Source organism: Arachis ipaensis, chromosome B8 (assembly GCF_059453495.1).
Source record: "Arachis ipaensis isolate K30076 ecotype BB chromosome B8, ASM5945349v1, whole genome shotgun sequence".
In the NCBI taxonomy this organism is placed as follows: Eukaryota; Viridiplantae; Streptophyta; class Magnoliopsida; order Fabales; family Fabaceae; genus Arachis; species Arachis ipaensis.
The window spans coordinates 20,594,234-20,655,488 of record NC_142443.1 but is presented as its reverse complement, the minus strand read 5'-3'; the positions used below and the strand labels follow the sequence as shown (position 1 = coordinate 20,655,488).

The 61,255-nt window shown below is 34.5% G+C and overlaps 2 protein-coding genes and 2 pseudogenes across 3 annotated transcripts; 2 read left to right on the top strand and 2 right to left on the bottom strand.

The window, feature by feature from the left end:
* The first annotated feature begins 956 nt into the window (after positions 1-956).
* Positions 957-4,455, top strand: LOC107612461 (pentatricopeptide repeat-containing protein At4g37170-like). The gene is made up of 2 exons (XM_088495605.1): positions 957-1,458; positions 1,624-4,455. Exon 2 carries the CDS (start codon positions 1,796-1,798, stop codon positions 3,797-3,799), a length of 2,004 nt encoding a protein of 667 aa, XP_088351731.1. The 5' UTR covers positions 957-1,458; positions 1,624-1,795; the 3' UTR covers positions 3,800-4,455.
* On the top strand, positions 4,149-30,873 carry LOC148547394 (cytochrome b561 and DOMON domain-containing protein At5g35735-like; annotated as a pseudogene).
* A 544-nt stretch (positions 30,874-31,417) lies between these two features.
* LOC110265785 (G-type lectin S-receptor-like serine/threonine-protein kinase At4g27290) lies at positions 31,418-35,159 on the bottom strand (annotated as a pseudogene). The gene is made up of 7 exons (XR_015896729.1): positions 33,860-35,159; positions 33,615-33,755; positions 33,171-33,334; positions 32,865-33,075; positions 32,116-32,353; positions 31,869-32,019; positions 31,418-31,720 (listed from the first exon to the last, which is right to left on the bottom strand). The product of XR_015896729.1 is annotated as a G-type lectin S-receptor-like serine/threonine-protein kinase At4g27290 (transcript).
* A 2,369-nt stretch (positions 35,160-37,528) lies between these two features.
* LOC107610658 (G-type lectin S-receptor-like serine/threonine-protein kinase At4g27290) lies at positions 37,529-43,254 on the bottom strand. Its single transcript, XM_088495418.1, has 8 exons — positions 41,827-43,254; positions 41,579-41,722; positions 41,269-41,349; positions 39,338-39,414; positions 38,576-38,786; positions 38,212-38,449; positions 37,957-38,107; positions 37,529-37,876 (listed from the first exon to the last, which is right to left on the bottom strand). The coding sequence occupies exons 1-8, from the start codon at positions 43,103-43,105 to the stop codon at positions 37,565-37,567; spliced, it is 2,493 nt and encodes an 830-aa protein (XP_088351544.1). The 5' UTR covers positions 43,106-43,254; the 3' UTR covers positions 37,529-37,564.
* Between the last annotated feature and the right edge of the window lie 18,001 nt (positions 43,255-61,255).

The following is a 61,255-nucleotide window of genomic DNA, read 5'->3' as shown; positions in this document are numbered from 1 at the left end:
CATTGTTTGGAACTATTTAACTATTATTTAGTAAAAGTGTTTAAAATTTGACTTAGTCCAAAATATGATCTAAACTCCGAGACATATTTTTTAGATTTAAATTTGTCATTTTTATTCATTGTTTTCGGATTATGTTTTAAGTGATTTGGTGTGACCCAAAATGCTTTTATAATTAAAATATGTCTTTTTGGGGTGCGGAACCGAACTAACCCGCAAACTCAATTATATATTAATTAAATAAAAAATAAAATATATATATATATATATATATATATATATATATATATATATATAACTTTTTCATTAGATAATGATTGTTCATTATTAATATATTTGGATTTTAATGAGTTTAGTTTTTTAATGTATTTGGTGTTTAACATGTTTGGATTATTTCTATTGATGTTACATGTTTATTGTACTTGTTGAATTTTTAAGATAAAAATTTGATTTTTTTTATGAATTTTTAAATTCATCGGGTACCCAATTACCCGAACCAAACCAATTCGTTTTTAATTGGTTTGGTTTGGTTCGAATTCATATACAAAAAAATGCAAATTCGAACCAAACCGAACCAATTACATTTTGATCGGTTCGATTCTAATTTTACTATAAACCCGAACCAAACCGACCCGTGCTCACCCCTATTTTGGTAAGTTTCACTCTGTGATTTTATGTCTCTGGAGCAAAGTTGTGAAAACTTATTCGAAGAGAAAGTATTTTTTCAATTTTTTTTAACAATTGAGAGAGTAAAGTATCCTTTTTTTACCATTAATTTTATAAGTGAAATAAAAAAATATTAAAAAAAATAATAAAAGATTAGAAATTACATTTTATTCTCTCATTTTTTTAACAATTGAGAGAATCTATTCTCCTATTCGAACCAGTCAGTCAAATCAGGAACGGCGAGAACAACGACTCGATTAACAAAGAAAACTGCCATCTTCAAAAACCGCCTCAAAATCGTTAAATCGGCCGAAAGCCGGTTGGTCGAATTGCACCGGACCTGACCGGTTTTTTAGAAAAGGCTTCATACAACGTGGTTTTGCCAATTAGGAAAAAAAAAAAAAAAGGAAAGAAAAACCAAGAAAGAAACCCTAACTTCCCTCAGCTCTATGGGCCTATGGGGGTATGGCCTCTCTTTCAACTCCAGAAGACCAGAAACACTTCGAACGCAGCACAGAGGAAGTAGCAACCTCCATCTCATCGCCGGTCTTCATTCTGTCCAGCCACCGCGCCGTCACGTCTGCGACGCCGCCGTCCGGACTGCTCCAGCGTCGTTGCAACGCCTCTGTTCAGCCTTTGTTTCGCACTGCCTTCTGTTCCGCCGTTGATTCGCACTGCCCTCTGTTTCGCCGTGCTTCCGCCGCAGTTTCGCCGTACTTCTGCGGGATTATAACATTGGGGCTGATGTAGTACCATTAATTTGGATGACATTTTACCGTTATATTAAATATTTTAGTGGGTTTATTTATATTTTATTTATTATTTTGTTATAAAATAGTTATTTCGATTGAACTACGGTTGAATTACGGTTGAATCGGTTAAATCGGTTGAACTAACAAACAAGTGAACCAGTAGTTAGAAAAGTTCGATAACCAATTCGGTTTCCGAACATTGCCCTAGAGAAACCCACCTATTTATACTTAAACACTAACCAACTCAAACTTGTCCCTCCTAGAGAGCTGACGAGGCCTTCCAATGAGGTGTTGAAAGCGCTGCAAGGGGCAATGAAGCTCCTAACTAAACTACTAAAGAAATTGGTAAGTCAGTTTGCTGTGGTGTTGAGGAAAGAGGGATGCAGAAGTTTAGGAATTTCAAGAGGAGCTTTTCATTCCAGAAGAGGCAGAGTTTCCCTCAGTCTCGATTCAATGAACGTTGCGAGGGTAACGAATTTGAAGAGGCCATTGATGTTTTGTGTCAACAAAATCGTCTCAATGAAGCCATTGAGTTGCTCCACCAAATTCATCGACCCTCCCCTCGCATTTACTCCATCCTTATCGCTGCTTGCGTTCGCCATCGAGCTCTCCAAGAGGGTAAAATGGTCCATGCACACACCAAAGCTTCCAAGTTTGTTCCCGGGATCTCCATCTCAAATCGTTTGCTTGATTTGTATTCCAAATGTGGCAGCCTCGATGATGCCCAGAAGCTGTTTGATGAAATGATTCACAGGGATTTGTGCTCTTGGAACACCATGATTGCTGGGTATGCCAAAATTGGACGCCTTCAACAAGCTAGGAAACTGTTTGATGAAATGCCCCAAAGAGATAACTTTTCATGGAATGCGGCGATATCTGGTTATGTTAGCCATGCTCGTCCTTGGGAAGCGCTGGAGTTGTTTAGAAGGATGCAGAATCACGAGAGTTCGAATTTGAATAAGTTCACCTTGTCCAGTGCTCTGGCTGCTTCAGCTGCTATTCCGTGTTTGCGTCTTGGGAAGGAGATTCATGGCTACTTGACACGAACTGGTTTGGACTCGGATGAGGTAGTTTGGAGTGCACTTTTGGATTTGTATGGCAAATGTGCGAGCATGAATGAAGCTAGGGGTATTTTTTATAAGATGGCGGACAAAGATGTAGTTTCATGGACTACCATGATTCATAGATGTTTCGAAGATGGAAGAAAGGAAGAGGGATTTTCCTTGTTTAGAGAGTTGATGAGGTCAGGCATTAGGCCAAACGAGTATACATTTGCTGGAGTTTTAAATGCATGTGCTGGCCATGCTGCTGAACACTTAGGGAAGGAGGTTCACGGTTACATGGTGCGCATAGGGTATGACCCGCGTTCATATGCCGTGAGTGCACTTGTTCATTTGTACTCGAAGTGTGGGAACACTGAAAATGCCAGAAGGGTGTTCAACCAAATGCCTCGGCCTGATTTGGTATCATGGACTTCTCTTATTGCTGGTTATGCTCAAAATGGTCAACCAGAAAAAGCGCTTTGGTTCTTTGAATTATTGCTTCAATCAGGTACTAAGCCCGATCAAGTTGTCTTTGTTGGGGTTCTTTCTGCTTGTACTCATGCTGGGTTAGTGGACAAGGGTTTAGAATATTTCCATTCAATAAAGGAGAAGCATGGGTTGATGCATACTGCAGATCATTATGCATGTATTATTGATTTATTGGCACGATCTGGACGGTTTAAAGAGGCAGAGGATATCATTGATAAAATGCCAATAAAGCCTGATAAGTTCCTTTGGGCAGCCTTACTTGGAGGATGTAGAATACATGGGAACCTTGAAGTGGCTGAAAGGGCAGCAAATGCATTATTTGAGATAGAGCCAGAGAACCCGGCTACGTATATTACTTTAGCTAATATTTACGCTAATGCGGGTCTGTGGGCTGAGGAAGCCAGGGTTAGAAAGGGTATGGAAAGCAGGGGAATAGTGAAGAAGCCGGGTAAGAGCTGGATTGAGATCAAGAGACAGGTGCATGCCTTCCTGGTAGGAGATACATCCCACCCCAAAATATGTGATATTCATGCATTCCTAGGAGAAATCTCAAAGAAAATGAAGGAAGAAGGCTATATTCCAGACATAAACTTTGTGCTACATGATGTGGAGGAGGAGCAGAAAGAGCAAAACCTCGTTTACCACAGCGAGAAGCTTGCCGTTGCCTTTGGAATCATTTCAACCCCGCCAGGAACTCCTATCAAGGTTTATAAAAATTTAAGAACATGTGTAGATTGTCACAATGCCATGAAATATATATCAAAGATTGTTCAAAGAAAAATAATAGTGAGAGATTCAAATAGATTTCATTGTTTTGAGGATGGAAGCTGCTCATGCCAAGACTATTGGTAACGTCGTGCCAAGCAATGAGTGTATCGGCATCTTCAATCTATGATTTTGCTGTAAAACAGCCTTGAAGGGTTGCATTGACAATCATCTTTTCCTCTATCCCTATCAATCAAAAGGGTACCTCTATCAAGCAAAATTGTCGGATGCCGCATTGCAACTTGGTATGAAATGTTCAATAAATGATGGAATTATGCTGCATAGGATCGATCTCAGGGGAGTATATGTCGCAGGTGTACCATTCATTTATGAATTATGTAAATACAGCAAGGCAGGGACCTTTATTTGTGGGTTCTGTATTTTCTAACTCCATCGGAAAGTGGTAACTTATTAGCATCTCAATTTATTTATGGCAATGTTCCTCCGGAGGATGTCCTTGTTGGGAGTTAAAGCCAGGCCTTCTGCTTCTGCCCCTCAAAGGGTAATTGAGGTGGAAAATGGTTCAAGCTCTTGCATCAAAAGTGTGAAGATGATAAATGGTGATTTCTAACAAGAATTGAATTTGGAGATGAGGCCCAAGTAATGTTAGTTGCAAGAATCATCATGGAAACTTCAGGACATGTTAAAAAACAAAATGAAGTTATATTCTTCAACCTTTTATCTTATTCCCGAAGTCAGATAAATTCTTCAATAAAATCATAAATTTCTAATCTTTGAAACCATATTATTGTTTGTTCCTTCCTCTCTTCTTTCACAGAAAGTATGTGAACTGCATTTAACTGCAGTGCCTCCTCAGAGTCACTTTTACTGTATAGAAATTAATTTCTACAAATATAATTTTACTTGTTAGATACTGAATTGTACCTTTTACGGAATGTATGAGAAGAAGAGAAAGAAGAAGAATCTTTTATCTCATCGGTATTCTCCTTACTTAGTACTTACTGCAATTTTAAAGGAAGGTATAATTTTTAATATAGTATTTGTTAGCTGAATCATTTCTTTCTTATTTTTCTCTTATGGGTTTAGGTAAGCTGAATATTTTGGTACGTGGGTATATATGGAATTATGGATAAAGATTAAAGATTAGCATCCATTTTGTCTCGTATTCCAATTATCCAATACAAGATTTGCATGAAATGAAACGTAGGTGGCTGCTCATTCTTAAAGGAATGAATACATTTATGTATCAGCAACTCACTGTTTCAAGATCTCAGAGCATATTTGAGAGAATTTCCTACCTATCACATAAGCATAATAATCTCCAAATTCCGTATTCTTTAGTTTCACTTTTCAGAAAGAGTTTTGAGACAATGATTCAATGTGATACACGACCTAGCTTGCTTCATTCATCTTTTTAAAGACATGAACTAACATTAAGATATAATATTTATGTCTGAGTTTTTATGTTTCTGTTTCAATGTAATCAAGCATATATGTTTTGTGGTATTTAAGGATGCTAACTCAATGCAACCTTAAACGTGGTTGCTATATTTATTATCACTTAATTGGAAGATAGACGAAAAGAGTTAGTTTGCAGATTAAATGATAGACGATGATAGTTATACCCATGTGTTCAAAGTATAGATGGATAGATAGAGACTTTGCTGCAGTGATGACTTTTCTGATCAACTTGAAGCAAGGATATTCAAAGTATCAGGCTGCAAGAAATTGCACACTCTAGGCGCCGAGTTTGCCTGGAACTACAGCAATTTGACCACCACCAACAACAGCACCAACACCACCACTGTCAATGGCGCACTCATTGAGATCTTTTTCCAGGCAAAGCGTAGAAACTACAAAGGGTGGGTAGTTATTATTACATGATGCATGAATACTTCATTTCTAGTCTCATATGCATATCGTAGCGTTTAATTCCAATGTACCGAGTCATTAACATACAGTGGTTTTATATTACTATCTTATGATGCAATCAAATTTATTCATTTTTATCATTAAAATAAGTAGTTCATTAGTTATAACTTTATTTTGTTCATTGATGATGAAAAGTTTAAACCTTATTCATTGCATTTTTTAATTATAACATAACTATTTATATATGGTGGAGTCTATGGTGAATATCATTATATATGCTCCCAAGTTAATTAGGCTCTTGAAAACATAGGTCGGGTCAAAACTTAGATTGTGTCTGGCCTATTTCAACCCTAAGGTTATTTTTTTGTGCACCAAAGATTTCAACTTAAATTTCATTTTCTATAAAGAAAAATATTAATGTTGGCTCAAATCTAATGCAAATGATATAAGAAAAAATATTACTCACCTAATATTGTCGTTAGTCTTTTTAGTTATAAGAACATATCGGATTCAAAACTTGTATTTATGCAAATAGGTGGCTAGCATGGGGTATGAACCCAGGAAAGAAGCCACAGATGCTGGGAGCCAAAGCCATCATAGCCATCAAACACAAGAGGACGACGGATGTGCACACGTACGAGGTAACCAAAGAGACAAGTAAGGGTTGCAGACTTTGGCCGAAGTCTCCATCGGAGTTTGGGCTAAATGTGTTGGACATGCAAGCATGGAGCAATAACACTAAGCAATGCACTACTCTTTATGCAAAGTTGATCCTTCCTTTTCCAGAGTATAACATAAGGAGGCTGAACCATGTGTAGCAAGTTGGAGATGATGTTAATGGTGACCAACCATTGCAGCACAGTCACTCTTCAGAATGTGGATAGCACTGAGACAATTAACATCACTTCTCCCGATGGCCAAAGCTATGGTCAGAACCAGAGTCTCCTTAGATCAGTAAGCTTTTTATCACCTTTAGGCTTTATATTCCGAGTTGTTGATGTCTTGCATGTGAACATCATAACTAAGATGTTGCATTGTATTATGTTAGATAGCTTAATTAAGCATATCAAATTATCTAGCAGTTCTTAACTGTAATCTTTATATGAAGACATCTCCGTATGATTAGTCACCATATTCGGACATAAATGTTATTTTGATGTTTAAATCCGCATTGGGGGTAGATATGTTCAAATAATACAATTGATATAATGTTTAATTTTAATATGATTTGATTTATAATTATTTTTTTCTTAAAAATTTACCTACATACCTTTGCATGATTCTTCAAATTTATAACTAATGCTTCTTTGTTTTTTTTTCCCCCCTTCTTACGGCACATAACTTAGTCTACAAGTGTATTCATACCACGAACCTTACTTCTCTATTTGACTATTTCATATACCTCATTACTTGTATATTTATACCAAGCAAGCATGCATCATCAATAAACAATAGTAATGTGTATTATATATTGAGAATAAATTTTTTGCTTGTTTACTTTGTAGAGGCATACAATACATATATACATAAGTAATGTTTTTTGTGGTTGGAATTGAATGTATTAATCAGGTGCAAGGAGTTCTAAACATCAGAGATGCAAAAAATTTAAAAAGATATTATTACTAATATTTTTTAATTAAACGAAAATTTTCAAATCCCATAAAGTGGATTTTTCTTCTTTGTGATCGTCCTTCTTGATTCATTCTATATTAATTTTCGCTATTTCAACTGCTACAATTGAGAGATCTTTTTCAGCTATGAATATTGTGAAGAATAACTCAGAAACAAAATGAAAGATGAATTTTTTGCTAATTGTTTTTTAATTACATTGAAAAAGAAAATTGCTGAAAAATTTGACATAGATTTTATTATCGATCGATATGAAGAATCGACCACTTCGTTAATAAAAAGTACACACATATTTTTTGTACTTTAAAATATGTTCTCTATCGGTATAATTTTGTAATACATCTTACATTATATAATTTTTTCCATAATTTTTTAATATTATATGTTATTGGTCCCTCATGATAATATTTCTGGATTCATCAGCGTGGCGCTGTTGTCGCCGGAAAAACCACCGCTGGAGCCTCTGCCACCTTACCTCAGCTCTATCCTTTATTCTTCCTTCATTGGAGCTTTCCACCACTGCCCTTGCCCTTTTGAAAACGCCGCAGGAATTGCTTCGCACCTTTTGCAGTTCCGTTTCACCGCCATTCTAGCCTAGTTAGTGGTTGCTTGTTCTGTTTTGTTTCTGACTGTTTTACCACTGTCATTGATGATACTGTCGTTGCTCTGCCTTTAGCTGTTGTTGCTGCGTGCCACTGGTTTGCCGCTTCCGCTTCGTTGTATCTCTGTTCGCTGTTTTGCTTGCTTGTCGGTGCTGCCGCTACCTCGGTCCAAATTCTGCGCTCTTTTGTTCCATTCTACTTCAACCATCCTCACCCTTTAATTCGGCGCTTTGGGTTTAGTCTCTTTGGTTCCTTGGGATCATGTTGTGTGTAGGCTTTACATTTATAACCGTTAACCTTTTGATTGATGCTATTCTGAGTTTTTAATTATCTATAACAATATATAATGGCAATACATGGGTTTGGTGTCCAAGATTTCTTTCCAATATTACCCTTCCTATTAACTTCTCCACTACTTGGCCACCTTGACATAACTTTCACCCATTATCTTTCACATCTTATCCGTTTCTCTCTTCTCATCTCATCTGTTATTAGTATTATTGAATACAGATAGAAAAGTTTTTATTTTCTTTGTTTTTAATTCAATTTATCTTTTTTTTAAAGATATCACAAATAGACACATGTCCAGAATTATTGACCTTCAATATTTTACTTGAAGTACTCTATGTAAATTAATTATTATAAATTATAAATAATAATTTTTTCGTTTAGACCTATGTTTTGATTATTACTATTATACTTTTTTTTTACTCTTCGTAGCTATGATTTATAGAAAAAATTACTTCATTTTTGGTAGAATTTAAAAATACATTAATCTTATATCAATATTATTTTTACTCTTTAAATATTCACATACTCAAAATAACAGTAAAATTGGACCAAATTCAAGTAATAGATGGAACAGTCAATAGATATAAATTATCCTTTTTTTTTTTCAAAAGCTTTAATTCATAATTAGTAAACTTTCAATTATTTCTAATATAATATGTTACTTATATCTATCTATAACAATATATAATGTCAATACTGAGTTTTTGGTGTCTAAGTTTATGTTTCAATATTACCCTTAATGATAGAAGTTCTTCGTACATGCATTGGTCAATTACTTTAAATAAAAAAAACTTCCACCGTTAACAACAACACATATTATTCTATCTCATTTTCATTATGTGTTTTCACTAATAACAGTAGAAATGCGTAACCTCTTCTTCAAATTGTCCTCTTAAAATTTGGTCGAAAATGTAATTATTAGTTAATTTTTTTATTCTTTGTGCAGTTACTTTTTTTTATTCTATACATAACTTTTACCCATATTTTTCTTCCTTATTCTACATGTAGTACTCTTCCTATCTTTATTTTACTTAATTAAAAAAAATGATAAATATGCGTATAAAAAATGATAAAAAATAATGAAAATAAAAATTAAAAATTTTTAAAAAATAATAGAACAAAAGATGATTTAAGATATTGAATATAAATTAAAAGAAAAAATTTTTAGCAATTAAAATTATGCAAGAAAAAGAGTTCTTTAAATTTAAATTTTTATATCTACTTCAAATTAAATAAGATTGAAAAAATAAATAAATTTATAAATATTTATAAATTTTTATCTTGATTGTTATCTATAACAATATATAAAGTCAATACAAAAGGTTGACTATGACTTTAGTGTCCAATTTTTTTGGACTATATTAACCTTATAACAAATCATTTCATAAAGCAAATTATAAGGACAAAATAATCATAAAATTTGTTTTGAAAAATCCAATAATTTTCCATTAAAATAAAAACCGTTTTGTTACTCCTATAATTATAATAACACATCTCCAAAAAAAATTGGAGACAGTCTGCAAATTGCTAATAAATAAAAAAATAGACGAAAATGAATATCAATATTTTCACATTCCTCACCATCTTCATACTTTATTGTTTAATTTTATCTATAGCAATATATAAAGTCAATACAAAAGGTTGACTATGACTTTAGTGTCCAATTTTTTTAGATTATATTAACCTTATAACAAACCATTTCCTAAAGTAAATTATAAGGACAAAATAATCATAAAATTTGTCTTGAAAAATCTAATAACTTCCGATTAAAATAAAAACCGTTTTGTTACTCCTATAACTATAATAACACATCTCCAAAAAAAAAATACAGACAGTCTACAAATTGCAAATAAATCAAAAAATGGACAAAAATGAATATCAATATTTTTACATTTCTCACCATCTTCATGATTTAATGTTTAATTTTATATTAGTTTGGTTTCTACTTTTTTGTATTTTTTTTTGCTGTTGTTCTTCTCTTTTCTTCAATACCTCACCTCAATCATCTTCCATTGCCTTCAGTTGTAAATTTTGGACGATTTTACAATAGTTACTACTTTTACACGCATAACATCCGCTTATATTTTTTTCTTTAATTTACTTATCTAATCTATTTTCTCAGTAAAATTCCTCTGTCTTTTTAATTTATTCTAAACTTTTTACGTATAAAAATTCGCACTATGTCTATTTTTTTTATCAAATTAATGTAAAAAAAAAAACAATTTTTTATCTTATCAATTTGATGTAAAAAGAAAATAATTTTTATTTGATATGTGTTTTTATTTTTTGATATGTCTTTACTTATTAACAGTTGAATGAAAAAAGTTCCATAAATATTTTGTTAACTTATTTTCTTTTTAAATTACTTTGTAATAATTTTTTTTCTAAAATATTGATTATGTAGAGTATTATATTTGATATTTGAGTACATAAATATTTATTTCGAAACTAAATTAAATTATTAATTTTGTCTACTACTGTAATATTTGTTTTGAATATTGGCAAATTTATTTGATTGGCATGTATATAAGACGCAAAACAGTTCGCCTAAAAACATTAATATGTTAATTTCCTAAACTATCTAAACTATTAATTATGTAGAGTAATAAATTTGATATTTAATTATATAGAGTACTTGATTTGACATTTATTAATTTTTTAAATTATATTGCAAAAAAATTATTAATTTAATATTATTCGTTTGTCACATGATTAACATATAAAAGATAAAAAAAGTCTACACCTACCAATGGTAGAATAAAAAATTTTCACGCATATTTTGTTAATTTCTTTTTTATTATTTGTAATCTATTTTATATTAGATAATATTATTTTTTATTGATTATTAGTTTGACATATAACACAATAAATGTAGCAATATAAAAACTTTGTTAATTGATTTTTCAAATAATATAGTGACCTAAGATAAGAAATTTGTTAATTGATTTTGTTAATCTCTTTTTTATTTTTAATCTATTTTATATTAAATAATATTATTTTTTATTGATTATTAGATAAACATAAAATATTTAAATGTGGTAAAATAAGAACCGTGTTATACATTTTGTATTATTTCAACCTTAATGATTATTTTCTTCTCTTTATTTTTCTATCTCATGGACTATGTAATAAGTTTTAATTTATTATTTTTCCTATATATATATTCTATTTTTTAAGCCATTTTATTTTATTAGGTTTTCTAATTTATTTTGTTATATTTTTTTATTTTAAAAATTTTAATATCTAAAGATCTGCTGTATAAACAATTCCAATTATATAATCATCAAGAAGTAGTTCAAGAGAGTAGGTTTGAATTTTGGTAATTTATTAAGTCTAATTATTATATAAGAAGTTAAAAATATTTTAAACTTAAAAAATTTTTTACTAATAAAATTGACTTTGTCCAAAATCGTAGAGAGAAACAGAGAGAGAGAAAGTTGAAGTTTTTTAACTAATTACAAAAATTTACCACCATCAAAACTATTAAACTTGAGTATATTAAGTGAGGATTAATAATAAACAAACTAAAACGATAAATCTAAAAGTTTTTTTTATCTCTCTTTATATAGTATTTCACTTTTGAGTAACTATTTTTTATGGATAGTATTCAAATGATAAACAAAAAAAATAAAAAGATTCCCATTAGATTATAAAAATTAATCTCATCCTTATAATACAATGGCATTATTTTAAAACATGTAAAATAAAATAATAAAGTACATTTTAATTAATGTGCACAGTAAAATAAATGTGAAACTTACATAGTAGCAGTCAAATATAGATAGCAATGGTTGTCTTCTGTCCCAAGTTACTATATTAAATTACAACTTACATTTATAATTATTAGTTAAAAAACTTACAATTATGTATTATTTTAGTTTAAAATAATATATTTTGATATTTTTTTTTTAGGATTACTGACATCGAATTTTGATAATTGAAAAAAAAATTAAACGCTTTATGTCTTACTTCTTTTAACAAAACTTCAACTACTCATAAAAGTTAACAGAATAGATGGTTATATGAAAAAATGAGAAAGGAGAATAATATAATATAATAATGACAATGAAACAATGACAGGTATGTGTATAGAGAATAATAGTAAGAGAAAGAATAGTGTTTGATATAGTAAGATAATATAATAAAAATATAAATTAATCATTTTTAAAAAAATAATGAAATTAAACAAAATTTAAAAAACTACATATAAAATTAAAAAAAATATTTTTTATCAATTAAAATTATGCATGAAGATAGAGTGTGCTTTGAATATAATTTTTTATTTCGGTTCTAAATTAAATACTATTAAAAATAAATAATTAAACTTAATAATAATTATAAATAGTTAAATTTGTAAATAATATTTCTAAATATTATTATCATTATTTTATGAACTATATTATTTCTGATAATATATATACTTCTTTTTTATGTGCTTTTATAATTTAACATTTTAAAAAATTTTTTACAGTAACTTTAATTTTAATAAAATATAATATAAATAAAGTCATATTAATATTAAAATAAAAAATACTTATCTAATAAATTTTAAAAATGAATAATATATTAACAAAAAATTAAATTAATTTCTTAAAAACAATAAAAAAGCGGCTGAACAGGCACGTTAGTGCCTGTTGAGCCGCTAGTATTTATAAAACTATTGTTGAAGAACTTGGATTTGATTAAAATAATTGATTTATTATAGTTGAATTATTATTTTTATGGCTAATGAGTAATAGCTCAAATGGCATAGTCTCCCCATACTTAATTAAGAGGTTGCGGGTTCGAGTCTCATATCTTTGGTAAAAAAAAAAAATTATTTTTATGAAGCTCGTATCTTAGAAATTTTACATAAGACTATATATATGTTTGATAGAGTTTTATTGTAATGTCCTGATTTTTTTTTAAACCCTTTTACATTTGATTTCCTTTATTACTATCCAACCCTCCAATTTTATCAAAATTCCTATACTACCCTTATTTCTTTTACCAAACCCTAACCCTAATTTCCAAATTAAACCCACTAACACTCTATCACATACTCCCCCACCACCCCCATGTACAAAAGCGATAAAGAGAGATGGGGAAACAGAGAAGGGGAAAACGGGGAAGAAGAGGAAGGAGAAGAGAGGGAGGGGATGGAGGAGAAGGCGCCGGGAAGACCATCGTCGCCGTTGTCGCAGAGTGGAGGTGGAGGAGTGACCGAGAGACCCTGATGCAAGGAAGAGAGAAAGTTGCGCGTGAGGGAGAGAGAGGCTTCAACGGAGTTGTTCTGCCACTGATGCTGCGTCCTATCACCGTCCCCAAGCTTCCATAGCCGCTGTCGTTGAGGGAGTGACCACTGTCGAACCCTGGCCGTCGCTGGTGCTACTCCACGCGAGAGGAAGGGGAGCGATGAGACAGAACATGACCGAGGGAGAGGAAAAAGGGGTTGTCATCGTCGCCGGAATTCTGGGTTGCCGCCGTTGTTCCTGGTGAGTTAATCGTTCCTAGTTACCACACTCACCACCTCTGAACCTTATTTGCTCTGTAGCAACCCTGTGTTTGCTTATGATGTTCTTGGTTCTGTTGGGTTTGTTGGAATTATCACCATTGAAGCTTGTCACCGGAAAAGACAAGCTGCTGCACCATCCTTTTCGTTCCGATACCGAACCTTCTGTTCGTAATGCTTCCATTCATGCTTTGCTTAACACCCTATTTCTCTGCATGTTTTTATCTTAATTTCAATAGTTGATACCGCCATTTTAGTATCACTGTATTCTGCCGGAACTGTCAAAATTGTGGTTGCTGTGAGTGGATATTATATCTATAATTGTTTTTAAATATATTATTATCAATATTTTTGTTGAATCATTAATTTTGGAGTTTGAAAATATTTTATTTTTGTGATTTTTGAATTTTTGAAATAAATATTGATTTGTGAAACTTACAATTTTATAAAAGTACACACGAGACGATATTTATATATTTTGTAAAGCATACATGTTTTCTTATTTGACTTTATTAAATTTTAATTAAATTTTAGTATGCATTCTTATATATATATATATATATATATATATATTATTTACTATGGAAATTTAGTAATATGTTATAATTATTAGAGATTTGTTATAAATGATTTGGTTTGGATTGGTTTGGGAGACTCTGACTAGAAAACCGTAGTTAACGGCAGTTATGACGCTAACTTAGATGCATCTGGCTCAGACCTCAGCTAGCAGGGGCGTTGCTAGCCTAACGTGTAGGCCACACGTTGGATCTGTTATTCCGCACGAACACACTAGAGGAAAGGGCTACCCTTAGAGGTGGAGCCGCCCAAGTGTGGACTATTTGATTTGATTTCTGTATGAGGACTCCCTTATTGATTCTCTTATTCATATAAATTATTATTTCTAACCAAAATTATTTTCATAATAATGTTTAGATGGTCTCATGTGAATTATAGATGTACTGTCTAGTCACTGAGTTGCAAAACTCACTCCGTTTTCTAAAAATATTTTTCAGGAATAAATATTTAATTATATGAGCATTTCTATTTAAGGGTAATGATCTGCAATGGTTATATGTTCTTTGTTGAGTTCTTAGACGTCATCTGCTCCATATGTCACAGGCAGGATCCCTCTATATTTATTTATTTTATTTTTGTTTAAAATTTGTATTTATTCATTCTAGAAACTGTAGATTTATTCAAAATTTTTGTAACATTTGTATTTATTTTATATTCGAATCTGTTAGGTTTGCCAGAAGACTATTTCCCTGAGCGTCAGTCGTGGCTCATTTTGGGCTGTGACAGAGTGGTATCAGAGCTTAGGTTTAATCTGTGTAATATGGAGCAAGTGTCCTATGGTAGGATCACAATTGTATAAATAGAAGCGCGCTTATTTGTACAAATTGTGGCACTATCAGAGGCCTATAGGAATGTCATCCTTTTCTTTTTGTCATTCTTGTCTTTTGGTTCTTGTCATCATGAGTCATCTGTCGATTTTTGCCACCTCTTTTCTCTTCTTTGTACCCATCCTTCAGTTATTATTTGGTAGCTTTTCTTGAACATGCTTTTGCAATGACTTTAGTTTCGGTTCCGGTTCGCAATTCCTGCCTTGTAGCGAGTTCTAATCTTCCTCGCTTTTGTGAATATTTGCTTTAATCTTCTTCATCTTCATGTTGTTTTCTATGGTTTCTGATTTCAAGATTTCATCCATTATCTAGAAGATTTGGTATGTTTTTGCTATAAATTATTATCTTATTCCTCTCATAGAACAGTATTTGGATTTGTGGATTGTGGATTCACTTAGCTGCTGATTGAGATGCTTTGTTTTGGATTTCGATAAAACAAGTTTGTTCTTCTCATGTTGATGATCTTTGAAGTTAACATAATTTTGAACCACTCGTGATTCTTTCTTTCGAATCAATAATTTTAAAAACTGTTATTCGGTTGCTTAGGTAGAAGAACTCTGTGACAAATATATGCATGGAATGTTATTCTTGTTTGCTAGATTGGAATTATAATTTTCTCTGTTTAGGTGCAGCAAATTTTTTTTTATGATCTGTTAGTTGAATTGAAGATCTTTTCTGATCTGAAAGTTTGGTTGAACTTTTTTTTTGTTTGATAATCTATTCTGCTATGGCTTTGTTTGTTGAACGTGGCTTTTCTTTCAAGGGCACTATTTCTTTTGGGAACCTTCAAGTTCTTCCCTTTTCAATCTTAGGGTTCCTTTAATTCTGAAATTTTTAGATTTCAATTTTTGACTCATTTTGTTTCTGTTCAATTACTGACAGCACTTCATATTTTTCATGGTAAAATGACTCAAAATAGCATGTATATTAGGGGGCATGAATTTTTATGAATAGACATTTCTATGTAGTAATCACTTTTTCAAAACCCATGCTTTCTTTTTTTTTTCTCTTCCTTTTTCGTTTTCCTACTGGTTGATGCTGCTTTGGATTAATACCCTTACCTTGTTGTGAAAAACAACTCAAACCAATTTAGTTTATTGTGTACTGAATATTGCATTGAATTCTGAATAAGGGTCTTTCTTTCCTCCTTCATTTGTTTTTCAATCATGTTCTGAAGTCTAAGATTCTTTGTTGTTTTTCAACACGTGAGTTGAGCATTGTTTTCAATACCTTCCAAAAGTTTTGAACTTATACTTGTTGGTTAGTTCTCTCTTTTTGTGTATTTTATTTGTTTGATTTTTTAATATTGTAATATTATTTAGTTTATGGGAAAGTGCTTTGAATGTTCAAGCTTCCTTCCTTTATAGACCTTTGTTTTAAACTTTTAATCAATGCAAGTTTTACCCTCGCACTTTTGCAATGCTTTGCTTGTTTGGATTTTCATTGAAGACCCTTTACTCACAAGTTCCTAATCCATTTATTGATTTTCAGCTGTTTCCTAGTTCCAAATTTATGATCCGAAAAAGCATTTTGCTTGAAGTTACTTTACCTTGTGCAAGTTAACCATGTTCTGGTTTAAACCTTGAATTGTTGCATATGTAGGGGGTTTAACTTATATGATTTTAACTTAAGAATGCCCATAAAGTTTATTGAGTAATTACAAATAGGTTTAATTGTTGTGATTAGTTGATTGGCTATATGGATGTTGAATTGTGGCTGTGGATTGATTGAATCTGTGGATTTTGTGAAGTTGATTGATTATGTGTGAATTGTGAATTGTTGATGAGTGATTGCTGAGAACTCTGAGCTTGATGGATTATATTGAATTTGTTACTGTTGAGCTGGTTATTTCTTTATTGTAATGGTGGTGGACTTGGTGCTTGATTGGAATTGAGTTTAGAAAATATTTAAAGGATTGAATCTCAAAATGTTGAACTACTTGCTGAAAATCTGAGTTTTGGAAGTCAAATGGCAACTTTGAAAGTGAACCAGTAACTCAATAGTGTTTGAAACGATAAGAAATTAAGAGCTAAATAATCTATAATGAGTATGATTGCTGAGATTCAATTTTGAAGGGTTCGTATTAACTGGAATATTAGTTATGATTTTTTTAAAGTTAAACCGTTGGATATGATTTTCTGCACTATTTTAAATGAAGTTAGAAACTTTGAAAATCTATAACTAATTCTATGATGATCGGAATTGCGTAGGACTAAGTCTGGATTAAGCTTGGGAATATAGGGAGCTGGACTGGTGAATTTGAGACTTTTTCATTAAATTTATGATTTATGGTGAATTTTTGAATTATGGATGTCAAATCTGAATTTTCTGTAGAATGCTCAACACAACAACAACTTGTTTCCTCTATTGGAAATTCTCCATTTTGAATTTCGAAATGAAACCAGTTTTAAATAAAACTCTAGTCTTATTACTTCAATTTCATTAAATTCTTTTGCTATGTGCTTGAATTATATTGAAAGCTAAATTACGTTTAAAGATTTAGACAAAATAAAAAGTAGCAGTTATTATAACTAATGTTAGTTTAAGTTAATTGCAATCACGTCAAATTTTAGTTTTGTTTTCATTATCTTATATGTGCTTTATTTGTAAATTAAGTCATAACTGTGTGATCATATGAAAATATTTGAGTGTATTTTACAATGATAATAAGTTAGATGTACATGTAAATGTTGGCTTAGAGGATAATGAGATGATTGCTTATATTCTTCCGTCATGTTTTACATAATCTATCTATTAATGACATAGTTACTTAATATCCAAGGTCGTGATAATCATCTAAAGGCACTTCGTTGAAGGTTTCTATAGAACGGGAAAGGAAGTATACTGATTTTTGTGACACTGTTTTCAATTTTTATGACTGTCAAGTTGGCTATTTTAAATTGTTTTGTCATATTTTTAATTTATGTTTTACTTTGCTTTCTCTGTTGTTGATTTTGTCCTTTTGCTTATGCATATCCCTACTTGATTGTGTTCCTAATCATTCTCTTAAACCTTCGTGAACATTGCCATCGACTTTAATGGTCATCTCGTCTGAGCTAGTTGCTCTTTCTATTCAGCTTGAATTTGTTTCGATTTAATACTCCATCCTTCTTTTATTGCTTCTATCAAAGTTTCTTGATTCAGATTTCCTTATTAGGATGTGATTGACTCTTTCTGGCAAACTTTATTGTTTTTGTACAGCTTAATTGCAATTTTATACATCCTTCCAAGTTCTTGCGAACGCCATCTATGATGTTTGCTCTTCGCTTCATAAGTTTTGTATCCGTTTGAGTAAACTTGAGCTTGTTTCAGTGTCACGTGCAATTCCTAGATATAGCAAGCGATACGTTAGTTTTTAGGACACGACTCGTAGGCTCGGAAGGTGAAACTTGTAAGTGTGCGACGTCATAAGAAGATTATGAAGCAAGAGTGTTATGAGGAGGAAATTAAGGAGATTTTGGTACAACTTGAAAGGTTAGTCCTGATGATTAACGTTCGAATGTACTTTGGAAATGATGAACAAAGTGAAAAGTGCTATGTATGTTTGAGTTGTCAACGGAATGAGAGCAGATGAAGGTCAACCGCGTCGTTTTAATACAAACCTACTTTGTAACTTTTGCACCCCATTAAAATTCTTTCTCATATTTGTTAAAGTGTTAAAACCACATAACATTTTGTATACTATATTAATTTTTTAGGGCAAAAATTTTTATAAGGGGGTAGAATGTAATGTCCTGATTTTTTTTTTAATTTTAAACCCTTTGACATTTGATTTCTTTTATTACTATCCAACCCTCCAATTTTATCAAAATTCCTATACTACCTTTATTTCTTTTACCAAACCCTAACCCTAATTCCCAAATTAAACCCACTAACACTCTATCAAATACACCCCCACCACCCCCATGTACAGAAGCGATAAAGAGAGATGGAGAAACAGAGAAGGGAAAAACGGGGAAGAAGAGGAAGGAGAAGAGAGGGAGGGGATGGAGGAGAAGGCGCCGGGAAGACCATCGTCGCCGTTGTTGCAGAGTGGAGGTGGAGGAGTGACCGAGAGAGACCCTGACGCGAGGAAGAGAGAAAGTTGCGCGTGAGGGAGACAGAGGCTTCGACGGAGTTGTTCTGCCACCGATGCCGCGTCCTATCACCGTCGCCAAGCTTCCATAGCCGCCGTCGTTGAGGGAGTGACCACTGTCGAACCCTGGCCGTCGCTGGTGCTACTCCACGCGAGAGGAAGGGGAGCGATGAGACAGAACATGACCGAGGGAGAGGAAAAAGGGGTTGTCGTCGTCGCCGGAATTCTTGGTTGCCGTCGTTGTTCCTGGTGAGTTAATCGTTTCTAGTTACCACAATCACCACCTCTGAACCTTATTTGCTCTGTAGCAACCCTGTGTTTGCTTATGATGTTCTTGGTTCTGTTGGGTTTGTTGGAATTATCACCGGAGAAGACAAGCTGCTGCACCATCCTTTTCGTTCCGACACCGAACCTTCTGTTCGTAATGCTTCCATTCATGCTTTGCTTAACACCCTATTTCTATGCATGTTTTTATCTTAATTTCAATAGTTGATACCTCCATTTTAGTATCACTATATTCTGCCGGAACTGTCAAAATTGTGGTTGCTGTGAGTGGATATTATATCTATAATTGTTTTTGTTGAATCATCAATTTTGGAGTTTGAAAATATTTTATTATTGTGATTTTTGAATTTTTGAAATAAATATTGATTTGTGAAACTTACAATTTTATAAAAATACACACGAGACGATATTTATATATTTTGTAAAACATACATGTTTTCTTATTTGACTTTATTAAATTTTAATTAAATTTTAGTATGCATTCTTATATATATATTTTATTTACTATGGAAATTTAGTAATATGTTATAATTATTAGAGATTTGTTATAAATGATTTGGTTTGGATTGGTTTGGGAGACTCTGACTAGAAAATCGTAGTTAATGGCAGTTATGACGTTAACTTAGATGCATCTGGCTCAGACCTCAACTAGCAGGGACGTTGCTAGCCTAACGTGTATGCCACACGTTGGATCTGTTATTCCGCACGGACACACTAGAGGAAAGGGTTACCCTTAGAGGTGGAGCCGCCCAAGTGTGGACTATTTGATTTGATTTCTGTATGAGGACTCCCTTATTGATTCACTTATTCATATAAATTATTATTTCTAACTAAAATTATTTTCATAATAATGTTTAGATGGTCTCATGTGAATTATAGATGTACTGTCTAGTCACTGAGTTGCAAAACTCACTCCGTTTTCTAAAAATATTTTTCAGGAGTAAATATTTGATTATATGAGCATTTCTATTCAAGGGTAATGATCTGCAATGGGTATCTGTTCTTTGTTGAGTTTTTAGACGTCATCTGCTCCATATGTCACAGGTAGGATCCCTCTATATTTATTTATTTTATTTTTGTTTAAAATCTGTATTTATTCATTCTAGAAACTGTAAATTTATTCAAAATATTTGTAACATTTTTATTTATTTTATATTCGAATCTGTTAGGCTTGCCAGAGGATTATTTCCTTGAGTGCCAGTCGTGGTTCATTTTGGGTTGTGACATTTATATTATTTTAGAATATTTGATTTTACTAAAATATATACTTTTGAAGCATTGAAGTATTTGTTGGCATTCACTTACTTTGAAATTGTGAAATATGTTCTTATGATTGAAAAAGTATGATTGGAAAAGATTTCTAATGAGAAAGTATTATTTGATTTGATTTGATTTGATACCTTATATATTTGAAAGATTAAAGATTTATTATAATTTGTATTTGAAACTATATGTTTTAAATTAGTTTGTGAGGTTCGTATTAGAAAACTATAGTTATCGGCAGTTATAACGTTAACTTAGATGCATCTGACTCACTCCAGCTAGCAGGGGTGTTGCTAGCCTCCCGTGTAGGCCACACGATAGATTTGTTATTCTATTAGGACACATAAGAGAAAATGGCTACCCATAGAGGTGGAGTCGTCCATGTGTGGACTTTTGATTTGATTTCTATACGAAAATTCCCTTATTGATTTACTTATTATTATTAACTATTATTTTCTAATTAAAATTACTTTGATAATAATATTTATATAGTCTCATGTCGATTATAGATATATTATCTACTTGCTGAGTTGCAAAACTCACTTTGTTTTTCTAAAAATATTTTTTCAGGAACAAAAACTTGACTATGTGAGACTTTCTATTTAAGAGTAACGAACTGCAATGAGTATCTATTTTTTGTCGAGTTCTTAGATATATATGCTTCATATATCACAGACAAGATCCAACCATTCTTAATTATTTTAATTTTTGTTAAAAATGTATAATTATTTATTTTAGAATTTGTAAAATATTTATAACTTTCTTAGTCAACTTATATTTGAGTCTATTAGGCTTACTATGAAATTATTTTTTTGAACGCCGATCATGACTCATTTTGAGCTGTGACAACTACAATAGGAGTAAAATAGCTCGGTACTTCAGATTGTTTCCATTTTCTTGGGACAAAATTTGGTTCAATATCCACGTTGGTTTCCAATTAACTGGTTTTCTAATTGGAACTGCTGGTTGGGCTATTGGGCTTAGTCTTGGAAGATCTTCAAAGTATTACACCTTCCACACTCATCGAACCTTTGGCATTCTCATTTTCACATTTAGTAAACTCCAAGTAATATTCCTCTTTTCTCTCTATAAATTGATTTCTACAATTTATATCTTAATAAAGTTATGCATGCACATATATAGTAGTATGCTGGATGAAGCTAATTTTTATGCAGATTTAACCAATAGAATTTCAGGATAATGATATATTATGGTAAATAATTATTTAGGGTGATTTAAGGGTTTCATTTAGAGACAATAAAATGAAATATTAACACAAATGATTTACACTATTATTATCGTTTCTATTTTATCTGTTCAGATATTTGTTATTATACAAAAACTAGAGTGAGACTCGCGCAATGAGCAGAGAGGTAAATCATTTATACTATATAGTATATTTTAATAAATATTATATTAAAAATATTTTAGAGAACATATTATAAATAGATTTAGAATTTATTTATTTTTAAAAAAGACATAGGTTATTTATATTAGAGTTATACAAAACTGCATTTTCTTTTTTTTTTTTTTTCATTTTTTGATTTGTATTAATGGCTACACTTTGTCTTTTCTTGCGGTTTTTTTGTTTGTAAATAATGAAAAAAATAAATGAATGAGAATGAAAAATATATAAAAATGTTATATTAAATTTAAGGAATTTTTGACAATTAGTACAAGAGATTAAGAAATGAAGAGTAGTAAGAGTCTTAATATGTATAAGTTGTAGAATTTGAATATTTGTAACTGAAATTTTTTATAATAATTATTATTATGACACTTTTAATGTATGTTTATTGCATTTAATTAGTACTTGATGTTTCAATTGAATAATAATAGATAAGAGTTTTTTGTTTTAATTTTTTTAAAACATTTTACTAAATAGTGATTGGTTGATTTTCATCTAACAATTTTGGGTATTAACTCTTCGGGTCTGTCATTACCACTGCAAATCCTTCTACAACAAAGAGAATAAGACATGGTCAAAGAATGATAATCCATTCTAAGTAAATTGTGAAAGCAATACTGCACATGTGGAATAACAATTTGAAAAAGAGGAACACGTAAATGTAAATTGTGGAAGAAGTACTCCACATGTAAAATAACAATTTATAATTTGATGATGAAATATTGCAATCGATAGTATATAGGGAGCAATAATTTTAAATGCACATTAATTTTGGTTGTGAGTGTTGGACATAACCATTTACAAAAGAGGAATACATAAACTTGTGCTATTTGCAATGAGTTCACAATTAAAATGTTATTATTTATAACAAATAAATAGGGCTATTGAAAATGATATTGAACAATGAGAAGAGTAAACGGCAAAGTTGAAAATATTTAGGATGATACCTGAGACAAATTTCTTACGTTGGCGGCACATCGCGATGTACAATTTGTTTTGAGGAAAAAACAATGGCTCATGGGACTAGAAGAGGATGGAGGAAATAGGATGGGACCGGAAGAGGATGGAGGAAATAGGATCTTGATACAGAGATGTGCTAAAAGGGTGATGGTTTGAGAAAGGTAATAAGTTCTTTGCTTTTGTTTAAGTTAATTGCAATCACGTCAAATTTTAGTTTTGTTTTCATTATCTTATATGTGCTTTATTTGTAAATTAAGTCATAACTGTGTGATCATATGAAAATATTTGAGTGTATTTTACAATGATAATAAGTTAGATGTACATGTAAATGTTGGCTTAGAGGATAATGAGATGATTGCTTATATTCTTCCGTCATGTTTTACATAATCTATCTATTAATGACATAGTTACTTAATATCCAAGGTCGTGATAATCATCTAAAGGCACTTCGTTGAAGGTTTCTATAGAACGGGAAAGGAAGTATACTGATTTTTGTGACACTGTTTTCAATTTTTATGACTGTCAAGTTGGCTATTTTAAATTGTTTTGTCATATTTTTAATTTATGTTTTACTTTGCTTTCTCTGTTGTTGATTTTGTCCTTTTGCTTATGCATATCCCTACTTGATTGTGTTCCTAATCATTCTCTTAAACCTTCGTGAACATTGCCATCGACTTTAATGGTCATCTCGTCTGAGCTAGTTGCTCTTTCTATTCAGCTTGAATTTGTTTCGATTTAATACTCCATCCTTCTTTTATTGCTTCTATCAAAGTTTCTTGATTCAGATTTCCTTATTAGGATGTGATTGACTCTTTCTGGCACACTTTATTGTTTTTGTACAGCTTAATTGCAATTTTATACATCCTTCCAAGTTCTTGCGAACGCCATCTATGATGTTTGCTCTTCGCTTCATAAGTTTTGTATCCGTTTGAGTAAACTTGAGCTTGTTTCAGTGTCACGTGCAATTCCTAGATATAGCAAGCGATACGTTAGTTTTTAGGACACGACTCGTAGGCTCGGAAGGTGAAACTTGTAAGTGTGCGACGTCATAAGAAGATTATGAAGCAAGAGTGTTATGAGGAGGAAATTAAGGAGATTTTGGTACAACTTGAAAGGTTAGTCCTGATGATTAACGTTCGAATGTACTTTGGAAATGATGAACAAAGTGAAAAGTGCTATGTATGTTTGAGTTGTCAACGGAATGAGAGCAGATGAAGGTCAACCGCGTCGTTTTAATACAAACCTACTTTGTAACTTTTGCACCCCATTAAAATTCTTTCTCATATTTGTTAAAGTGTTAAAACCACATAACATTTTGTATACTATATTAATTTTTTAGGGCAAAAATTTTTATAAGGGGGTAGAATGTAATGTCCTGATTTTTTTTTTAATTTTAAACCCTTTGACATTTGATTTCTTTTATTACTATCCAACCCTCCAATTTTATCAAAATTCCTATACTACCTTTATTTCTTTTACCAAACCCTAACCCTAATTCCCAAATTAAACCCACTAACACTCTATCAAATACACCCCCACCACCCCCATGTACAGAAGCGATAAAGAGAGATGGAGAAACAGAGAAGGGAAAAACGGGGAAGAAGAGGAAGGAGAAGAGAGGGAGGGGATGGAGGAGAAGGCGCCGGGAAGACCATCGTCGCCGTTGTTGCAGAGTGGAGGTGGAGGAGTGACCGAGAGAGACCCTGACGCGAGGAAGAGAGAAAGTTGCGCGTGAGGGAGACAGAGGCTTCGACGGAGTTGTTCTGCCACCGATGCCGCGTCCTATCACCGTCGCCAAGCTTCCATAGCCGCCGTCGTTGAGGGAGTGACCACTGTCGAACCCTGGCCGTCGCTGGTGCTACTCCACGCGAGAGGAAGGGGAGCGATGAGACAGAACATGACCGAGGGAGAGGAAAAAGGGGTTGTCGTCGTCGCCGGAATTCTTGGTTGCCGTCGTTGTTCCTGGTGAGTTAATCGTTTCTAGTTACCACAATCACCACCTCTGAACCTTATTTGCTCTGTAGCAACCCTGTGTTTGCTTATGATGTTCTTGGTTCTGTTGGGTTTGTTGGAATTATCACCGGAGAAGACAAGCTGCTGCACCATCCTTTTCGTTCCGACACCGAACCTTCTGTTCGTAATGCTTCCATTCATGCTTTGCTTAACACCCTATTTCTCTGCATGTTTTTATCTTAATTTCAATAGTTGATACCTCCATTTTAGTATCACTATATTCTGCCGGAACTGTCAAAATTGTGGTTGCTGTGAGTGGATATTATATCTATAATTGTTTTTGTTGAATCATCAATTTTGGAGTTTGAAAATATTTTATTATTGTGATTTTTAAATTTTTGAAATAAATATTGATTTGTGAAACTTACAATTTTATAAAAATACACACGAGACGATATTTATATATTTTGTAAAACATACATGTTTTCTTATTTGACTTTATTAAATTTTAATTAAATTTTAGTATGCATTCTTATATATATATTTTATTTACTATGGAAATTTAGTAATATGTTATAATTATTAGAGATTTGTTATAAATGATTTGGTTTGGATTGGTTTGGGAGACTCTGACTAGAAAATCGTAGTTAATGGCAGTTATGACGTTAACTTAGATGCATCTGGCTCAGATCTCAACTAGCAGGGACGTTGCTAGCCTAACGTGTATGCCACACGTTGGATCTGTTATTCCGCACGGACACACTAGAGGAAAGGGCTACCCTTAGAGGTGGAGCCGCCCAAGTGTGGACTATTTGATTTGATTTCTGTATGAGGACTCTCTTATTGATTCACTTATTCATATAAATTATTATTTCTAACTAAAATTATTTTCATAATAATGTTTAGATGGTCTCATGTGAATTATAGATGTACTGTCTAGTCACTGAGTTGCAAAACTCACTCCGTTTTCTAAAAATATTTTTCAGGAGTAAATATTTGATTATATGAGCATTTCTATTCAAGGGTAATGATCTGCAATGGGTATCTGTTCTTTGTTGAGTTTTTAGACGTCATCTGCTCCATATGTCACAGGCAGGATCCCTCTATATTTATTTATTTTATTTTTGTTTAAAATATGTATTTATTCATTCTAGAAACTGTAAATTTATTCAAAATATTTGTAACATTTTTATTTATTTTATATTCGAATCTGTTAGGCTTGCCAGAGGATTATTTCCTTGAGTGCCAGTCGTGGTTCATTTTGGGTTGTGACATTTATATTATTTTAGAATATTTGATTTTACTAAAATATATACTTTTGAAGCATTGAAGTATTTGTTGGCATTCACTTACTTTGAAATTGTGAAATATGTTCTTATGATTGAAAAAGTATGATTGGAAAAGATTTCTAATGAGAAAGTATTATTTGATTTGATTTGATTTGATACCTTATATATTTGAAAGATTAAAGATTTATTATAATTTGTATTTGAAACTATATGTTTTAAATTAGTTTGTGAGGTTCGTATTAGAAAACTATAGTTATCGGCAGTTATAACGTTAACTTAGATGCATCTGACTCACTCCAGCTAGCAGGGGTGTTGCTAGCCTAACGTGTAGGCCACACGATAGATTTGTTATTCTATTAGGACACATAAGAGAAAATGGCTACCCATAGAGGTGGAGTCGTCCATGTGTGGACTTTTGATTTGATTTCTATACGAAAATTCCCTTATTGATTTACTTATTATTATTAACTATTATTTTCTAATTAAAATTACTTTGATAATAATATTTATATAGTCTCATGTCGATTATAGATATATTATCTACTTGCTGAGTTGCAAAACTCACTTTGTTTTTCTAAAAATATTTTTTCAGGAACAAAAACTTGACTATGTGAGACTTTTTATTTAAGAGTAACGAACTGCAATGAGTATCTATTTTTTGTCGAGTTCTTAGATATATATGCTTCATATATCACAGACAAGATCCAACCATTCTTAATTATTTTAATTTTTGTTAAAAATGTATAATTATTTATTTTAGAATTTGTAAAATATTTATAACTTTCTTAGTCAACTTATATTTGAGTCTATTAGGCTTACTATGAAATTATTTTTTTGAACGCCAATCATGACTCATTTTGAGCTGTGACAACTACAATAGGAGTAAAATAGCTCGGTACTTCAGATTGTTTCCATTTTCTTGGGACAAAATTTGGTTCAATATCCACGTTGGTTTCCAATTAACTGGTTTTCTAATTGGAACTGCTGGTTGGGCTATTGGGCTTAGTCTTGGAAGATCTTCAAAGTATTACACCTTCCACACTCATCGAACCTTTGGCATTCTCATTTTCACATTTAGTAAACTCCAAGTAATATTCCTCTTTTCTCTCTATAAATTGATTTCTACAATTTATATCTTAATAAAGTTATGCATGCACATATATAGTAGTATGCTGGATGAAGCTAATTTTTATGCAGATTTAACCAATAGAATTTCAGGATAATGATATATTATGGTAAATAATTATTTAGGGTGATTTAAGGGTTTCATTTAGAGACAATAAAATGAAATATTAACACAAATGATTTACACTATTATTATCGTTTCTATTTTATCTGTTCAGATATTTGTTATTATACAAAAACTAGAGTGAGATTCGCGCAATGAGCAGAGAGGTAAATCATTTATACTATATAGTATATTTTAATAAATATTATATTAAAAATATTTTAGAGAACATATTATATATAGATTTAGAATTTATTTATTTTTAAAAAAGACATAGGTTATTTATATTAGAGTTATACAAAACTGCATTTTCTTTTTTTTTTTTCATTTTTTGATTTGTATTAATGGCTACACTTTGTCTTTTCTTGCGGTTTTTTTGTTTGTAAATAATGAAAAAAATAAATGAATGAGAATGAAAAATATATAAAAATGTTATATTAAATTTAAGGAATTTTTGACAATTAGTACAAGAGATTAAGAAATGAAGAGTAGTAAGAGTCTTAATATGTATAAGTTGTAGAATTTGAATATTTGTAACTGAAATTTTTTATAATAATTATTATTATGACACTTTTAATGTATGTTTATTGCATTTAATTAGTACTTGATGTTTCAATTGAATAATAATAGATAAGAGTTTTTTGTTTTAATTTTTTTAAAACATTTTACTAAATAGTGATTGGTTGATTTTCATCTAACAATTTTGGGTATTAACTCTTCGGGTCTGTCATTACCACTGCAAATCCTTCTACAACAAAGAGAATAAGACATGGTCAAAGAATGATAATCCATTCTAAGTAAATTGTGAAAGCAATACTGCACATGTGGAATAACAATTTGAAAAAGAGGAACACGTAAATGTAAATTGTGGAAGAAGTACTCCACATGTAAAATAACAATTTATAATTTGATGATGAAATATTGCAATCGATAGTATATAGGGAGCAATAATTTTAAATGCACATTAATTTTGGTTGTGAGTGTTGGACATAACCATTTACAAAAGAGGAATACATAAACTTGTGCTACTTGCAATGAGTTCACAATTAAAATGTTATTATTTATAACAAATAAATAGGGCTATTGAAAATGATATTGAACAATGAGAAGAGTAAACGGCAAAGTTGAAAATATTTAGGATGATACCTGAGACAAATTTCTTACGTTGGTGGCACATCGCGATGTACAATTTGTTTTGAGGAAAAAACAATGGCTCATGGGACTAGAAGAGGATGGAGGAAATAGGATGGGACCGGAAGAGGATGGAGGAAATAGGATCTTGGTACAGAGATGTGCTAAAAGGGTGATGGTTTGAGAAAGGTAATAAGTTCTTTGCTTTTGAGAGCTTTTTGTTAGGGTAAATGTTAATTTGTATTTTTGTTGTTTTAGAAATTAGGATTGATTTGAAAAAAGTTAATTTGTTGGTTTTTATTGTATTTTTTAGTTGTTTTTTTGTTTTTTTTTTATGTGAAAATAAAAGTTGATTTGGCAAGATTTGAGTGGTGGATTCTAAAATTTTGCCAAGTAAGCGTTGGTACTGACATGACGTTAGTAGAAGAAGAGAAATAACTTAGAAGCAATGTGGGTAAACCTATGTACCTACTTTTATATATTAAGAATAGATAGAGACCATAGATACAGACACTAGTTTAATTATAAAAACAGAATAAATCAGTGTGTGAAAAAGAAAAATAACCAAAAAGAATATAAAAGAAAAAAGTAAAAGGAGAGTGTTTAAAAATCCTAATTTTTAATATTCTTATATATTTTTTTGTACTACTCACATTTTTTAAAATAAATAAATAAATAATCTAGTTCGGTAGGCCAATCTGTCCCACCAAAACCGAAAGTTTTGGCTTTATGGATGGATTTAGCTGGTCGACCCAACGAGTTCGACCAATTTTGTCACCACCTTTAGACGAGTCCATATCCGGTTACGCTATGTCTATGTCTCAACCCTGTATATTTTGTATTGAAGCATATTAATCTAGTGTAGTGAATTTTGTGCATTTTCAGATGTTGGCATTTCGGTTAAAGCCCAAGCTTAGTGATGATTATAGGAAATGTTGGAATATGTACTGATGGGTCTAGTTGAATTTGAGAAGGAGTTGAATCAAGTTAGCTTAAAACTTAAAGTTTCAAATTCTGTTTTAGCAGTAGTTTGAATTTCAGGAGATTATTTCATTTTATCTCATACGCAGAATCAGTAAAGAGTAGGGAAGAGAAGATGAAGACCAGCCTGTATCCTGGTTCGGATTCTTTGAGCAATGAATCCTACGTCTAGTCTCCACCACGAATCATGGTAGAATTTTCACTAATCATTCACAGATTACATACACCAATACTATTGAATATCTCCCTAATTCAACTAGTATCTATCCCTAAACTTTCAATACCAAAGCTTAGCTTCCCATAGTGCTGATCCAACTAGGAAGGAGAATCTAAACAGATTTAGACTCACCAAGTGCTCACCCAACTTGGCAAAGGGGAACTAATCCTAGTTCAACAACTCAATACATCAGAAATCAGTGGCTATTCTGCATCACTCATGCTTTTTCTTTCTTGGCTTTTCAACCTCTCAATATTTGCCTTTTCAAAACAGAAAATGACACAAGACAACCATAACACAAAGATCAGAAATTAAACTCGAGTAGAAGAAAAAGATTCCAGCTCCATGTTTGAGAAGGTGCTCTAAATGTGTGCTCTCTTTTTCTTAATTTGAAATGATGGAATGAGGCCTCTTATATATCTTCACTTTGCCTTGAATTTCTGCCTCTTTTATTTCCTTGTACCAGCTGCTCGTTGGAGCTGTCACTGCTGGCATGCAGTCATTTTCTTCCACATGCTCCACTACCTCTGCAATCCGAGGAGCTTGTCCACTACCTCTGTGGTCCTTGGCTTGGTTTTCTTCCTTGGCATGCACTCCTTTTTCATCCTTCTCCATAGCCCCAGCTGCTACTGCGCTCTTTGCTCGTTTGTGTTTTGCTCAACCACGATCCAAAGTGGTGCTCTGCTGATGTCCTTAGGTTAGTGGGGTGTAGCAGCTGTACTTCTTTACTTTTACAGAGCCACACTTATCCTTACTTTTGTCCAGCTGTCCTCATTTGCTTTTAGCACATACATAACCATTTATTTTGCTGAACGGTGCTATGAGGAACATTGGCTCTTTTACATGGCCGAAGCATATGCTAGTCTTGAGCTGTGTTGTTTCTTGAATAACCAAGTGGATAGACCAGCTTCATTGTTTGGCAGTGAGAAGAGTTATAGGCCTACCACAATAAAACATACATTAAACAATACTGGGCTTTCAACCCACTTAAATGTTTGTCATTATTTATATACCCAAAATCAACTTAAACTTAACATGTACCATCATTTTCTTGGCTATGGAGTGGTTGCAATCATAGTCACAAGCATATTCAATCTCATCTGGCACAGATTAGGATCTTAGTACTCGAGATATATTCAATTTTCGAAATCTCTCAATAATCAAAATGTGACCAATTGTATATTTATGTAATTACACTGTACTTTATGTATTTTCATAAATTTTATAGTTATTTAATTTAAATAAAATTCCAAATAATTTTGGTATCAACTTTTATATAATAAAAATATATTTGTATAATTAATTTAGTATGTGCGAGTTTTAATCTAATTAAAAGAAAAAAAAATTTCTATACACCATGACACTTTAAGTTCAAAAAAGATTCTTGCATAATAATATATATTAGATATATAATTATTCATAAAATAAATAAGAAAGAAGAATGTTGCAAGCACAACTCCATTCCACTGCATATTTTGATCAGAGGACGTAAACAAGAAAGAACATATTCCCATGCACCATAACCATAAAATAGCATATAAAGAACATGTAATCAATTAACAAAATCCCTAAACATGACAGTATAAATTTTCTCTACTCTTGTAAAAGGACTGTATGCTACTGTCATGTGCTGAATTTAGCTAATCAATTATTTAAGAAACAACATCTACCGTGGATGCACCACACTAACTGAGATTTCATTAAATGACACTAGTTCACTCTTGCTTGATGAAGTGTCACCAACAAGATCTCTCTCAGTGAAGAACCCTGGCATTTTTGGTTGAAGCAATGTGCATTCGCTACTCAGCATCATAAGAACATGCAACATGCTTGGCCTGTCTTCTGGATTCTGTTGAACGCAAAGTAGACCCACATGAATTGCTCTTATGACTCTGGATAAATCGGACGAATTTCTGATGGACGGATCAACTATTTCAGAGCAATTATCTTCTATAAAGAGTTTCCATACCTGTATGTATCCAGTTGTTTAGTTAATACAATAACAACCACAAAGTTTGTCACACCAGGTAGAGTTAGGACATGACTTAGGTGAAGGTACATATATTATTTGATTTGTAAAATAATAAGTATCAACAACAAACAAAAGTTTAGCTTACATGCCCCAGAAGATTAAAGCGATGATTTCTGTTGCTGAACCCTCTATTTCTTTTTCCACTTACTATCTCTAATACAAGCACACCAAAGCTATAAACATCAGACTTCGTTGAGAAAATTCCATCAATTAGGTACTCTGGTGATACATAACCACTACAAACATCAACATACAATGATACAAGTAAACAGCTTCAGCACAAGGTTTATGTTAATTATATATATTAACATGTTAAGTAATCAAGTACTTACTAAGTTCCAACAATTGTTGTTGTGTTTGCTTCATTTTCATTTCCAATAAAGCTTCTGGCTAGTCCAAAATCAGAGATTTTGGCATTCATTTCATCATCTAGCAGAATATTGCTAGCCTTGAGATCTCTATGAACTATTCTATGTCTTGAATCTTGATGGAGATAGAGAACGCCCCGTGCAATCCCAATGATAAAAAGGAAACGCTGAGACCAAACTAGTTGCATGCTTCTCTCTTTATCTTTTATATATAAAAAGAAAGAAATGCTGAGTTTCAGATTAAAGTAGTCTTTGTAGCTCAAATTTTAAGTATTTTCTTATAGGGGAACGACCACCAATGTTTTAGAAGAAACTGTATTGCCCGAAAAATTTTACAAGCATGAGACATGGAAATAAGGATACATACAAAATTATGTTGGACACAAATATAGACATTGTGTCCTGAGATACTAAATTATGAATCTGATGTCATTTTTGACAAGAAGAATATAAAGACACTAGTAACAGAAATTTATTTTTTTCATAATCTGTCCTATCTTATATTTTATTTATAACCAAATAAAATACACAAATACTAATTTGGTGTTTCTGCCTTTTATGTCTTATTTTCAGTGTCTTATCTTGTTCTGCTCTCATTCAGTTATTTTAACTAAATGTTATGGTAGAGAAATATAGAAGATCTATTACCCAAACTAGAAAATAATTAATAGTAAATAAATCAAAACTAGGAAAGGATCAACTTAGAAACAAACCAAATATGAAGTAGTCCAAGCTTTTATTTGGCATATATTCATAGACCAGCATTCTTTCTTCTGCTTGAATGCAACACCCTAGAAGCTTCACCAAATTCCTATGCTGAAGTTTGACTACATTCAACACTTCACTTTTGAACTCTTGAAGACCTTGTCTAGAATTTACCGAGAGCCTCTTAACTGCTATTTCTCTTCCATCTCTCAGCATACCCTAAATATTGCAGTATTTGATGTGAACATCCACTTTTAAGTTCATACTACTAAGTATAAAGCACTAGTCATTTTGTCTGATATATAATATACTACCTGATAAACAGTTCCAAAACCACCTTTTCCTAGTATGTTACTGGTGGAGAAGTTATTGGTTGCAGCAATAAGTGTAGCCATATCAAACAATGGTAGTTCTAGTTCTTCCTCCTGATGCTCTTGTATTACATGTGCATATCTTTCTGGACTGTCTCTCATGTTTCCTGCAAAGCAGTAAGCATTAAGAAAAGAACAAATATAGCATGGCTGCAGGAAAATGAAGAAATCTGCTAACTAGATTTTCTCATGCCTCTTAAAATATGTTGCTAGATTATCCTGTTTCTAGAGTCTCCATTTTCCCCTAATGTCTTAATGTTATTGCAAATTTACCTCAAATTCATATATAGGTTAATTTTCTATTAACTAATCGATTAATTGAGAAACCATGAAACTCAACAGCTTTACTTATTAGAAAAAATCAATGAGGCTGCAGAAGTGACTTACCATAGTTTATCTGCTGCTTCTTTCTTCTGTATAGGGTGAAGGATAGGCATAGGATCAAAATTCCTACAGATATGACTGTGATGGAAGCAATAATCTGCAGCTTCCTGATCTTGGATTTATGTGATGACTTCTTAATTTCATCTAGGAAAAATATAATTAACAATTAAAATGTACATCTAAGAAAACAATGCAAAAAGAAAAACAGAAAGAAGGAACTTGTTAAATTGTAAGATGAACTTCTATACCTATATCTTTCCTTGACATTCTGACAAAAAGATCTTGCTGTGGATCACTCAGAACTCTAATATCTATCAGCTCATCGTACCAGAATAAACACCCTCTTCCTCCATTCCTGATATCCAAGGAAGCATAAGCCGTGCAGGAACAATTCTTCATGCATAAATTAGCACACTCCTCAAGACTCATGCTATTATTTAACCCTGATGCTCTTTGTGTGTTTGGTAACTTCAAACCAGACAACTGTACAAATCCATCATCCTGGCAATTCAATTTATTGATTCGAACACAACCATCAGACCAATCCGTCTGATTCCATTCATTCTTCAGGGACTTTAGGTTCAAATCCTGTCAATAAGCAACCACATACAGGGGAATTGGCTACATTACAGATACCATATGCTCCACATTTACCATAATCATCACAGATATCAGTTGGTAATGTTAGATAGACACTCCAACTCTTATTCGTAACACTCCACACATAACGAATCATTGATCCGTCTGCGGTTAGCACAAACCTTGAATATACAGCGCTATTCTCAAGCTCATACGAGTAATATATCTCTTCCTTGTTGTAAACAAAGTAATAGGTGTATATAGTATTATGTTTTAACTGGGGAATTCCGCCGAACCGAACACCGTTCCAAGATCCACTACTATATGTCATGGATTGGCCATCTTTTGTACATAATTGAGGATATCCAACACTATTAAGCTGATGAGTATAGCTACCTTCAGAAGGGTCATCAGAACTAATCGGCGATATTAGGTACCTTGTAAGGCCTGTAGTTAAGTCACTTCCCAGTTTCATCCCCGGCAGTAGCGTGTTATAAGGGTAATCAAAACTCTGCCAAATAAAACTCTTCAAATCATCATCATTGCTCCCATCTTCCTTCACAATGAGATTCCCTGAATCCAAAAGCACCGCAACCGGCCGCTGTGCGAATCTTGATAAGTCGGAATGCCAAATGATGGTATTGTTATGACTATAAAGAGCAAGAGTTCCATTGCCAGTGATCTTCAAGACCCCGGATGAGTCATTAAGTGGAGTGTTTCTATTGGCAATCCATACTATTGTCCTAGATGGCACTTTACTGTACCATATTCCAACGTAACGGTTCTTGGAACTTTCTGGGATACTGCAGAATCCAGCTACAAAGGTTCCACCGGCTGAAACCATGGTGTCACCATCAGTGAGGGACTGTGTAATAGTAATGCTTTCTATGGCAGTGGAAACGGCTATATCATGCAGGAATAAGAAGCACAACAGAAGCAAGGTGAACGTTTCCATTGTGTTGTTTTGCTTTATTATTATTATAGCTTACTTGGTAATAGTGCTCTTTTTTAGAGGAATTAGTAGATAAAGAACTAGAATAGATGCAAGCACGCAATAGTTGACATTCTTAGTCTATAGCGGGTGTTCGAATCTTCTATTTCAAAAATACAAATAAGTATGGAAAATGTGAAAGATCAAGCAAAAGCCAAGAAATTATAGTGTTGCCTTATATGATTTATGGACCCAAGAAAGTTCCATGAGGAGTTGAAGCAACCAATAACAGTATATCTTAACCGAAATTGAAAAGTAGGCATGGCTTGTGATTATGACCGTTGACCAATGACTTTTTTGTATCCACATAATGATTGATTCCTCGCTGATTTTAGGCACTTTGATTAGATGAGATAGAATTTCAGTTTTTCTATGCTCAAGGTGACAATCAAACCATCAAACACTTGGTTAAGGCCTTAAGGGAGGCTCAACAATACTCCCCAGGTTTGACCAATGAAAACTAAACCATTTCAATTATTCAAGCTGATTTAATTTATTAACCATATTCGAGTACGACGGAAGTTAAGAAAATGACCGGAGAAATTCAATTGGATGATAATTATATTTATGGGTATTTTACTCTAGGCGAATGCTAATGGAATTCGAAAAAAATAAGGAATGCAGCATTTTTTGAATTCTAAAACAAAAATTTTAAATCCTAAAATTCTGAACTCTTAATCTTAAGCTCTAATTCTAAATTCTAAATCTGAATTACTGATATAAAATATAACAAATAGAGAGTCAAGATTTATTTAATTAAAAAAGAGAACAATACTTGTTATTTAATTAAAATATAACAAATCTGAAGAAGCATTGAAGGATAAACTTTTACTCTAAGAAGAATTTTTCATTTTCTACTTTTATTTTTTAATTCATTGTTGCTCTCATATCCTTCACAATGAGGGTCCCAATTCACGTATCACATATTTAATTAATAGAATTTGGATCTTCTAAATTTTAAATATATACTTTAGAGGGTAAAGTGTGATCTTCTATCTTTGAATGGTTTCTCTCTCATATTTATTCTTGGTTCCACTTATAAAATAAATGGTGAGAGATCACAATTTATTCTCTAAGGTGAAATTCAAACATTAGAAAATCCAAATCTTAATTAATAAACTGGTAGATTAATTGGCATTACCGTTAATCTATTTATAATATATAAAAGCTGATACCAACTCTCTCCATAATGAGTTTAAGTCATCTTTTCTTTACTAATAATGTCATTTCAGCAATTCTAATGACTTGACAAAAGATGAAAATCAACCAATCACGATTTAATAAAATATTTTTAAAAATTTAAAACAAAAAACTCTTATTTATTATTATTCAATTGAAATATCAAATACTAATTAAATGCAATAAACATACATTAAAAGTGTCATAATAATAATAATTATAAAAAATTTCAATTACAAATATTCAAATTCCACAACTTATACATATTAAGACTCTTACTACTCTTCATTTCTTAATCTCTCGTACTAATTGTCAAAAATTTCTTAAATTTAATATAACATTTTTATATGTTTTTCATTCTCATTCATTTATCTATTTATCTATTTATAATATATAAAAGGTGATACTAACTCTCTCCACAATAAGTTTAAGTCATCTTTTCTTTACTAATGATGCCACATCAATAATTTTAATAACTTGGCAAAAGATGAAAATCAACCCATCACTTTTTAGTAAAATATTTTAAAAAAATTAAAAGAAAAAACTCTTATCTATTATTATTCAATTGAAACATCAAGTACTAATTAAATGCAATAAACATACATTAAAAGTGTCATAATAATAATAATTATAAAAAATTTCAGTTACAAATATTCAAATTCTACAACTTATACATATTAAGACTCTTACTACTCTTCATTTCTTAATCTCTCATACTAATTGTCAAAAATTTCTTAAATTTAATATAACATTTTTATATGTTTTTCATTCTCATTCATTTATTTTTTTAATTATTTACAAACAAAAAAACCGCAAAAAAAGACAAAGTGTAGTCATTAATGCAAATCGAAAAATAAAAAAAAATGAAAATACAATTTTGTATAACTCTTATATAAATAACCTATGTCTTTTTTAAAAATAAATAAATTCAAAATCTATTTATAATATGTTCTCTAAAATATTTTTAATATAATATTTATTAAAATTAAAATATACTATATAATATAAATAATCTACCTCTTCGCGCATTACGCGGATCTCACTCTAGTTTATATATAAACCAATGATATGATGACTTTACTTATTTTCAAATTTAAATTAAATTTATTCTAACCAAAGATACATCAAATTAGTATAATCATTAATCAATGTCATCTAGCATGTACTGAGTTAGCTAATCATGTTCTGATTTATGAAACAGCATCTACCTTGGATGCAGCTCACTAATTGTGACTTCATTAATTGACACTACTTTAGTGTTGCCTGATGAAGAAGTGTCACCAACAGGATCTCTCTCAGTAAAGAAGCCCGGCATTTTCGGTTGAGGCAGTGGCCATTCACTACTCAACATCATAAGCGCATGTGACATGCTTGGCCTATCCTCTGGACTTCTTTGGACGCATAGTAGACCAACATGAATCGCTCTTATGACTCCACATAAATTCGATGCGTCGTCATCTCTGATTGATCCATCAACTATTTCTAAACACTTACCATCTATGAAGAGAGTCCAAACCTGAATTAGGTGAAGGTATATATATTATTTGGCTAGTAACAAAAAATTAAATATATACAAGATAAGTCAAGCTTAATTACATGTCCGAGAAGATTAAAACCATGATTTTTATTGTTGAAGCCTCTATTTCTCTTTCCAGTAACTATCTCTAACACCAGCACTCCAAAGCTATAGACATCAGATTTTGTTGAGAATATTCCATCGATAAGGTACTCTGGAGATAGATAGCCACTACATATAATAAAAACATACAAAGTCAAATAATGGTAAAAAGAAAATATTATCTTGCTAACTTGCTGTACACATGTTAATATGTCATGTAATCAACTACTTACTAGGTTCCGACAACAGTTGCCGTGTTTGCTTCATTTTCATTTCCTACAAGGGTTCTGGCTAGTCCAAAGTCAGAGATTTTCGCATTTATTTCCTCATCTAACAAAACATTGCCAGCCTTAAGATCTCTATGGACTATTCTATGCCTTGAATCTTGATGGAGGTAGAGAAGGCCTCGTGCAATCCCAATGATAATAATGAACCGCTTAGGCCAGTCTAATATCTTGCCTCTCTCTTCATCTTTTTCAAAGAAAAGAGTTAGAGTGATTTTCTTGTGAGATAAACCATAAGTATCTATTATGCATAGTCCCAAGCTAGAACATAATCAATTAGTAAATAAAACAAAAGTATCAAGCAGAAGCAAACCAAATATGAAGTAGTCCAAGCTTTTATTTGGCATAAACTCATAGACTAGAATCCTCTCCTCTGCTTGAATGCAACATCCTAGAAGCCTCACCAAATTCCTGTGCTGAAGTTTGACTACATGCATAACTTCACTTTTGAACTCTTGAAGACCTTGTCTAGAATCTTCTGAAAGCCTCTTAACTGCTATTTCTCTTCCATCTTCCAACACACCCTGTTAAAATAATGTAACATGGAACATAATATTTATTTTTTTGTGAATATCCACTTCTAGAAGCAACATGCTTATAGTGTATATAATGGTAAATTTGATTACAGCCAGCAGTTATCAGATGAAGATTAAGGAAAGTTAAACCAGATAAATGGTAGCACCTTTGGTTCTAGATGCAATTGTCTTTCTTATATTGAAGGGACGGTGCGGTGCACAAGCATCCCGCGTTAACACAGGGTCCTGAGAAGGGTCGCACCCAAAGGGCGTAATATAGACAAACTTACCTGATAATTACATATCAGTGGCTGCTTCCACAGCTTGAACCTGTGGTCTTGTGAATAACCCCCCTTCTTAAACATATTGTCTTAATTGTTTTTATGCTAATCTTAATTCAATACCAAATGCAGAATCATGAATATAGATTCAGTACAGACACAAAAGAGTGACTCTTTCAAATAATGTACTTATTTGGCCATAGCACCTATCTCAACAAATCAAAATTCCCTACCATGCTGCTAATATCCCGATTTGAGCATCTATGACTAAGTATTAACCTTGTAAACAGCTTCAAAACCGCCTTTTCCCAATATATTATTGGCGGAGAAGTTGTTGGTTGCAGAAATAAGTGTAGCTGTTGAGAATAAGAAGTATGACCACAATCCAATCAATCATGTGTCAAATAATTTGTTGTTGTTATTATATTAAAATTTTAATATAATAAGGTCCTTGATTAAATTTTGAGATTTATCATTGTGATAGTGATCATAATATTGAGAGATAAATCTTTTATAATTTAATCTAAATTGTTCTTGGTCATAGGATTATTAAAAAGGACATTAATAATCTGGAAAGATCAATATATATATAATGGTCTTCATTGGATGAAGATTAATAGATCTTATTTATTAAATTATATATATAGATGGTGCATATAGAGATATGACCATTGAATTGACTCACTCTGAGAAATCCTAATGGTTATAATTACTGCATATTTGTCAATAGGATATTCTCAAGATGAACATAGTAATAGAGTTTCCTTTGACCTGCGACTATCATAGTAATTAACAATGTATTTATTATACTTTGATTCCGGACACCTAATACCCTAGGGTGCTAGTTGAATGGATATTGAGTATGATTTAAATACTTGTAGAATTAATGATTAGTCAATAAGGAATCCGTCAACTCTCGGTAAAGAGTTTGAGCTCTATGATTATAATGACTGAGATGAATAAAACATTGGCCAAGGGGATTGAATGAATGAAGAAATGAGTTTCTTAGGTCATTAACAGTTCATTATAATAATGGTAACAAGTTAGAGTTTGACAATTAAACCATACTCTAAAGGTTAACCATGAGCTGGAAAGATGGAAGGAATTATACTTTGTTCTTCTAAGGTTCTTAGTAAAAATATATTACTTCATACTATCGGGTCGTTGAGGAGTGTTGCTAGACGCCAACCTTGATTAGTAAATTTAGTATGACTAATTTACTACCCGCTTAGTATTGAACCTATGGGGTCACACACTAACGAGTGTTCTAATCTTTCAATGTTAATTATTTTTTATTGTTATGATTTTAATCAAATTTTATTTGATTTTTTTTAATCATGACTTTGAAACGCTACTTTAAAGGAATAAAAATATTTTATTTTTATATATACTGAAGGATTACTATGTGTTCATAACACGCAGCGGAAGAAAAAAAATAATCCTTAAAGATCTATTTTGTGCTTAAACTTTATTCCAATAATATAATAATATATAGATCAGATCTAAATACCTTTATACGCTTTAGTAAAAATCACTTTCTCCTTCGATGGTACGAAGGTACTATGCGTATCCACACCGAGACCAACCTTTGCTGTCAACTCCTTGACCAATGGACATCTGATCTAAATTGAGAAACCTCTTGCAACTCTTTGCACGCCATAAAATTCTTCTCCAAGAATCAGGCTCACATATGTTTATGTGTGTAGAGGTAAAGGAATAAAACTCTTGTTATTCTCTCCTTTTTTTTTCACCATGTTCCTCTACTATTGGCATACATATATATAGTATGAGATTTGTTACTGATTTTAAATTTGATTCTCAATTCAAATAAATTTAAATCATATCTTTAAATTCCAAATCTGAATCCTTCAAATTTTATGAATCATATCATAACAATTTAAAACATAATCGATTTGGATCTCATCCAAATTTATAATTCAAATTTAGAAATAGAATAACTAATTATTCTCAAATCTCATTTAATATTCTCAATTATCATACTATTATTATATTCTTGGTACTAGCAAAGAATATAATAATATTCCATTTGAATTAATATAATTATTTATTTGATTAAATCAAAATAATAATTAAATAATTCTACAACAAAGATTAGAACACTCGTTAGTGTGTGACCCCATAGGTTCAATACTAAGCGGGTAGTAAATTAGTCATACTAAATTTACTAATCAAGGTTGGCGTCTAGCAACACTCCTCAACAGTAGCCATATCAAAATATGGTAGATCTAGTTCTTCCTCCTGATGCTCTTCTGGGTTGCCTCTCATGTTCCCTGCAAAAGAAGCATTGTGCAATGACCAAATGAAACAAGAAAATCACAAAATCTATAGGTTAATACAATGTTTGAACAGTTTAAGAGAGACCAAAATCAAGCAGGTTCAAAAAATACATTCTATCGTTTGAATCCGACTTAATTGATGAAGGACCAAACAACACATACTTGAAATTCTAAAAGCTTTTACTCAATAGAAGAATCACAAGAACATAAAGAAATGACTTACTATAGTTTTTCTGGTTTTTCTTTCTTCTATACAGGATCAAGGAAATGCATAGGATCATCATCATTCCTATAAATAAGACTGAGCTGCAAACAATAATCTGCATCTTCGGGATATCAGATCCACCCTTTGATTTTTCATCTTCATCTAGGAAAAATACCATTAAACAGGAAATATGCAATTTAGAAAACAATACACAAAAGAAAATAGAAGGAAGGAACATCCAAGTTGGGATATAATCAATCATCTACCTGAATCTTTCTTGGACATTCTAACATAAAGATCTTGTTGTGGATCACTCAGCACTCTAATATCTATCAGCTCATCATGCCACATTAAACACCCACTTGCCCCTTTGCTGATATCCAATGCAGCATAAGCCATGCAGGAGCAATTTTTCAGGCAGAACTTCGCGTACTCGTCAAGACTCATGCTAGTATTTAACCATGATGCTTTCTGTGTATCAGGCAGCTTCAGACCAGTAAACTTTTTGAATCCATCTCCATGGCAACTTAGCGGATTACTTCTAATACAACCATTATACCAATCTGCCTGATTCCATTCTTCAGGGACTTTAGGTACAGTTCCGCTCAAGCAATCACATGGAGGGGAGTTGTCTATATTACATTTACCATATGGTCCACATTTACCATAACTATCACAGATATCATTTGGCAATGTTAGGTAGGGTGTCCAACTTTGATTCCTCAAACTCCAAACATAACGTGTCATGATTCCATTCGCAGATAGCACAAATCTTGAATACATTGAGCTATTAAGAAGCTCAAATGTATAATATATCTCTTCCTTACTGTAAACAAAGTAGTAGTGGTATATAGTATTCTGTTTTAACCGGGGAATTCCACCAAATCGAAGACCATTCCAGGATCCACTAGAAAAGGACTTGGATTCACCGTTTCTTATACATAATTCTGGATATCCAACAATATCAAGCTGAAAAGTATAGTTACCTTTAGATTGATCATCGGGGCTAATTTGAGATGTTAAGTACCTATTCAAGCCTGTACTTAAGTCGCTTCCGAACTTCATCCCTGGCAGCATTGTGTCAAAAGGGTAATCGAAACTCTGCCAAAGAAAGCTTTTTAAGTCATTGTTGTTGCTCCCATATTCCTTCACAATGAGGTTCCCTGAATCCAAAAGCACTGCAACCGGTCGCTGAACGAATCTTGACGAGTTGGAATGCCAAATGATGGCATTGTTATGACTATGAAGAGCAAGAATTCCTTTGTCAGTGATCTTCAAGATTCCAAATGAGTCATTAAGTGGAGTGTTTCTGTTGGCAACCCATGCCACTGTCCTAGTTGGCACTTTATAGTACCATATTCCAAGGTAACGGTTCATGGAACTTTCTGGTATACCGAAGAATCCAAGTGCAAAGTTTGCATCAGCTGAAAGCATGGTGTCACCATCAGTGAGGTACTGTGTAGTACTAATAGTGTCTATGATTGTAGAAATAGCTGTATGATGCAGCAATGAGAAGCATAACAGAAGCAAGGTGAACCGTTCCATTATTATTTTGATGTATTTTGTTTTAATTTTTGTAGCTTTAGTTGGTAATAAAGCTGTTAAAGTTTGAGGATTTATAGATAAAGAACCAGAAGTTGAAATGCAAGTACAGGGCAGTCTATAGTGACAGTTGGAAAATTTTCTTTATAGCTAGAAATCCCATATGTGAATATGTGAATTATAAAGCAAAAGCCAAGGAACCTCTACGTAGATTTCTGTGGTCTTTATTTAGCTTAGCAATTGTGATTTATGACAGGAATTATTGTTCCAGTGAGACATCGTCCATGTCAACATTATATTAGTAATCTTAGCGCGTTCTTTTACCGAGTTCATTTATATCTTTATCAAAATTAGAATGAGATCCGCGCAATGCGTGGAGTGATAAATTAATGATAGTATATTGATAATTATCAGTGGCTAAGAGAAGGGGAGTTAAATCTTAGCTACATTTTCTGCTGAATATTATTTTTGCTTTCTTAAAGAAATTTAGTAGATATTTTTATTTTTGTCTCGTGGTCAGCTGAGAGACATTTTCATTTTTGTCTCCTGAGTAACAGAAACAGAAAAGTAGTAGAGAAGAAAAAATAACATCCAGATATATCTTGGTTCAACTACTAGGTGCAATGTAGCCTACATCCAGTTTCCATTACAATAGTGATGGAATTTCACTATCTTTAACAGATTACAAACACCAATTCTTTTCCTAAGATCTACCAAATCCTATTTAGGACAAATCCAGATTCTAAATCCAATCTGAATTTGACTAGGACTCAAATCTAGCTTTCAACAGCAAAGTGCTAACCCAACTTGTAAGGGAATCCCCACAGGATCATGAAATAAAATAGAAAGATGTACAAAACAAACCCGAGACATCTTATGACTTTTTCTCAATGTTTAATTCATTGCCTTTTGCCTCTTATTGACTTTTTCTTATAAATCTCACCATGTTTTTAGAATGAGACTCAAACAAATCAAAACAGAGAAAAAGAAAATACTAAATGAACAACATGAAGGAGAAGAATTCTAACAGGTCGGGTAGCTATGAGAGTTAACTCTGTGCTTTTCACTTACTCTCCTTGTCTTCAATCCTAGGCCGTTCACCCTAAAATATAGAAGAGTGAAGCTTCCAAGGTTGAGTCACGTTCAACCCTAACACTATCTTCTTCTCCAACATCAGAGATAGCAGCGGCTTCAATAGAGAAGAAAGAGAAGGCCGAGACTCTTGCATGCATGTCATCTCTTTTCTTTCATCCTTTTTCTTCGAGCTTCTTCAATCTTAACTATTGAGCTTGACTTTGTTCCCAAGTTTTGATTCTGACCGTTGATGTGCTTATAACCCAAGATGGCTTTACGTTCTCCATTGTTGCTTCTTCCATGCTTGAGACCTTGAAGCTTTCTTCTTGATTCCTCGTCGTAGCACAAATGAAGAAAATTTTTTTTGATATGCTTTGATCGAGAGAGAGTAGCTACTTAGTTGCAGTCCTTTTTCTTTGCTTTGATTTGGTGTAAGAACCGGCTTAATCGCTTTAATAAAATAATAATTTTAACTGCTCAAAATAGGTTCAAAAATACAGAAATGATATTTTAAAAATAAAAAAGTGAAATTTGAATTCAATAAAATTTTCTGAGTGGGAAAATGTATCTTTTGCGAAATTTTTTTATAAAAATGCGTACCGATGCTTAAACTGGCGATATCGGCTCTAGTTTGTCCGGTACCGTATATTTTGGAAAATAAGATTTAAAAAAAATTGAACTTATTGTTTTGAAAGGACAAAAATGATTTAGAATTGAAAATCGAACACTAATCTTAAAGGTTTTGACCCAAAGTGGGACAAACGAGCTAAAAACGCTAACGAATTAGACCGGACCCAAACCGGGTCCAAGGCCCAACATATATATGTATGTTTAATGAGCTTTCAGCTCATTTTTGCCCTAAACCAAAGAAAGGGGCGCAGCTTTGAGAGAGAAGAGAGCAAAAGAGTTTTGTCACTATTCACAATCAACTTCCGGTGACCATAACTTGAGCTACGGAGCTCCGATTGGTGAGTCATTTGCGGCCACGCGAAGCTCTTGTCGAGCTCTTTGTTTCTATCTAAACAAAGTGGTAAGATTTTCGAAATCCATATTCTAGTTTTCTGCCCTAAGTGATTTTGCGTTTTTACGTTTGGTTTTTTAGTAGATTTTGTGATTTTGTTTGTTTAGGGGTGATCTAGCATTGGAATATTGTTGAGTTTTGCCCCTAATCTTGTTGGGTAAGATAAGGTCTCACTAAACCCTTGTGTTTAGTTATTTTTGTGAACCCTAGGTTTGATGTTGGTATGTTGTATGATGTTAGATTGAGTTTTGGTGTTTGTTGGAGTTGGTTTGAGGCTTTGGATCGAGCTTGGTGGCTTCGTTTTGGTGTTTGGTGTATTTTGGGAATCGGCCAAGGTATGGTTTAGGTTTCTTTTATGCAATATATAATGTTTCTGGACACTTAGGCTAGTCGACTCTAAGATAGGTTTGAATGATGTTGGTGCATAATTAATTATATGTGAATTTATGTTTGATGATGAGAAGGATGATATGGAGTGTTGGAATGTGTGAATTATTAATTATGATGATAATATGATGAGTATTGGTGTTGTTTGTAATTATGATAATTGATGAAGGATATTGTTGAATTATGATGTTGTTGTTGGTGAATGGCGTTGATTATTGAGATTGAACTTGAATAATAAGAATTATGAGGATTTATGATAAGATATGATGAGTAAATTGTGCAAATTATTGATGATTGAGATCTTGAGTTGGAAATTGTTGATTTTGTCGAAGTATGGTGGAAGTATTGGGTGAAATAGAGGTTGAGTTGATTAAAATACAATGGAATAGCAAAGTATAGTATGTGGTAGTGTTTTGTGATGGATTGGGTATGTTTTGGTTTGGTTTGATTGTGAATTTTAGAAGTTTGAGAACCTAGCAAATTTTTGGTAAAAATAAGTTTTTGGTGAATTTTGACGGATCATAACTTGAACCTCTGTTTTCGATATTAATTGAAATTTATCTTAAATTAAAGTTCATTTAAAGATCTTTAAATTGATATAAAGTTTGATTAAAATAGATTTTTGTAGAGGAAGTTATGAACGTTTAAAATTTGGTGTTTAAAACTGATTTCTGCAACTTTACAGAATTTTGCAAATTTGGGATGGCATGCGTACGCGAGCATCCCCATACGCGGGTGTGCGTCTCTGCCAGGCCCTCATGTGTACGCGACCCTATGCATGCATACACGAAATGGTCAAATTTTCGTTTATGCGTACGCAGACGTACCTTTTTCAACATGTGCGTACGCACGATAGGGGTATGCGTACGTACAGCCCCTGTTTTACTGAAAAATAATTTTTCTTCGTTTTTCATGGATTCTCTAGCTTTCCAAACTTCTTTATCTACTGTTTAAGATTGCTAACTAGTAATTAGACCTTAAAACTAATAGAGATGGGTTAGTGAGTTAAATTGATAATTTTCTGCATGAGTTTGGAAGATGGAGACTTAGGTTTCTGAAGTTGTGGGTGAACTAGCGAAGTGCTTTATTGGTAATGGCTTGAGAACTTGTGAGTGGATGATAACTTGTGAAATTAAGAACTCATGATGGTTATGATGAGTTTGATGGATATTGAAGGAGAGTGTGTCTGACACTATATTCTTGGAATGTTGAGACTTGAGAATTGAAAGTGGATTGAGATGAGAAAATAGTGATGACTGATGATGATTTGAGGTTGATGGACTTGTTGGATGTGGAAAGTGTGCCAGGCACTATATCCTTGGAATGATAGTGTGCCGGGCATTATATTCCTAGAACGATTTATGATGAAACATATGTTGTTGTTTTCCTTCTCTGTCGCACGAGTGTGCCAGACACTATATCCTTGGAGCATGCAAGTGTGCCAGGCACTATATCCTCGAAACAATACAAAAGCGTGCTAGGCGCTATATCCTCGGACGTGGCTTGAAAGGCGATATCCGAAAGGATGTGTCAGGTTGACATTCATGGACCGACAAGTGATATCACGAGCCAATAGGACAGGCATTCATCATATGCATCTCTTATGTACTTAATTGCTTTGAATACTTGCAGTTTGCCCAAATGTATGATATACCTACTTGCTTCCTGTTTTACTTGCTGTATATGTATATTACTTGTGAATTACTTGTTTGCATATACTTGTATTTGTCTGGTGTTGAGGAGGATCAGAAGGTGGTGGCGACAGGATTACTTGGAGGTTAGGTTGGCGAAGGCTGTGGGATACAGCGGTATGGTTTGGTATTAGTTAGAAATCCCCTAAGCTAGATAACCATGTTTACTTGTTTATGGTTTAAGTTATTTATCTTTGTTAAACTTGAATATCTGTATCGATGTGAAGTTCTAGAATTGCCTTTGGCGTCCTGGAACCTTACGTCATATATATTGGGCACTGTTATCACACTGAGAACCTCCGGTTCTCATACCATATATTATTGTTGCTTTTCAGATGCAGGTCGTAACCTACCTCGGTGAGTTGCGGGATGGTGACATAGCAGAGGATTTTTTGCTATCTTTTTGTATTTTGATTATTATGTTGTAGTTCTCTCATCTTTTGTGTATTTAACTTGTTGCCTTAGAGGCTTCAATTCTGAAATCTTTGAGAGATAGGTTGTTGCTGTTTTAAACTTCAAAATTCTGTTGTATTCAGTTTGACTAACCCGCCTAAACTCCGCAGGCAATGACTAGTTCTCTTTCATATATCGTACTTATATATATATCTTGTTTATTTTAATTATTACCTTGTGTATCTTGGGGCTATCTACAAGGTTTTATATATATTATGTCTTGTTTTGTTCGTACCTACGCATTTAGTTATCGTGTGTGAATGCTTCACGTTTTGTAATTCTGCTTTATGCGACTTGAGCTTTTGTTCCTTCATCAGGCTTCTAGTTATATAAATTCTTGAATATATATACTATAATATGAGTTTTAGAACTGTCGTGACACTTTGTTATCCTTTGCTTTATGGTTAGAGGTAAGACTTAGGGTAACGGAATGTTACATTTGGCAACAAGCTTTTTGCCTTCCATGTCTCTATAGCCTCTGTACTTTCCCTTTTCTTTCTTTCTTCTTTTTGGATGAATGAGTTATGTGAACAAAGCAAGAGAGAGGAGAGAGAAGAGAGAAAAACTTTCGGTGGAAGTTTTAAAGAAATTAAATTGAATTGAATTTGAAGTTTCAGTTACCAAAGGATGGAGTGACCGAATGAAGCTTGGTCTCTTGGGTCCCTTACTTTAATTCATCAAGTTTGGTTCATGAGCTTGTGATTGGGTTTGTCTTTTCCTCCTTAATTTCAAGGTTCAGCCACTAATGTAACACCCTACCATACAAAGTCTTATGCTTAAGTCATAATTCAGAGATGGCAAGGTATTACGACCTCTAAAACAAAAATCTAGTACGAATAGTAGTATGAATGATTGATTATAACTAGGAGCCTTTGCAAAAAAAGGGGTAAACAAAAACCGTAACTCGAACGCGCAACACTCCGATCGATAATGTAACGAGCAAAGAATAAGCTAACGCAAGATCATATATATAAGGAGTGTCAAAAACGGGAATATTAAGACTCAAAATCCGGCTGCGAAGATAACCGGTCCGAGCATAATAATATATACATATAATAAAATAAGGAAACCCCAAAGGGACACAAATACATAAAACCTATTCTCCAAAATCCCCTTTAGAAGGAGTCATCACAGTTTGTATTATTTAATGGAGATAAAAGTATCTAAACAAGATATATAAACCAAAACAGAGTCCCGAGAACAAAGGATCTTCGCTAATCCAGAAGTCTCCAGCATGCCTCAACGAGAAGCCTCGCGTCCTGCATCTGAAAATCACAAAATCCGCATGGGTGAGAACCAGAGGTCCCCAGTACGGTAACAGCTTCCACATATATAATACATAATAATAGAGGAAAGCCGAAGGCAATCCTAGAACTTCCTCCAGGTAATATCAAAGCTTATAAACAAGCTAAACCGTAAGTGGCAACTGACTAAAGATCCTTCAGTCTAACTAATACTTCCCTTTCCAATTCCTTCAGACCTCCCAACCACCAGCATGAGTATAATATAGCAAACACAGTTATATCAGACAAGAGATTTACAAATAGGAACAGATAAGGCATTTAGGCAATTAGCAAGTAATATGCAGTCAATAGGCAATCTCAAACAATTCATGTAGTATGCTTATGATGCATGCCTGTCCCTAGTGGCTGATGATATCATCTGTCGGTTATAGAGCCAACCCGACAAGTCCTGGTAGCTAACCATTGGACTGTCCCTCTGTCGTGCATCCCCAACTCGAGTTATACTCATCATAAACTTGATCATAATCATGATCCATATCCATCACCCTCACTGGTGAATATTTATCCATCACCATCACTGGTGAATATTTATGGGGGCGAGCTCATCCGGGCCTTTCACAGTGCCCGGCCACACTTACGACATTGGGTTAACAGAGTTTCGAGTCTCAACCTGGAGCACATGGTGGCTAGCCATTGCTACTACCCAGGGAAACCCTCATCTCCAATGGTGGAAGTGCAAACATTCACAATTCAATCAACAGCATATATGCATTTATACTTGGCTATAAACATGGCTCCGCCGTAACACGGCAATAATCTAGCCATCCGGCTCACGGTTAAATCCATAACCAGCCAATTCATTAACAATTATGGCCTTTCGGCCCATGGCATAACAAGCACTTCCACCGCCATTCTCCGCATCTCACATTTTCATCTTTGATCCTCAATGATCATTCATTTTTCCCCTTGCTTCACTCGCAAGTTACCACATTCACTAGCCCTTTTTCCTCATGCTAGGCATATCACAATGATTTAAGATATAAGTGGTGAGATCGGAGGCTTAAAAGTATGAAATTTGGCTTTTAAAACTCAAAAATCAACTTTGGGATGAAAACAGGGCCACGCGTACGCGCACTCCACGCGCACGCGTGGATGGCCTTAAAACTCATCGACGCGCAAGCGTCATACGCGCGAACGCGTGGGTTGAAAATTAGCCAAACGGCGCGTACACGTCAGCCACGCGTACGCGTGGGTACTCTTGCGCCCCAGGCACAAAACTGGCACAACTTTGGTACAACTCTCGGGAAAATGGCTGGGCATTGGGTGCAGCACATTCGGCGCGCCCGCGCATATCACGCGCATGCGTGGATGGCGCTTCCTGGAAGAACGGCGCGTACGCGCCAAGTGCGCCTACGCGCAGGGGGTCATTCTGCTAAAAATTTTCTAAGTTAAAAACTGCAGAATACACAAACTCAACCCCCAATCTTCCGACGGTCATAACTCTCTCATTTTAAATCATTTTTCACCCGTTCTTCGAACGGCATGGACATCCCGGATCCAATTTCATTTCTAAATAGATTTGGCACAAATCAGAGATCCGTAGTCCAAGTTATGTCCCGTCAAAATATGTCCAAAAACCATGTTTTCATTCAAAATCACAAAGTGCCATTTTCAAAACAAGCCACTTTCAACTCTTTTCAAAATCAATCAAAACATGCCAATTTCAACCCTTCTCTTTGAAATCATTCAAAATATACCAAAATCAACAACAAGCCATCCTCAACTCACACATTGACATTTTACCAAAATTCCCAAAACCACATCCAACCATTTTAACACTTCTCTATCAAATGGCTAAAGGACAAACACAATATCATGTCATACATCCTTTCTCATCCCAATTTCCAACAATACCATTTCTAATCAACAATCACTATACATAATCAACATCATACTCACTATCAACATGGTACCACCCACCAATTCAACCTTAATCATCAATCAAGCATATATCACAACATGCATTTCTTATATATCACACAATCAAGGCATCAATATTCATAATCACATATATGAACACATCATATATCTCAACCATTCAACAACACTAACAATTCAATGCCTATCTTAGGGCCTCTAGCCTAAGTATTTCCTACCACATTACATATTAGATACGGGAAACCGAAACCATACCTTAGCCGATTTTCCAAGCTCAACCGGAGCACTTCCAAACCACTTTTTCTCAAGCTCTCAAGGTCTCAACACCTCCAAGAACAGATTTTGTCACACAAAACCCTCTTCCAAGCTTTCCAAAATCACCAATCAAGCTCCAATATTCACATATACACAACCTAAGCCACAATCATCATACCCATACACAACATCTCAATGCCCAAACCTCATAGAACAACAAATTACACTAGGGTTGAGAATCTTACCACACCCAAGGTCCAAGGAGACAAGATTAACCTTCTCCTTCAAGAGAGTTGGGTCCTATAACATCAAAGAACCCAAAATCTCAACATTTTTGCTCATGAAACTCGAAATCAAGGGCTGGAATTTCGAACAGTAAAACGTGGCTTACCTCAAGATTAATTGTATGGGTTTTGTAGAGCTCTCCGCGGTGAACGCGTGGCCGTAAACGGAGCGGCAATTGGAGCTCTAGATCAAAAGTTATGGTGGTTTGAAGATCAACCAAGGGAGAGAACTTGAGAGAGTGTTCTTCCCCCCTCCATACCAATTTCAGCGTGTTTGAGTGTGTTGTGAGGAGAGAGAGTGCTGAAAACTAGGGTTTTGGTTTAGTTTAGTTGGGCCAAGGGCCCACTTTGGGTCCGGTTGGACCGGTTTGGCCCGTTTGGTCCAATCTTGGTCCGATTTCTATAAAATTGGTACCGAAATTCTCGTCTCAATCTCCTCTATCACATTTAGCCATAAAAATAACATTTTTGGTTTTCTAGAATAAATTCTCATTTATGGGTTAATTAGCCGTTAATTAACCGGGTCTTACATTCTACCCACCTAATTGGGAATTTTGCCCACAAAATTCAAATGCAATTACCTGAGAATAAGTGCGGATAATCCGTTCGCATCTCTGACTCAAGTTCCCAAGTGTGTTCCTCAACACCGCCTCGACTCCAAGCCACTTTGACTAATGAAACTTCCTTTCCACGCAACCATTTGATACTAGTATCATCAATTCTGAATGGAGCCACTGGAAGCGTCAAATCTTCCCTTAACTGAACCGATTCGGGTTCTAACACATGGCTAGCATCAGGGGTGTACTTCTAAAGCTGCGACACGTGAAACACGTCGTGCAGGTTCGAAAGATGAGGTGGTAGAGCCATCCGATATGCCACCGGTCCAATCCTCTCCAGGATCTGAAATGGACCAATGTATCGAGGATTCAACATCTTCGCTTTAATCGCTCTACCTATTCCTGTGGTCGGAGTAACCTTAAGGAAAACATGATCTCCTTCCTCAAATTCCAAAGGCTTCCGCCTCTGATCGGCGTAACTCTTTTGGCGACTCTGCGCTGTGAGCATCCTATCTCGGATTTTCTTCACTTGTTCAGTGGTCTCAGCTATCATCTCCGGCCCCAACAAGCCTTTCTCTCCAGCTTCATACCAACATAGCAGAGATTGACATTTCCTCCCATACAATGCCTCATACGGAGCCATTCCGATGCTCGCATGGTAACTATTATTGTATGCAAACTCCACTAACGGCATATACCGATCCCAACTCGCCGGTTGGTCCAAAACACAAGCTCTCAACATATCCTCTAGTGTTTGGATCGTCCTCTCGGATTGACCATTTGTTTGAGGATGGTAAGCTGTACTCAAGCTTAATCGGGTTCCAAAAGCTTTCTGAAATGCATCCCAGAACCTCGAAGTGAAACAAGGATCTCTATCAGAGATTATAGTAGCAGGTACACCATGAAGTCTCACAATCTCCTTTATGTATAACCGTGCTAGATCCTCAAGGGTGTAAGTCATCCGAATGGGCAAAAAGTGAGCTGACTTCGTCAGTCGGTCCACAATCACCCAGATAGCATCAAAACCAGTCCTAGTCCTTGGCAATCCCGACACAAAGTCCATTGCAATACTTTTCCACTTCCATTGCGGAATATCTAAAGGTTGCAACATCCCGGAAGGTCTTTAATGTTCAATCTTTACCTTTTGACAAGTTAAGCACTTTGAAACATATTCCGCCACATCATTCTTCATACCCGGCCACCAAAACATCGCCTTTAAATCATGGTAAATCTTAGTACTTCCCGGGTGAATGGAGAATCCGCTTTTGTGTGCCTCCTTTAAGATATCTTGCCTCAAAGTGCCAATATCCGGCACAATGATCCTACCCTTGAATCTCCATAACCCATCTTTTTCTTCCGACACTCTCCACTGTTTTCCTTGCTCGATAGCCGGTAACACCTTCCATAACGCTTCATCATTTTCATGAGCCTTTAGGAGTTCGGACTTAAAGTCACTCGAGATTTCTAATCGGCTCAAACACAAGGTTCCAGATACTTCTCGAGCACCAATTTTTAGACTCTCGAATCCCTTGAGCAACTTCTCCTCTTGAAGCATCATCCAAGCCGCATATAACGACTTCCGACTTAACGCATCCACCACTATATTCGCCTTTCCAGGATGGTAATTTAACTCAAAGTCGTAGTCCTTCAACAATTCCATCCACCTCCTTTGCCTCATATTAAGCTCTTTCTGATCAAAGAGATATTTCAAGCTCTTGTGATCAGAGAAGACTTGGAACTTAACCCCATAGAGATAATGCCTCCACACCTTCAAGGCAAACACGACCGCAGCGAGTTCCAGATCGTGCGTAGGGTAACTAACTTCATGAGGTCTTAACTGTCGTGAGGCATACGCCACTACATTATGATGCTGCATCAGCACGCACCCTAGACCCTTTAACGATGCATCACAGTACACCTCAAAAGGCTCGTTCGGCTCAGGTAACACTAACACAGGTGCAGTGGTTAACTTTTTCTTCAATGTCTGAAAGCTCTCCTCGCACTCAGGAGTCCAAACAAACGGAGTGTCTTTGCGGGTTAACTTTGTCAACGGCAAGGCTAATTGCGAAAAGCCTTTGATAAACCTTTGGTAATAGCCAGCTAAACCCAGAAAACTCCTTATCTCAGTTACTGTGGTTGGTTGCCTCCAATCCATCACAGCTTCCACCTTAGTTGGATCTACGGCTATTCCCTGCTTACTCACCACGTGACCCAAAAACTTCACCTCACTCTTCCAAAACTCACACTTAGACAGTTTCGCATAGAGTTTCTTCTCCTTTAAAATCTGCAACACGGTCCGCAAGTGTTCCGCATGCTCTTCTTCAGTCTTGGAGTAAATCAGTATGTCGTCAATGAAGACAACAACGAATTTATCCAGAAACGGACGAAATACTCTATTCATGTAATCCATAAACACTGCAGGAGCGTTCGTCAACCCAAAAGACATCACAGTATACTCGTAATGACCATAAGGAGTCCTGAAAGCGGTCTTAGGGATATCCTCACCCCTCACCCTTATCTGGTGATAACCGGATCGCAAATCGATCTTAGAGAAAACCCCAGCTCCTTGTAACTGATCCATGAGATCATCAATCCTCGGCAATGGGTACTTATTCTTTATGGTGACCTTGTTCAGCTGCCTGTAATCCACACAGAGCCGCATACTTCCATCTTTCTTCTTTACCAGTAACACTGGAGCACCCCACGGGGAAACACTTAGTCGGATAAAGTTCTTACCCAACAATTCCTCTAACTGAGACTTTAGCTCGGCCATCTCTAATGGTGACATCCTATAAGGAGCACTTGAGATTGGTCCCGCCCCAGGCACCAACTCAATAGCAAACTCGACCTCTCGGTTAGGTGGAAATTCCTCAATATCATTGGGAAACACTTCCGGAAACTCACACACTACCGGAATCTGATCCAACTTTTGATCATCACCCGAAACACCAGTGGTTAACAACAGGATACCCTGACATTCGATTCCAGAACAGTTCACCATCATCGAATTCAAGTAATAATTATTCACCACGACCGGCCCTTCTGTATCCTCCGGCATAAAGTACACCGACTTTGTAGAACAATCAAGCAGGACATGGTTCTCAGATAACCAGTCCAATCCCAAGATAAGATCAAGACCGATCATCGGTAAGCAGATTAAATTATGGACAAAATCACGCTGCTTGAACCTAAACGAAACTTTCGGGCATCCTAGCCTAGTTACCATGGCCTCATGGGTAGCATTATACACTTTTAAGTTATAACCTAAGGTTACGATCTTCAATCCTAACTCATGGGCTTTCTCAAATGCAATAAATGAATACGATGCTCCCGAATCAAATAAAGCATTTAAAGTTTGACCAGCCATTTCACAGTTACCTCGAATGAGTGTCTCGGATCCCTCTGCACCCACAGCTGAGGTGGTGAACACCCGACCAGTCTGTTGTGCTTTCCCAGCACCTTGCTTTTGCTTCTCCGGACAACTTGTGGCTTTATGCCCCGCTTTTCCACAATTGTAGCACAAACCCCATCCGGCCTTGCATGGTACTCCCGGATGGTGACTTCCACACCTAGTACAAGCTTGATCATTCTGAGGCTGCTTCCCAAACCTTTTCCCTTGGGAGTAGTTGTTGTTGGGCCTCCTAAAAGAACCTCCCCTCTTGAAAGACGGACCTCTAGGTGCAAAGCTCTTCCCTCGGTTTTGTGGAAATGATCCTTTGTGACTTCCTTTCTCAGCGGCTGCCCTCTTCACACACTCTTCAGCAACCCTACACTTGTTCACCAATTCGGAGAAAGTCCTAATCTCCATTGGCCCCACCGAACCGAAAATATCGCTCCGGAGTCCTCCTTCATACTTAACACACTTCCACTCCTCATATTCCACCGGAGTCCCTTGACACATACGAGAGAATCTGAACAGCTCCTCAAACTTGTCAGTATACTCAGATACGGACATAGTACCCTGCTTAGCTGCAACAATTCAAGCTCCTTGGCCGTCCTAGCAGAAGTCGGAAAGTACTTCTTATAGAACTCCTCTTGGAAGACATCCCATGTGATATAATCATCACCCTGCTGCAGGAGGCGTCGGATTCCTTGCCACCAATGCGACGCTTCCCCAGTGAGCAAATAGGTAGCGAACTCTACACGCTGCCCTTCAGGTACCACCTGCGCTTGCAGTGCTCGTTCCATGGCCTGAAACCATGTATCGGCTTCAGTCGGGCTAGTAGTTCCCTTGAACTTCGGTGGATTAACCTTCAAAAAGTTTGCCAGTGTCATCGGGCCCTGAACTCCACCTCCATCATTACCATGGTTGTTCATCTGTTGACCAAGAGCCTCAGCAGTGACTTGCATAGCAGCAGCCATGTTCTCCAATGCAGTCATAAAGTTCACCGGGTCATTAGGGTTAGTCTCTGGCGCACGAGCATTCGTATGTCCTCTCCCACGGCCTCTACCGTGTCCACGAGGCGCCATCTGGTTCCTATACACACCAAACAATCGATATTAAGTTGATCAGTCTCAATATCGGAAGTTTAGTGCTTCAAAGTCCCAAATGCATGCTCATGAACGTTTATGCCAACCATATCAAGTAGATATACTAACAGCACATAACACACATACAGAGAATGCACAGAAGCATAGTCAGTCCATTCCTCAGGCTCTACAGGAACGAACTGCTCTGATACCATAATGTAACACCCTACCATACAAAGTCTTATGCTTAAGTCATAATTCAGAGATGGCAAGGTATTACGACCTCTAAAACAAAAATCTAGTACGAATAGTAGTATGAATGATTGATTATAACTAGGATCCTTTGCAAAAAAAGGGGTAAACAAAAACCGTAACTCGAACGCGCAACACTCCGATCGATAACGTAACGAGCAAAGAATAAGCTAACGCAAGATCATATATATAAGGAGTGTCAAAAACGGGAATATTAAGACTCAAAATTCGGCTGCGAAGATAACCGGTCCGAGCATAATAATATATACATATAATAAAATAAGGAAACCCCAAAGGGACACAAATACATAAAACCTATTCTCCAAAATCCCCTTTAGAAGGAGTCATCACAGTTTGTATTATTTAATGGAGATAAAAGTATCTAAACAAGATATATAAACCAAAACAGAGTCCCGAGAACAAAGGATCTTCGCTAATCCAGAAGTCTCCAGCATGCCTCAACGAGAAGCCTCGCGTCCTGCATCTGAAAATCACAAAATCCGCATGGGTGAGAACCAGAGGTCCCCAGTACGGTAACAGCTTCCACATATATAATACATAATAATAGAGGAAAGCCGAAGGCAATCCTAGAACTTCCTCCAGGTAATATCAAAGCTTATAAACAAGCTAAACCGTAAGTGGCAACTGACTAAAGATCCTTCAGTCTAACTAATACTTCCCTTTCCAATTCCTTCAGACCTCCCAACCACCAGCATGAGTATAATATAGCAAACACAGTTATATCAGACAAGAGATTTACAAATAGGAACAGATAAGGCATTTAGGCAATTAGCAAGTAATATGCAGTCAATAGGCAATCTCAAACAATTCATGTAGTATGCTTATGATGCATGCCTGTCCCTAGTGGCTGATGATATCATCTGTCGGTTATAGAGCCAACCCGACAAGTCCTGGTAGCTAACCATTGGACTGTCCCTCTGTCGTGCATCCCCAACTCGAGTTATACTCATCATAAACTTGATCATAATCATGATCCATATCCATCACCCTCACTGGTGAATATTTATCCATCACCATCACTGGTGAATATTTATGGGGGCGAGCTCATCCGGGCCTTTCACAGTGCCCGGCCACACTTACGACATTGGGTTAACAGAGTTTCGAGTCTCAACCTGGAGCACATGGTGGCTAGCCATTGCTACTACCCAGGGAAACCCTCATCTCCAATGGTGGAAGTGCAAACATTCACAATTCAATCAACAGCATATATGCATTTATACTTGGCCATAAACATGGCTCCGCCGTAACACGGCAATAATCTAGCCATCCGGCTCACGGTTAAATCCATAACCAGCCAATTCATTAACAATTATGGCCTTTCGGCCCATGGCATAACAAGCACTTCCACCGCCATTCTCCGCATCTCACATTTTCATCTTTGATCCTCAATGATCATTCATTTTTCCCCTTGCTTCACTCGCAAGTTACCACATTCACTAGCCCTTTTTCCTCATGCTAGGCATATCACAATGATTTAAGATATAAGTGGTGAGATCGGAGGCTTAAAAGTATGAAATTTGGCTTTTAAAACTCAAAAATCAACTTTGGGATGAAAACAGGGCCACACGTACGCGCACTCCACGCGCACGCGTGGATGGCCTTAAAACTCATCGACGCGCAAGCGTCATACGCGCGAACGCGTGGGTTGAAAATTAGCCAAACGGCGCGTACACGTCAGCCACGCGTACGCGTGGGTACTCTTGCGCCCCAGGCACAAAACTGGCACAACTTTGGTACAACTCTCGGGAAAATGGCTGGGCATTGGGTGCAGCACATTCGGCGCGCCCGCGCATATCACGCGCACGCGTGGATGGCGCTTCTTGGAAGAACGGCGCGTACGCGCCAAGTGCGCCTACGCGCAGGGGGTCATTCTGCTAAAAATTTTCTAAGTTAAAAACTGCAGAATTCACAAACTCAACCCCCAATCTTCCGACGGTCATAACTCTCTCATTTTAAATCATTTTTCACCCGTTCTTCGAATGGCATGGACATCCCGGATCCAATTTCATTTCTAAATAGATTTGGCACAAATCAGAGATCCGTAGTCCAAGTTATGTCCCGTCAAAGTATGCCCAAAAACCATGTTTTCATTCAAAATCACAAAGTGCCATTTTCAAAACAAGCCACTTTCAACTCTTTTCAAAATCAATCAAAACATGCCAATTTCAACCCTTCTCTTTGAAATCATTCAAAATATACCAAAATCAACAACAAGCCATCCTCAACTCACACATTGACATTTTACCAAAATTCCCAAAACCACATCCAACCATTTTAACACTTCTCTATCAAATGGCTAAAGGACAAACACAATATCATGTCATACATCCTTTCTCATCCCAATTTCCAACAATACCATTTCTAATCAACAATCACTATACATAATCAACATCATACTCACCATCAACATGGTACCACCCACCAATTCAACCTTAATCATCCATCAAGCATATATCACAACATGCATTTCTTATATATCACACAATCAAGGCATCAATATTCATAATCACATATATGAACACATCATATATCTCAACCATTCAACAACACTAACAATTCAATGCCTATCTTAGGGCCTCTAGCCTAAGTATTTCCTACCATATTACATATTAGATACGGGAAACCGAAATCATACCTTAGCCGATTTTCCAAGCTCAACCGGAGCACTTCCAAACCACTTTTTCTCAAGCTCTCAAGGTCTCAACACCTCCAAGAATAGATTTTGTCACACAAAACCCTCTTCCAAGCTTTCCAAAATCACCAATCAAGCTCCAATATTCACATATACACAACCTAAGCCACAATCATCATACCCATACACAACATCTCAATGCCCAATCCTCATAGAACAACAAATTATACTAGGGTTGAGAATCTTACCACACCCAAGGTCCAAGGAGACAAGATTAACCTTCTCCTTCAAGAGAGTTGGGTCCTATAACATCAAAGAACCCAAAATCTCAACATTTTTGCTCATGAAACTCGAAATCAAGGGCTGGAATTTCGAACAGTAAAACGTGGCTTACCTCAAGATTAATTGTATGGGTTTTGTAGAGCTCTCCGCGGTGAACGCGTGGCCGTAAACGGAGTGGCAATTGGAGCTCTAGATCAAAAGTTATGGTGGTTTGAAGATCAACCAAGGGAGAGAACTTGAGAGAGTGTTCTTCCCCCCTCCATACCAATTTCAGCGTGTTTGAGTGTGTTGTGAGGAGAGAGAGTGCTGAAAACTAGGGTTTTGGTTTAGTTTAGTTGGGCCAAGGGCCCACTTTGGGTCCGGTTGGACCGGTTTGGCCCGTTTGGTCCAATCTTGGTCCGATTTCTATAAAATTGGTACCGAAATTCTCGTCTCAATCTCCTCTATCGCATTTAGCCATAAAAATAATATTTTTGGCTTTCTAGAATAAATTCTCATTTATGGGTTAATTAGCCGTTAATTAACCGGGTCTTACAACTAATCTTTGAATCAATTTTGTACAAGGCTGCATTTGTTTATGAGCTTTAAATAATTGTTCCTTGGGCCAACTAGTTTTATTTTTTTTCCTGCACACTTGATTAAATATATCAAACAAACAATTGGTGATATTTTAATAAACACCTAATTAATATTTTAATAATATTTGATCATTATATTAATATTAGTTTTTCAAACTCAATATATATAATAAATATTAAAATTTGTTATATTTTGTATAATTAAATTAAATATGTGTAAACTAAAGTTAAATTTAAAAGGTGTTTTAATTAAAATAATTTGTAATACAAAAGATTTGGATGTTGGAGTTGTACAAAGTGACATTTTTATTTGGTGGTTTAATCTTTGCATTTGTTTTAGTTGATGAACTTAGTCTTCTTATGTGGCGCTTTTCTTTATTGGTTGTTGTTAGAGTTGTTGCTTTCTTCTTTCTGTCGTAGATTCTTGTGAAGGCATGTTTTTTATGAATTGTTGAGTTGTATGCACTTTCTATTGTGTTGTTTGTTCCATCTTTGCATGTATGTTCTTCTTCCGAAAATGTGTCTTGAATTTGTATAGTTTTCTTTCTCCTTAATCTCTTGATGGATATGTGATTTTTGCCTGATGATATTAGTGTTGAAGAAGTTGGTTCCTATAATCAATGAATAATTTAAATTAGAAATAAAAATGATGTCTTGAATAAATGATTTTTTTGGAGTATTACCTGTGTTATTTGTTGTAATAAGTGTTGAGGTTCAGTATTTTTGTTTGGAACAAATGCCTTGATAACAATGTATTGTTGACTACCTTTTTTTGAGATTAAAATCATTTACTTTGACTTCAAATATAAGTGTGAGGTTGCACAAATTTTTCAATTAGGGTGGTGCTTCAATGTCATTACTTTTCTAGAGTGTCATTAGATTTGAAGCAGTTGTGTCCAATAATTTTTTTTCTTCGCCATCAAATAGTACAAAAATTGTTGTAGCACTTTGAGCTGAAATAAGTATTGGGTTAGTAACTAATAATTTGATAGATGGGATTATGAAAAGTATATG

Bases quoted from the DNA above. Each gene is read 5' to 3' on its own strand.
- LOC107612461 (XM_088495605.1), top strand. From the start codon at position 1,796: ATGCAGAAGTTTAGGAATTTCAAGAGGAGCTTTTCATTCCAGAAGAGG.
- LOC107610658 (XM_088495418.1), bottom strand. From the start codon at position 43,105: ATGGAACGGTTCACCTTGCTTCTGTTATGCTTCTCATTGCTGCATCAT. The intron at 38,108-38,211 runs GTAAGTAGTTGA...TATTATATGTAG, and splicing joins GCAACTGTTGTCGGAACCTA to TGGCTATCTATCTCCAGAGT. The intron at 37,877-37,956 runs GTAATTAAGCTT...CACCTAATTCAG, and splicing joins GTTTTAATCTTCTCGGACAT to GTTTGGACTCTCTTCATAGA.